This window comes from Macaca thibetana, chromosome 5 (genome assembly GCF_024542745.1).
Source record: "Macaca thibetana thibetana isolate TM-01 chromosome 5, ASM2454274v1, whole genome shotgun sequence".
NCBI lineage: Eukaryota > Metazoa > Chordata > Mammalia > Primates > Cercopithecidae > Macaca > Macaca thibetana.
In genome coordinates, this window is record NC_065582.1 from 89,212,855 (window position 1) to 89,278,941 (window position 66,087).

General features: G+C 38.8%; 1 long non-coding RNA gene across 1 annotated transcript; it reads left to right on the forward strand.

Annotated features, from left to right (window-relative positions):
* The first annotated feature begins 14,368 nt into the window (after window positions 1–14,368).
* LOC126955219 (uncharacterized) lies at window positions 14,369–44,789 on the forward strand. Its single transcript, XR_007725845.1, has 3 exons — window positions 14,369–14,437; window positions 39,574–39,740; window positions 44,461–44,789. It is a non-coding gene; the product is annotated as an uncharacterized LOC126955219 (long non-coding RNA).
* The last annotated feature ends 21,298 nt before the right edge of the window (window positions 44,790–66,087 follow it).

Here is a 66,087-nt window from a genome sequence, read left to right on the forward strand (position 1 = left end):
AGCCTTGCCTGATTTGTTAGGCACTGTTACAAATGCTAAAAAGGCAAAGTCCTTCATCTTACCCTTTAGTTTAACTTCATTGTTTAATAAGTTTCTATTAAAAACACTTCATTAGTTCTCCAGGAATTTACAGCCATCTCCTATGTGCCTGGTATGGTAGAAGGACTAAATCGGCGATTTTCAACCAGGGGCAAATTTGCGCTTCAGGGAATGTTTGACAATGACTAGAGACATATTTGGTTGTCACAACTTGGCATGTTTTACTGCCATTTAGTGGGTAGAGGCCAGGGGTGCTACTAAACACTTTATAATGCAAAATACAACCCCTGACCTAAAAGGTAAATAGTGCCAAGATCAAGAAACGCCAAGACAAAAATATATACTATTATCCTTTTCTTCAGAGACTATATACTCTAATTGGAAAATAACAACTTAACATTCATGAAGTTAATTAGAATAATTAAGTACAAAATTCAGCGGTCTCAAGATTTAGAGTCAGAAGACCAAAGTTCAAGCCTCACCCTAATACTTCCTTTGTGACCTTTGGAAAATTATTTAAACATTTGGGGCCTCAGTTTTCTTATCTCTAAAGTAAGACTATTGATAACCAACTAAATTATTTCATGGGCATGCTGTGGGTATCAAATGAGATGGTGTCTGTGAAAATACTTTGACAACTGCTTTATGTAAACATAAAGCATAGACAGACATATTTCACACTTATCAACCTCACATTGAACTTGAGAAGTGTCTACCCTGATCTCAGTGAACCACACTGTCAGAGGCAAGTAAACCAGAGCAACTCCATCTTAAATAGGAGCTAGGTAAAATGAGGCCGAAACCTACTGGGCTGCATTCCCAGATGGTTAAGGCCTTCTAAGTCACAGGATGAGATAGGAGGTCAACACAAAATACAGGTCCTAAAAAACTTGCTGATAAAACAGGTTGCAATAAAGGAGGTAGCCAAAAGCCACCAAAACCAAAATGGCCACAAGAGTGACCTCTGGTCATCCTCACTGATGTGCTCCCACCAGCAACATGGCAGTTTACAAATGCCATGGTAACATCAGGAAGCTACCCCATATGGTCTCAAAAGGGAAGGCATGAATAATCCACCCCTTGTTTAGCATATCATCAAGAAGTAACCATAAAAATGGGCAACAAGCAGCCCTCGGGGCTGCTCTGTCTATGGAGTAGCCGTTCTTTTATCCCTTTACTTTCTTAATAAACTTCCTTTCACTTTGCACTGTGGACTCACCCTGAATTCTTTCTTGTATGAGATCCGAGAACCCTCTCTTGGGGTCTGGACTGGGACCCCCTTCCTGTAACATATTCCTGGCGACTATGAAGGGATTATGTAGTGAGGAAATCCTGACCCAACGGCTACCTTTGGGTAAGTGTTGGGGTCCCGTGACATCTTTCTGACAACCACAGAAGCGACTATACTGCAGAAACCTCCTACCCAAAGGCTAATTTTGGGTAAGTGGTGGGATCCAGTAACATCTTTCTCGCAAACCACAAAAGGGACAATACTGAGGCCACCCTGACCCAAAGGCAATAGATTGGAGCACTGATTGGATGACTTTGGATAAGTGGTGGGGTACCCAGATAAAGAATGGGATTGGGTTAGAGGACCAACTTAGCGGAGTCAGAGTCTCTCCTACGACAGAGTGGGTTAGAGGCCCCTCTTAATAAAATGCAAGGAAGCTTGACCGACCTTGGGTTAGAGGCCCACTTAGGAGGGTTAGAGTCTCTTCTTAGATTTAGGGGGTTAGAGGCCCCTCTCAGTAAACTCCCTCTCAGCTAAGAAAAAGTTTGGCACTAGGGGATGTTAACTTCTATTCTCTTTGGATTAAGCTGCCTTGAACTCTTTGCTGATGGCCGTGGGTGACAGGGTTAGGCATGTACAGGATCGTGTGACATGTGGAGCCTTTTTCTCTCCCAAAAGGAGAAACTTGAGAGCTAATGAAACTGCTGGAAAAAAAAAAATCCCTTCATGACAGCAGCCTCCTGAAATTTTCAGTGTTGCTGCAGTGGGTGGGTTTTTCTCTGACCTCCCTGAGAATTTTGCCTTCCCTGCCTGCCACAGGCAATGCTTTTCTTTCTCTCCTTTCCCTTTCTTATCTTTTCTATTACTTAGGGTGACCACCTTGCCCAGAGACCTCGTGTCGAAACTCCTAGTTGGAAGTTGGATGAAAGATGATGGGACCCATCTGAGGGCAAATTTAAGCCTTGCCAGTTTGATACCGGGTGCTAAGCAGAGTGGCTAATGTCTATGTTTTATCACATGTATTTTGCTCTGGCTAGAACAGCAACAACAAAAAATTTTCCTTTATGATGTGACTTGGCCCCCAGGGCAATGGTGTTGCAAACTGGATCACTAGGGCTGCTCAGGGAAAGGGAACTAGAAGCCCGACATGCTGGGAAAAGGGTAAAATTTCTTACCCATCAGATTTCTGGCTTCTCTCTCTCTGTGCAAACAGTTGAATAAAAGGTTCCAAAAACAAAAATCAGTATTTATCTCCTCTATAAAGTTTAGACTAATGCAAAAAAGAGTTATTTTATTTTTTGAGACAGTTTCTCTCTTGTTGCCCAGGCTAGAGTGCAACCCCCACCTCCCAGGTTCAAGTGATTCTCCTGCTTCAACTTCCCAAATAGCTTGGATTACAAGCATGTACCACAATGTCCAGCTAATTTTGTATTTTTAGTAGAGATGGGGCTTTTCCATGTTGGTCAGGCTAGTCTCGAACTCCCGACTTCAGGTGATCCGCCCACCTCAGCCTCCCAAAGTGCTGGCATTATAGGCGTGAGCCACTGCGCCCAACTGAGAATTCTAAAGCTAGTCTTAAGCTGGTGTATTTTGTGCTATGAATTTGTTTATCTTTAGGCTAAAACATGGGCTTAGAACACCTGTAAGCCTGCTTTTCAAGACAACCCAGCAAGCTGGTCAGTAACAAACTTGGCTTCATGTCCCTGAAACAAAGAGAAAAACTGGCTGAAGTCCCCGCCTTGTTTTGTGTCCTCGGGAGCTTGATCTTTTAACCATGTGGTGGTGCTTTCTTTTGGTCTCCGCCTTCAGGGAACAGGAATTTTAAGGTTCATGTCATAGCTCTAAAAATCATATAAAATAATTAAAAACATTTTCAATCTCAAAATTAACTACTCTAGACTTCTTCTCGGCGGGGAGCGGGGGCGGGGGCAGGAGTAGAGACTGTCCTGTGCTGTAACTCAGTAGTTAAGGTTTTGCACTTTCACGGTAGCTGTGTGGATTCAATTCCCCACCTAGGAAGTAAGTCATTTTTGGTTTAGTATCTGAGTGACCTTGTTTATTCTCTTCTCCTCCATGGACTGTCTTAAATTTTCCTTTCTCTAAGCACCTAGGAGATTATCTTTGGTCAAGTTGAGAAGCTAGAAATATTGGCTGCTTGGCATGGCTAGAATAAAGTGTTAAAGAATTGTTTTAAGTAAAACAATATCTAAAGGTTTAAAGAAGTTGTGGAAGATTTATAAAAATTAATTGCAAGAGATTCTATGTGTGAACATACTGGCTAAAGTTAAGAGTATTATTCAGTTTTTCTGTAAATTAAACATTGGAATAGAAGCACAACAAATTTTTCTTAGAGCATTAATCTGCTGTTTTGCAAAAAATGTAAAGGGTTATAAAAAGTTTATAAGAATATTACCTTGTGGTTAAACATTAAAATTGATTAAATATGTCTATAAAGTTTTATGAAAAATTGGGTTTAACATTAATAGTACATTAATGTAAAGGTGAAATTTGGCTTATTTGATATAAAATCATATAGGAAGCATTATCAAATGTGAAATAGTGTTTTGCTTTCTTTGGACTGTATTTGCATAAATGTTTTATTGGTATATGTTTGAAAGTTATGGGAAACTCCTATAATTCTAACATGAATTAGTGTATGTTGTTAATAATTATAATTATTATGTAAAATTTTGTGTGCCACAGAAGTAACTAAATTTCCTTATCAATTTTGGCTTTAATAGTGGCTAGAACTTTTTATCATCCACAGACAATTGTTGTCTTGTTTTAATCCTCTTTAGAAGGTGGTTTATATAACCAACTATAGAACTCTTGCGAGCATTCTTAAATGCAGGTTCAATTGCTCATGCCTGTAATCCCAGCACTTTGGGAGGCCGAGGTGGGTGGATCACCTGAGGTGGGAAGTTTGAGACCAGCCTGACCAACATGCAGAAACCCCATCTCTACTAAAAATACAAAAATTACCTGGGCATGGTGGCACGTGCCTGTAAACCCAGCTACTTAGGAGGCTGAGGCAAGAGAATCACTTGAACCTGGGAGGCAGAGGTTGCGGTGAGCCGAGATTGCACCATTGCATTCCAGCCTGGGCAACAAGAGCAAAACTCCATCTCAAAAAAAAAAAAAAAAAAAAAAAAATGCAGGTTTTCTGATAACTTTGGAGATTGTGACATCAGAATAAAAGAAAAAACTTTCAGAACTCTCATAGAGAACTGAAATGTTCATAACTATTGAACGGAAGTTAACTACATGGCCTAAACTGAAGAAGTTTAGTCTTTTCAACTTTGCTTAAAACGTTGCTGATCCTTTGTTTTGTTTTTCAGAGTCAAGGAAACTTTTCTTTTGAGCTATTTACAGCTTTTAATAGTTCAGTGTACTCCTATGAACAAATTTGGAGTATATTCATTTCTCTCTACCAGATTTTTCCAGAATTTGGAAACTAGTTGTGAGTATTCTTAACTTATGGCAACATAGTTATTTGCATAGGTGCAATGAGAATCTGTTTTCCTTTGTAACAGGACACAATTGGAGAAATTGGTTATTTTGCCAAGGCCTTGACTGGAATAGTGTGTTTTCCTTTAGGGAATTTAACTTAACTTATAGAGCCACTAAAAACCCTTGGGGAACTGGCCTCATACCTTGCCTACAACAATCCCTGTACAGGGTTTCTAATATATGGTAAGTAAAGAATGTAACTTTCCCACAGGTCTGGGAGCCCCAAGTTATCTCCTCAAAAGGAGAGGAATTTACGCAACTCATAGGTATTTGGCAGGGTTTGGCTTTTAAAAAGTCTTATCTGAGATTCCTTATAAAACAGAGTTCCATCAAAGACAATTAAAAAGCCTATGTGAAAAATAATTATTCTTGCTGCATTTTATACAAATAATCAGGCCAAATATAATAAAGCAAATCAGTCTTACTATAATTTGTCTTTAGTAAAACTGGGAAACTGGAGTGAGAAATATTATGTTTCAAAAACTATGGTACACTTGTTACTAAATTCTAGTTTCATTAGTTGTTTCTAAGTTTGTTTCTGCAATTTAGGCTGACCCTGCTTATTCCTGTAAACCAAACAGTGATCTCTGACTGCTGCTCAGAAGAAACAAGAGGGATGGGTTATGTAAAAATCTGGAAGAGTATTCTAATCTGGGCACATTACAATCAGCTAACAACTCTGTATCAGCTTAGTTCCAGTAGTTACCCAGTTCATGAAAAGCCTTCTAATTTAATTTACCTGGAATAACTTTACTTATTTTGCTTTACTCTTGTGGAATATATTGCTGTTACACTCTTTGTGTAGGAATATGGGACAAGCTTACTGAATGTTTTCTTAAATTATACACTTACTAATCTTCCAGATATCACCTTTTGTTGAAACTCAAGAGTTATGAATGGACCTTACCATACTGATGCTTTCTGACTGAGCTCCTCTCTACCCTGAATGCAAGAGACCCCTCATAGTTAGGCAGGAATACCATTGCCCCTATTCAGCCTGAAGAAGTTACAGAAGGTGGACCTTCATCCCTCTGCAACCCTTAGGATTAAGAGTTCTCTTACAAAAGGGAGGGGGGAAATGTCAGAGGCAAGTGAACCAGAGCAACTCCATCTTAAATAGGAGCTGGATAAAATAAGGCTGAAACCTACTGGGCTGCGTTCCCAGACAGTTAAGGCATTCCAAGTCACAGGAGGAGATAGGAGTTCAGCACAAAATACAGGTCATAAAGACCTTGCTCATAAAACAGGTTGCAATAAAGAAGCTGGCCAAAACCCACCAAAACTAAAGTGGTGATGAGAGTGACCTCTGGTTGTCCTCACTGCTACACTCCCACCAGCACTGTAACAGTTACAAATGCCATGGTAACATCAGAAGTTACCCTATATGGTCTAAAAAAGGAAGGCATGAATAATCCACCCCTTGTTTAGCATATCATCAAGAAGTAACCATAAAAATGGGCAACAAGCAGCCCTTGGGGCTGCACATTCTATGAAGTAGCCGTTCTTTTATCTCTTTATTTTCTTAATAAACTTGCTTTCACTTTGCACTATGGACTTGCCCTGAATCCTGTCTTGTGTGAGAGCCAAGAACCCTCTCTTGGGGTCTGGACTGGGACTCCTTTTCTGTAACAACACCACCATCCATTTGTAATACAAGTTGGGAACCCAATAACATCATTGATCTTCTTCTTTCTCTCCCCAGTTTTGTCACTGAGTCTTGAGGAGTGGACATTTTTTTTTTTTCTTTTTAAAAGAGGTTAAATGCAGAAATAGAAATCTAAATTAACCTTTCATGCAGGCAGTTACTGATGAGTCTGATGTTGAATCACGGGCTAATACACAACATTCTGTGCTGGATTGTCTTCCTCTCCTTCTACCTTGCCCTCCTTCCCCTTGAAATTTCTTCCTTTATCATTTGGGAGGAAATATCCTCCTGGAGGCTCAGTAGGAAGTCCATTGTTTCCTGATACCTCACCACCTTTGTTTTTGGATATAGACTTAAAGCCAGGTAGATAGTTGTTTTCAGAGTGAGAATCAGGATGTGAGCAAAAGCATGTGTTTTTGGATATAGACCCAAAGCCAGGTAAATAGTTGTTTCCAGAGTGAGAATCAGGATGTGAGGAGCAAAGGTATGTGAGGTCCTCAGTTGAAGCCTAGTGAAGGAGAACAGATGGTTTTACGTTGCCAGAGTTCCCTCTGGTTCCTTAAGTTCCCAAACATGAGTCCTTGAGGATGTCAGGTACGTCTTTGTGGAATGCATGAGTTAATTGGCCAGTCTGGGGATGTCTATCATATTTGTAAGAGGGTACCACAATTTATGACTCTGTGGACTATTTGGCTTTATGCACGTTTAGCATATAAACTCCTATTTATAGCAAATGACTTACTATGGCTTCATTATTCACTCCTTAAAAGATGTTTTGCTTATGAAGTTACTCCCAACAGTGTAATAAAGACCATTTCAATGCAATTAAAGTATATTTTGATTTACAAACAAATGTTTCAAAGGCAGATATCTTCTGCTGTGTCAAGTGATATATATGGGGTGGAAGGAAAGGACAAATGGGCAGTCCCTGCATTGCTGGAAGAATCATATGTATACACACATTGAAAAAGGAGGAAAAAAGCTTTCTTTTAAAAGCTGATTGAAGCAAATCAGTTTATAGAACCAAATCCAATTTCTAAATCCATACTATCTTCATTGTTTATAGTGTGCAAATCTCTTTCTACGGTTTAATATGAACATAAATAAATGCAGTAAAGTTATTTATTTATATTTTCTTTCCCTTGATGTTTTGAGCTCTATGATAGCATAAAATCTCAGCATACAAAAGTTCTTAAGTGAAATGTCCTTTAAAAATTCCCAGCATCACTTAATGACATATAAATGGTTACAATACAAGCACTGGATTTTTCCCATACGACATACATTTTTCCTATTACACAGGACCACCCATGTTCTGATTTGATCCTAGCCATAAAGCAAAAGGGAACAATTTTGCCTGGCTGCAGTAGTTGGCTCAGCCATCATGCCCATCCTTGCACAAAGCCAGACCGGAAACTTCATTCTAACATGAATACTAGGTTACCTTTCTCTTCCCAGGCCATACATCTCTTTGACTAGCTTTCTCCATGTATGCATACCAAAAAGCCTCCTGGTGGTGGGGATGATTGAGGAGCAGGGAGATAAAAACACACTAGATAAATATCATTTTACAAATTATGAGGAAATCTGGGCTCTAAACTCTAATACAACATAAATTAGCTTATCCCGTTGGATTTTTACATAATTTTCTAGGGCCTTATATCTCATATTTACTAGTTTTAGTGATGTTAATGCTTATGGATGTGCATGGACAGAGCTATCTGATGGGTTTATATGGAGGCTAACTCTAAAACACATACCAGACTGAGACTGACCCTTTAAGAATTCCAACAGACTTTCCAGGAAAAACCTCTTTCTAACCCAGAAAATCCCATCCTCTATTTTTTCTTTCATTGAGCTCCATCTAATGGCAATTGCATGCTTTTCAGCAAGGAGGGAAATTCATGGCTTCCAGGTAAAGGGTAAACTCTCTCAAGGGTGTCAGGGGAGCTGAGTTTGGGCTTTCTCAGTAACAGTAGTAAGCCTTGGGGTTTATCATTTGCTGCATCAGGATTTTACTGATTGGATTGATTTCAGTTCAAGGCACAGAGAAAGTCAACGCAAGGGAAAGAATGTGCTTTAACTTAATCATATCATAAAGCAACATACCCCTGGTGCACAGCTCCAAGACACATTTGTCAGAGCCGTCCGGCTGTTCTAAATGCCAAGTCAGATAAGAAAATAGCTGACTTGAGACAGAAAACTCCAGGCAGCCTCTAGAACAGCCCTTTATTGCATTGTTTTATAACACTGAGGCATGTAGAAATGTGCAGAAAATGCACACGGCAGTGGGTATGCATTTCAAGATGAAAAGAGTAAGAGCAAAGATCTATGCCTCATTGGTCACTATACTGCTCATAGGAGTGGAGAGACCTGCAGTAACTGTTCCAAGGCTGTCATTCAGTAGCTGCTGAATGCACGCTCTGCTGAGTCACTGGCCTTGGCAAGTCATGTTGGCTGGGACCTGGTAGGCAGGTGATAGAGAAAAAAAACTGCTCTTTAAACTTAGCTGCTCTTTAAACTAAGCTAGTTCATTTTATAAGACACACTTTTAATTTTAGTTCATCTCTTTACTTCTTATGTTTGAGCCACTCAAACAATATTATGAATATATTTACTTATGAATGTCTTGAGTAATTACAAATAATCAGTCTCTAGGGAGAAGGAGACTTTGACTTTTTCTTCCCTCCCACCAAATGTGTAGGTACATGCAGACACACGCATGCACACATACACACACAGATGTATACACACACACTTACAACTGCCTGCCTAGGGAGAATTTGTGTTTTTTCCTCATAAATGCTGGTTTGGAGAAATTAAAGAATCCAATCCTAGATATGGAATAGTACAGAAAAAATGAGCAAGACCCATCCTAGGCACCCCTGTCCCATGTCTGTGACTAAAGGCCTCTGTTGTGCACAGCGCTGTCCTCGCATTCAGCGTGATCTCAGGCTACCATTCGAGGTGGGCTCCTCTAGGAAGCATTGCCATCTCCCACCTCAGGCCTTTCCACCAACTTGTCTAATTGGAAAGATTTTCCATCCTCTGAGTGAGCCAAAAAGTATTTCCGCTGAAAGGCTGTGCAAGGTGGGAATGATACATCCGGAAGCAGCTGTTGGAGTTCCAAAACACCCATCAGGCCAGCTGGAGGTCCCTTTATTATCTCTTTGTTATTGAGATGAAGTTGCTCCTTATAGAAGAAACTGGCTTCTCAAGGGCATTGCATTTCAAGTGTCTTACTATATTTACCCACATCCAGTAGGAGTGACTTTGCTCTTCCAGTCAAAGGTGAGTGATGATCACGATGCCTTGAATATAAAACATGACCTAAGGGCTGGGATTACAGTAAAAAGAGGCCCCAAATGCAGTCATATATCTCCATTTCAATGAATTTAGGATCATCCTCCTAGCTCCCCAAACCAGATACTTCTTTAATATCTCTGCTACTATTTTGTTTTTTGGCCATAATTTTTTGTTAAGAAGGAAATTCTTGTCCTGGACAGCGTTCTCCTAGAGGGCAGTAGAATAGCAATTTCTGTAAGGAAATCAGGCTTTAAAGAGAGAGCAGAAGTCTCTGTGTCCTTCTATACTGATCTTCTTGCCTCCCTTCGAAGTGCCAGATTGTTGCTCAGGAGGAGTTCGTAGCATCAGAGGAACTGATCCTTCACTTATAACCTTACTTCTTTACCCCTCCACAGAAGGCAAGCTCCAAAAGGATTCATTAGCATGCAGACTCCCTTATAACCAACACCCACACTATGTCTCAGACCTAATGGTAATAATGCGGGCCCATAATCCTCTTCCTTCCCCAAAACAGGGGAAGGTATATTTCCTCAATTCTTCTCATTCATCCACCCACCGGGAAGATTTCAGATTGGCCTAGAAATAAAAGGCTCAGGATATGAGACAACAACACTTAAGCCCTGCTATTCTTCCGACTGCCACAATTTAGCAGTGCTTAGGATTGACTATGCCATCTTATCAGATATTCATTCAGCCTCAAATAACAGAGCTGTCCCAAGAATGGCTTACCTTCATGAGGGTTATTTCCCAGAAACTTGCAGTTTATTTTATTGTCTGCAACTGTATCACCCCTCCAACTCTGAGAGACTCTAGGAAGTTGAGATTTTTAGTCAGGAACATTGTTACTTTGAAAAATACGAATAAGGAAGCTGGGGAAAGGGGACTGAATTTTGGGTAAGGAAATAGTAACTCACGATTGCTACAATTCCAGCATTCATTGTGCTTGGAAAATAGTAAGTTACACATATGTATCAAGTGAAGCCCTAAGATGTTAAAACAAAGCATGATCAAAGTCAGAGAAATTATCCTGATATGATTAGCCCTTTTGGAATGTTACATGTGACTAAGAAAGTGTACCCAAGAAAGTTTCATGGGCATAGAGTTAACTATAAAAAGCAAATAACTGATTCAGTTCTACTTGCCTCACTCTATGAAACAGAGAAAGAGAGAGAGAAAACTCAGAATAGGTCTTTAATATGATTCTAGTCATTCTTATAGTAGTGTTATAGCTCTCAAAGTTACATGGACCTTGACATTAGCTCTTTCCTCAATTATGTTTATGAATTCCAAGGGCAATGGTCCTCACCATGTTTCAGATCTGATATCATGTCTATCACTTCATAGAAAGCATCCCAAAAAAGGTACATGACTCATTGTTATTGCCTTGGGAGAGACTTCATTATTTAGCACCTTGATCACAGATAAGTTTTCATATAACAGAGGTGTTCGATGATGTCTTTGACTTCAGTGAAACCTTGACAATTCACTTCAACAAGGTTTATGATGCATCAACTGTATTCCAAGGACTGTGATTGGCCCTGAGAATATAGAAAGGGATACACTGCTTCTCTCCTCAAGCAGTTAATTATCCAGTGGTGAGAGATTGCTGATACGGTGAGCATTATCACAGTGTGCAAGCATGATGCTGTAAGATGCTGATGGAACTAACCTCATTTGGAAAAATATTCTCCAGGGTTGTTAGAAAGATCTGAGGTGGGTCTTGGGGCAGAGCAGGACTTTATCAAGTAGGAGGTGGTTGAAAATTGCATCCTTTTGCATTTAATTCATATTAAAATCTTTACATTAGCACCAGGCAAGAAAGAAATGCCAAGTGTGAAAGAAGTCTGTGTTTGGGAGAATAAAAGTTTGAATTTGAATTAAAATCATGCCTTTAAAGATGATTACTAAACTTGCTGAAGATATAGTCATTAGGCACATCACTGCCACAATCCTAAAATATATGAAAAACATTTTGCAGACTGATAAAACTTTCCAAAGACTAAAGATATAAACTCTCTTTTCCCTTGACCTTTGATGCAGAACATTGAGAGTCACAGGCAACCTTCCCATAAATTTGTAATTGTGAGTTGGGAATTGCCATTTGGTCCCTTGGAGAGCAAAACATTACCCAAACTAAGGATTCTCAGATTATAGTCTGCTTAAATGATTTCAAAATGCTTAAAAGGATATTTAAAAATTAAGTCAAGTATCTAGCAATTTTCTTCATAATGCAAAATGCTCAGATGTTTATAGAATTTACATTTGGAAAGTTGGAAAGGAGGTAAAAAGCATTGTGACCCAAATCTTCATTCAGACTGAAGCTTTGCCCCTGCTAGGAGAGAACAGCTGCTTCTGTGACAGTCTAAGAAAGAATTCATGCCCCCTCCAACCTCCACTCTAATCTCTTTTCCCTGACTAACATCAGGGGAGCAGAGATAATCTAGCTCAGAAGTCACATGGAGGTTGATGTTACAAGAGACCAAATATCCAAAGTGTAGTCAATCAAAGCACATGATATGGTTGTAGATGACTGACCCAATTGGAGCTTAAAATGATAGTACAGGCGAGATGCCTTGGCACTCTGTGTATAATAGTTAGATATTTTATTCCCTCCTAGATACTCTGTGTTGCTGTTTGTTTTTTAAACCCCAGTCAGCTTGGAAGTTTCAAGTTGTGTTTTTTCATTTTTCAAAGCTCTGATGTGTGTTCCACATAGAGGTATCCAAATTTAGCATATCTTTGGCTTGAGAGAGCGTGCTTACTGTTTTATAGCATATTTACTGTGGTGTTACTTTAACTTAGTTGTGGGTTGCAACCGAGCATGGCACAACTGCCTGTTTCATTGTGTGTGTGTGTGTGTGTGTGTGTTCTCTTGCACTGCTTTTCACCTCTTCACGGGAAATTTATACACAAGCCAGGCTGATGATTGGTTCCCTAGTGAGAGTAGCTCACACTGGCCTCTGGGAATGTAGGAAATGGAGCACCCTCAGTGTCTCTCAAAATAAGTTAAGCATTTATACATAACTTGTGTCCAAATGTTATCAGACAATTAAGACAAAAGGACATTTCAATATAATGAATTGAAATTGCAGCTTTGACTTTTGAACTGGAATCATTGAAATGTCCTACCCTCCCTTAACTCTGTGTTTTATAAAAAACTAATCTATTATAGGTATGACAGATTAAGGACAACAGTCTCCCTTGGTCCTCTCCAGCAGTTCCCTTGGTGAAGGTCCTCTCCTGTGTGACCATTAATGGGCTGGAGCTCCTTAGCACCCTAATATGCCTAACTGTACCCAGGGGCCAGAGCACATGCAAGGGAACTGAGGGTGACAGATGGGGAAGCAGAAATCCTTCTCGGCAACAACCATTTCTTCTAAGAGGCATTTTTCCTGTTTGACTGGCTCAGAGAGCATTCTTTTTTTTTTTTCATGGTGTGTAGACAGCTTTCTGCAACACCTATTTTCTCGTTTATTGAAATTAGGAATCAGATGTATATGAAAAATAGAAATATTCCAAATAGGTAATTTTAAGATTTATAGACCTCAAAAATAATGTAATATCAGTCATTTAAAAAACCCATTAATTCTGGGATATTCAAATATTGCTTGATACAGAGGAGATCTCTTAAATAGAAACTTTTTTTTTTTTTTTTTGATGGAGTCTCCCTCTATTACCCAGGCTGGAGTGCAGTGGCGCAATCTCAGCTAACTGCAACCTCCACCTCCTAGGTTCAAGCGATTCTCCTGCCTCAGCCTCCCAAGTAGTTGGGACTTTAGATGTGTGCCACCAAGCCCAGCTAATTTTTGTATTTTTCGTAGAAAAGGGTTTTTACCATGTTGGCCAGGCTGGTCTCCAACACCTGACCTCAGGTGATCTGTCTGCCTTGGCCTCCCAAAGTGCTGGGATTACAGGCGTGAGCCACCATGCCCGGCCTTCAATAGAAACATTTTGCATGATATTTCCTTGTTTATATATGAAAATCTGATATAGATCAAACAATAATCAACTGATTAGCAGATCGTACTATGTTGCTACTCTAGCCCAAGTTAATTGTTTATTTAAATTAGGATGTTATTATCTTTACAAGGTATGTTTGCTAGGGATGCCATAACAAAGTACCACAGACTGAGTAATTTAAATACGAAAAATTTATTTTCTCATAATTTTGGAGGCTAGAAGTCTGAGATCAAGGCGTCTGCAGGGTTGATTTCTTCTGAAACCTCTGTTCCTGACTACATTGTAGATGGCTATCTTCTCCCTGTGGCCTCACATTATCTTCCTTCTGTGTCCTAATCTTTTCTTATAAGGATATGAGACATTGGATTAGGGCCCACCCTAGTGACCTCATTTTAACTTAATTACCTCTTAAAGACCCTATCTCTAAATATAGTAAATTCCGAGGTTAGGACTTATACGAGTTTGCAGGTTGGTGTGGCTTGGCTGTGTCCCCACTCAAATCTCATTTTGAATTGTAACTCCCACAATTCCCATGTGTAATAGGAGGAACCTGGTGGAAGGTAATTTGATCATGGGAGCAGATCTTTCCTGTGTTATTCTTGTGATAGTGAGTAAGTCTCATGAGATCTGATGGTTTTATAAAGGGGAGTTTCCCTGCACAAGTTCGCTTCTCTTGTCTGCCACCATGTGAGATGTTTCTTTCACCTTCTGCCATGATTGTGAGGCCTCCCCAGCCACGTGAAACTGTGAGTCCATTAAACTTCTTTCTTCTGTAAATTACCCAGTCTTGGGTATGTCTTTATCAGCAGTGTGAAAATGAACTAATACAGAGGTACATAACTTAGTTTCAAATAGGAGGTATTAGCAAGCAAAATAAATTTGCAAATACATAAATTTTTCTAAGCTTACCACATTTCAGGCAATGGGATAATTGTTTTATGTCCATATATTTCAGGTACTTCTTACAATGACTTGAAAAGCTAGATTGTTAGAATCTCCATTTTACAAATGAGAAAAGTTGGGCTAAAAAAGTTCATTAATGTTCTCAAGTCTATAGAGAACGAATTCTCAAAACCATGTCTGTACATTGTCTCCAGAAAGTGCAAAAATTACTGTTATGCTCCTGTAGGAGTGAAGGGAACTTTCCTTCTACTCTAATGTTTTGATAATTTGCATCTCTGGAATAAACTGACAGTAGACAGATTAACAAGAGGAACAGCATACAAATTTACTACGTGCAAATGCCCAGGAGCCTTACAAAATATAAGACTCAAAGAAGGGCCAGATGGTTGAAGTTTAAATAGCAATTTTTTTTAAGAGACAGGGTCTTGCTCTGTCACCCAGGCTGAAGCGTAGTGGTGTGATAATAGCTCTCACTGCTGCCTCAAATTCCTGGGCTCAAGTGATCCTCCTGCCTCAGCCTCCTGAGTAGCTGGGACTACAGGTGCATGCCGCCATGCCAGGCTATAAGTGGTATTTTGAGCTACAGAAAGAAATAGAGGCTTAGGACTTCTTCATGTGAGATGTCAACACAAGCTGTGAAAGGGTGAGGGGAGGAAATGTATGGTAAGCAAAGGTGTTTTGTTATGCAGGTAGTCTCTCAGGTGACAGTCTGCAGAAGAATAGGTGGTGTCAGTGACCTTTAGTCTTCTTTCCTATGAGTTAATCTTCCCCGTTTGATGGACTTTTAGGGCAGGAGCTCATGACAATTACGTTCTTTTGAAAGGAACTTCCCTTAGTCAAATAAGCAAACTTCAGAGAAAGCCCCTCCCTGCACTTGGAGGAGAAAGAGGGATGAGAGATAGGAGGGCAGAAGAGGATCAGAGACCTTGGTTCTTCTTTCGTTCAAAGTACTCAGCATGCCAAAGCACCATACTTTGGGATATTGTTTTCTGAGCCCCAGCACTCCTTTGCAATTTACCCAAGTTTACACAGCTGGTTGGCAGCCAATGCAGGCCTCCTGATTCCTTGTGCAACACTGATATGCAAATAATTTTAAATAAATCTATAAACAAATGTAGTTTTTAGTGAAGCAGGAAAATTTCCCTGACTCCTTTGGGGGCTGGAACTAGAGTGTGAGCACGGGAACTAGCTGGTGCTTCAGTGCTAGCAGGGGCAAACTCCACTCACTTGAACCCGCTATGCTCTATTCCTTGCAGAAGGGAGTATGCAGGTAAGCAAGTGTAGGAACCTGGGTGAGTGCTTTTGGCTGTTGGCAGGAATGAACTCTGTATAGGCCCCGTGGCTGCATCTAGTGGGGGTGCCTGCAAACCCTGAAGTCCCAGAAGAGTGTTACAGTCCATGTCCTGTTAGCTTTGTCACATGTGGACAGTTTAAGTGTTAACACCTCAATGGAGGGTCAGTGTGACAGTCTTTTGCACCCGCACCCAAGTTCGCATCCAGTATCCAGGAAGAATGAGGTCACATGAACAAATTTGAAGGATGGTAAATGTGGAGGATCTTATTGCCAATGAAAGTGACACTCAGTGGGAAGGGGAGATGAAAAAGGAATAGAGCAGGAAGGTAACTTTCTCCTGGAGTCTGGCTGTCTCCAGCTGGACTCCTCTCTGAAGCTACACCATCAAGCTGTCCCTCTGAAGTCAAGCCGCTTCTCTCCAACTGTAGCCTCTGACATCCATTGTTTCTCCTCTCTTCTGCTGGTGGAGCCTGCGGTTTTTATGGACACAGTATGTGGGGCAGGGCAGGCCATAGGTGGTTTTGGAAAAGGCAACATTTGAGCAGGAAAACAGGAATGTATGTCCTCACCTTGGGCTGTGGTTCCAGGCTCGCAGGTGGCGCCCTTGCCAGGGACCTGCCCTCTTCTGCCCAAAATTTCCCTGCCTCCTGTCCCTGTCATGACTACTCTGCTTATTAAAAACAAGGACTTTACTTTTTCCTTCTGTTAGTTAGACTTTTTAATTTTCTAGGAACAGAGCATATTGAACAGGATGAGATCTTAAAAACTGTCAATGCTTTGCTTGTTAACCCAGTTAATTAGGGCTATGGAAAAGGATATATACCAGCAGGATAACCAACCATCCCAGTTTGCCTGGAACTGAAGACTTTGCCGGGGTATGAGAGTTTCTATAGCTGAGATAGTCTTAGTTTAGAAACAGAAATGGTTTTAGAAGCAGAAAAGAAAAGAAACTATCTTAGTGATCAGAGAGCCAGGCCTATTAAGAACTAGGTGATCCGTTTGAATAGAAACAATAGAGACTCCTGAGAGACTGATATGCAAATGGACAATGTCCCGACCATATATAAAAATAAAACTTTGATCCACAACTTGTAGCAACCTACTCAGGAAACCAGCTCCGTATCTACAATGAGCAACACAAGAAGCCATCCTGCTGTAAGTGAGACCTACGGGAAACCAGATTGCTATCTCTAGTGATGATCCAGGAAGCTAAACAGTAGCTGCTACAGCAATAGGCCCAAAATAGCCAGGACTTGGTTAATAATTGACAGCATCCCTAATTTTTATCTCTGCTTCCAACTTAGGACCAAACAGAGAAAGCTGAATATATACCCCTAATTAATCACATAGGACAACCTGATTCTGGTTAGCCCACCTATAGCTTCCCCAGGCCAACAGCCTCCAATCAGTGCATGCCTGAAGCCTTCCCTTTTTTCTCTTGTAAAGCTTTCCCACTTCTTTGCTTGCCTTTAAATCTCTGCCAAAACTCAAGGGATGATGCAGACTCTTTTGCTGTAGCAAGCTCAGAATAAATAACCTTTGCTTTTCTCATTTGGTTGGTCTTTGTTTATTTCCACAATCCTGTAACTATCCGATGGGTTCTTCCTGCTCACTGCACAAACAAAATCAACTCACCAAGACCATGGCATTGCAGTAAAGAAAGAGTTTAATTGACACAAGGCCAGCTATGCCATGTGGGAGACTGAGTTATTACTCAAATGAATCCCTGAAGGCTCAGAGGTTACAGATTTTTCAAAGATAGTTTGGTGGATAGGAGGCTAGGGTAGGAAGCATGCTGATTGGTTGGGTCAGAAATGAAATCATAGAGAATCAAAGTTGTCCTCTTGTGCTGAGTCAGTTCTAGGGTGGGGGTCACAGGACTGGTTGGCATGTCTAGGTGGTGCCATCTGGTTGTCAGAAACGCAAAAACCTGGACAGACATCTCAAGAGGCCAATCTTTGTTCTACAATAGTTATGTTATCTTCAGGACTAATAGGGGAAGTTGCAAATATTATAACCTCCAGAATAATGACTGATAATTATTTAGAATTCAAACCCCTCTCATCCTCCTAACTTGGTGTCCTTTCATTAAGCTTTACAAGAACAGTTCAGGATTTAGAAAGGTCTATTATTATGTAAACTATAAATTAAATTTCTCCCAAAGTTAGCTTGGCTTATGCCCAGGAATGAGCGAAGAGAACCAGCCTGTGAGGCTAGAAGCAAAATGGAGTCAGCCATGTCAGATTTCTCTCACTATCATACTTTTGCCAAGGTGGTTTCAATACATCAACAGGCTTCATGTATTGTCACATCGTTGACTCTCTGGTGTTCCAGCATTGTGGTGACTCAGCATTTTATCCTTACTGCTCTTACCTCTCCAGCTGCCATAGAAAATACCCTGTCACCTTTGTGGTCCCAAAGCTTCTATTTGATGCCTTATTCCTGCCTCCTTCAGGTTCTCTTCTTCTCCACTAGCTGCATTTCTCCTAGAGCTAAACTCCCGAAGAGATAGAAAATCTGACTGCAATATGTATTGAGCACCTAGTGAGCATCCTTATTATGCATTGTTATGGCTCCAGCCAACTTGTGAACTGCAGGCCAGACTACAGATGGCTGCTTTTGGCTCAAAAGCCTATTTTGAGGCAATTAGCTGTGCTCATTGTAACACCATCATGTGGTTCAAAGCATGGCAGTTTATGCATAAAGTATCATTTCATTCAAAAGGTGTATGTGTACACTCCATGTATTCTCTACTTTTTTTTGTTGTTGTTTCCAAGAGCTCCTTTTCCCTATATATCTGGAAGTAAGAAGCTTTGAGTAAGTGCTAAATCTGATTTGGCAGATTTTTATCCCTGCCTTGTTACTACTGGGTTTTCTTGAATAGAATCTTACAAATCAGATTCCAAATGAACAACATGGCATTCTCTCACCTTACTGAATAGCCCTTTGCATATGAATAGTTGTTATTAACTCATAATTCTATAAACTACTTCCTTTTCAAAGGAATTTGAAACAAATAATGGCTACTTCTAATTCCATTTTTCATAAAGTTCTTCAAGATATTTAATCTTGAATTACTTGTATTCCCTTATTTGTCATTTATTTCTCATATTTTCTGAGTACCTAATAACTTTCAGGCACTATATGATTATCTATCTGTTATATAGTCTGATTTGCAAAGCAAAATTTTTATGCTTAAATCTTCAAATTACTTCACTGTAGTTAAATCGATAGAGGAGTAGTCAGAGAAACAAGCATAATTTCAATAACAGAAGGTCACTAGGCTTAAGGGTTGCAGTTTTAGGATCTAATCTGCATTGCCCATAGAGATGAGAACTCCTATTTTGTGGCACACAACTAATCTAGATTACAGGAAGATGAGTTCCAGAGGCAAAGGGAAGTTGCTAGATTCTGTCTTAATCCCGCAGTCACCCAATTCTCTTAATTTTTAGCTCTGTAGTCACTAGACAATTAACTGGTCTTTTTTCCAAGTAGTTTTTCTAATGGGAACTATAACCTGCAGACCAGTTAAAATTGGAGTTTACTCTTCCTGGCAGCGGTGTTTCTCTCAGTGTGCTGATAACAAGTATTTCAATGTTCAAATTTTTATTTCCTGAGGGTGATTTGCTTGTTTCAAGATCTTATCAAACCTGAAGGAAAGAAACTTAATCAGCCCAGAGGTCCTCTCTGACCAGAAAAGAGATGATACACCATGGAGTGGACATTCCTTTCATGTCTTTCTTTGGTGCTGAGTATAGATGCTAGGGCGTATAAGGAAGTATGAATGACAGTAGTTGGCTCATTTCTGAAAAGCAATTGGTATTGTGAGTTTATCCAAGGAAGACCCAGATAGAGCAGATCTAGGAATTAAGACAGGACTGTAGCATTCTGCTATGAGAGCCAGATGGGTCAACACTCAGAAGCACAGAGCAGATAATTGATATGTGTGTGTGTGTGTGGGTGTGTGATCCAACTATAGAGAGGTGTGTGGGCATGGGAAGTAGGAAAGGGAATTGGGAATGACTGGAATTGCGGGAAAAAGAGTTTCATTTTCAAAAGCCCAAATCCAGGTATTGGGTTCAGAAAACAAGCCCAGGAAAAATTATTTCTTCAAAAACTAAGAACTGAGAAACAGACCCTAGCAAACTTGAGGCAATTAAGAAGGGCTTGCTGTTTCCATTCTGTACCACTTACTACTCTGCACAAGGTATGGGCCTGTTTTGAGATTTCTATCATAAGTTAAATCCATTCTTACACCTTTTCTAAATCTTGCTGTAGGTTTGAGAAACAGAGTAATATTGAGGGCCACTGCTGTGTGCACAAAGCTGCAGCTTATGTAAATGCTCTATTCATCATTGCTCAGCGATGGCAAAGGTAATCACTGATAACCTCCGCAGGTTTAAAACTTCTCACCAGCTGCCAAATGACCATAAAAAATATAGTTGACATATCTGCAGAGGAAAATTCCAGACTGGATGACATTTACAATCCTTAGCTGCCCTGATTCTCTCCCACTTTTTTGCTTTGCTTTACCTTTTTGCTTTGCTCTACCACTGTCTTTCCAGCATCCTTAGCTAGAATGGTCCCTGTCATCTGCACACCACATCCTTATTCACACACTGCCCTTCTCATCCCAACCATGCTGCCACCAAGGTAGGAAAACTACTCTTACTTCACCTGAGCAGGTTAGTCTTTGACTCTAGCATAGAATTGGATGGCACAGAAAGCACAGCTTTTTTCACCTTACCTGACTAAACCTCACCTCACCTCACCTGACTAAACCTAACCACATGTATCTTAGCTAGAAAGCATTACTCCCCCTTAGTTCCTTCTTGTTCGCACCCTGTCTACGTTTACTAGATTAAATAGATGTGGATTCATGCTGTTAAAATTATGGTAACGGTCTCATCCAGAATTTATTCTGAACATCATTTCCAGGTCTGGATCCCAAGGTCGTGTCTCAGAGTCCCAGGGTGCTCAGTCACTGTGTCCTCATTTCTGCCCTACTCACTGTCCCTCAGGAAGAAAGTCATTTCTCAATGTGTTCTGAAGCTTTCTGTCTTGAGCCATCACCATCTCACTGACTTCATTCATGGTGGGCTGTATGACATTGGGGCCCAAAATATTCAGCGTTGTGCCCTCATTCATTTCACTTCAGCTTGTATAATTTACTTGATACTACATGTTTACTACCTAGTGAGATACTAAGATTCATTTCACCCTCAAAATAAGCTCAGCTTCCTCATCTACTATTCCAAATTGGCATCAGGGCCAAATCTTATCATTATTTATCTGTCTTTGATGACAGATTCCATCTATTCTTATTTCAAATATCTATTAGTTACTTCTGACTATGGGAAGCAGAATGTCTGTCTTTTCATTTTGAAATTGTCCACTCCCATATGGGTTCCCTAAGTTCCTATTTCCTCTCTGAAAGATGCCTTTAAATCTTAGCTCATTTTCAGAACAAGGAGATTCTCAATGAGTAACCAAACTTATGTCAGCAGCTCTACTCATTGCCCCAGGTTGTGCTAGGTGACTCACCCCTGAGGAAAGTCTGAAATGTCATTTTCTAGTATCCTATACCCCCATTATTTAGCAACAGCAAAACTATTTTACACTGACTATAAGCACAACAGATATGGTTTCCATCAAAGGAAAAGAAGAGCTAGTTACTGAGAAATTCAAAGTATCAATTACTCCTTAAGCTTAATATCAGAAAGAGCCCATAGTCTCTATTTTGAAGGTGGTATTCCTGGTCCACAAGACACACTAGTATGCCTCAATAAGATGTTTTTAAAATAATGTACTACATGTAAACTGCCGCTCAAAGAATGTAAACAATTGAAATCATCATACAATGATTCAGGAAAAGTAGGAAGTTATTTTAGAATAGACCTAAACTTCTTTTTTTTTTTTTTTAACGGAGGTTCGCTCTGTCACCCAGGCTGGATGGAGTGCAGTGGCACAATCTCGGCTCACTGCAACCTCCACCTCCCATGTTCAAACAATTCTCCTGCCTCAGCCTCTCAGGTAGCTGAGATTACAGGTGTGCACCACCACGCCCAGCTAATTTTTGTATTTTTAGTAGAGATAGAATTTCACCATGTTGGCCAGGCTGGTTATAAACTCCTGACCTCAAGTGATTCACCCACCTTGGCCTCTCAAAGTGCTGGGATTATAGGTGTGAGCCACTGCTCCTAGCCTAGACCTAATCTTTACATTAGATTTTTGGCACACAATGCTGGTTTCATTCAAACATTAAACTTCACTACGTGTATAGGAATTTAATTCACTCACAAGCATTGTGTAAACTTTTCAGATTTATGTATTTTTTACTAAAAAAATTTATTTCTATAGGTTCTTATGTTTTTGCAATTATTATAATTAAAGTACATTCTGTATTTGCTATGTTATCTTATTAAGAAAAGATTAGAGAATCTATATTCTGATGAGTCAACATAGCCAGTTGGCTAGTCAGAGACGACTCTGTGTTCATCAGTAGCAGCTGTGACAAGTATTTATGTCAAAGGGAAGCCATGAGTATTTGTGTAGGCATAAGATTAATCAGGGGAAATATTAATCAGAGGAAATGTATAACATGTGAATGATGACTGTAAGCCTTCTACTGAAAAATTACATGAGTAGTTCTCCAATTTTTGCTTTAATATATTTTAGCTTCTTGGTAACACAAGCAAGATAATTCTTTAATTCTATCAGAAATACAATTGCCTATCTTGGTTTAACATTTGAATTTTCTTCTCAGGAAATGTTATGGCGTGAAGCAAACTGTATTAGAAGATGCAACTCTACGTCATGTCTTAGCCTCAGCAGAACAGTAGTCAACATGATCTACTGAAGCTCAGACATGATATAATAGGGTTTAAGTTCTCTCTTCTGTTCTTCTTCAAACTAAAGTAGATTACTTTCACTTTACTATTTTTAAAAGTATATTTTATAATAAAGAAATATACCTCCATAAATGGTAATGGAACAAATGTTATCCACATTACAAAATTATTATTATTGGATCCCTACCACCTGCCACAAACAAAAATCAGTCCTAAGTAGACTAAAGATTTATGTGAGGAAGACAAAAATATAAACCTTTAGAAGAAAATATAGTAGGATATCTTTAAAAATTGGAATAGAGAAGATTTTTTTAGACAAAAGTAATCCAAACCATGAAGGAAAATACTAATGAATTCAACTACATTAAATATAAGGACACTTTCTTTTCCCCTCCCTCCTTTCTGTCCTTCCATAATAATGCTACTCAAAAACTATAGGGACCAGGGGCCTAAGCAAGGAAGACACATCTTAACAAAGGCAGCAGCATCTCACAGAGGTGTTGGGTGCTTTTATGAGAAAGAAACACCCAGTTCTGTAGCAGCCCAGCAAGGTCAGTAGATTGCTTTCATATGAGGACTGACCAAATATGTAAGCAGACTGAGAATAATGGGAGCCAGATTTCACAAAGTTGGAGAAAAAAGTTACAATTACAGAAAACGGGGAAAGCTAATATAAACCCCAAACTTTTCAATATGTGGAGGTCATAAAAATAAATATATTCATACATATGTAAGTGTACATGTGTGTGTTGCTCTCTGCATGGCATATTGCTCATTTGGAAAATATTGCTTCACTGAGATACGCAGATCTTCCAAATTTGACCCTTTTTATTGTATAATATCAAATAAACACATTCTTAATAAAGCCACTAATCAGAGAAGTCTTTATGTATTGGGAAACTGTTTCTTTACTGTGCAGATGCAAGTTTTCTAAATTCTAAATTTGCTTAAAAGCTTAACACAGAATTTTGTCGTTAGCCTTAAAGACTGCCTGGATTCTCTAGAGAATACACCTTCCTGTCCTTGCTAGATTGGAGCAGAGGCAGTCACTTAGCTATGAGGAGGTGTGGGGAGGCTACCTGGGAATCTACATGCTCTTCACACATACTTTTATCACTTCTCACTATATTTCTCACCACCAACTTCCACAGTAACTGGTGCATCCAATGCTTGGGACTCTCCTTGGTGCTGCTGGATGAAATGGCTTGCTATTTGTGAGCATCTTCCTTTGCATCTTAGATGCTTACATTTCAGCTTTCTTTACTATGCCTAGCCAACATCTCATCTTCCAAAAGTTTATTGACATACCTCATTTCCTGTAATCTGTTCTCTTTTTAAATTGTGGGTTTAGAATATTTTTATTCTTTTATTGTTGTTTTAACACGGATTGGGGGAGGAAATAAATATTTGTGCTTAATCTGCCATGTTCAAGGCTCCTGCAGTAAGAATGTAATTTTAAAATTTGTCTTTCTCACCTCTTCAAACAAAACCATCCAAGCTTAGAGGATTCATGTCTTAGATTGCATTCATAATGTAAAGAATATCACTCATCTTTCTTTGATAGTGAAATTGTGAGACTTCTTAGTGGTACAGGTTGCGCATCACAAATCCAAAATCTGAAATGCTCCAAAATCTGAAACTTTTTGAGTGCTAACATGATGCTCCAAGGAAATACTCATTGGAGCATTTTGAATTTTAGATTTTCTGATTTGGGGTGCACAACTAGGATGTATAAAGCAAATATTATCATCTGAAAAAAAATTAAAATCTGAAACTCTTCTGGTTCTAAGCATTTTGGGTAAGAGATACTTAACCTGTAGAAGGCAATAGAGATTAGGAATGCAAACAGTCATTTTTGTGTGTGCTAATTTTCCCTGTGGATTAAGGCTCCTTTCTGGGTGTAAATTGTCGTTCAAATCTTGTGCCCACTTTTAAATTGGGTTGCCTTTTCTTTTTAAGTATTTCTATTCTGGGTACAAGTTCTTTGTTAGCTATGGGTATGTAAATATTTTTCCCATATATGGTTTGCCTTTTCATTTTAATAGTGTCTTGATGAATAGAAGTTTTAAATTTTAATGAAATCAATTTTTTCTATTTTTCGTATATAATTAGTACCTTTCGTGTCACCTCTAAGAAATCTTTGCCTCTCAAGGTTCCAAAGATGTTCTCTCTTATGTTTTTCCTAGAAGCTTGATAATTTTTGCCTTTACATTTAGGTGTGTGACCCATCTTGAATTGAGTTTTATGTATAATGTGTGGTTGAAGTTGAGGTTTATTTTTTTTCCATGTATTTATTCTAGTTTTTCCAGCTCCATTCGTTTAAACAATTTTTCTTCACCTGTTGAATTGTCTTGAAACCTTTATAGAAAATCAACTGACTCTGTATATAAGGATTTATTTCCCATCTCTCAAATCTTTCCCATCCATTTTTTTGCCTATATTAATGATAATTCTAAATTATTTTAATTACTGTAGCTTTATCATAAGTCTTGAAATAAAATGTAAGTGCTCCAACTTTTTGTAGAATCATACTGTAATTTTCTATAAAAATGCTTCAGTGTTTTGATTGTGACTGGGTTTAACCTATAGATCAATTTGGGAAGAATAGACATCTTAACAGTATCGAGTTTTTTGATCCATGAACATTCTATATCTCTCCATTCATTTAGATTTTTAAAATTTATTTCAGGAATATTTATAGTTTTAAGTATAGAGATATTTTATATCTTTCATTAAATTTATTCTGAAATATTTTGTGTGTTTGTTGCTATAATTTAAAAATATTTTCCAATTGTTTTTGGGAAGTACATAAAAATAAAGTTAATTTTTTGGTATATTGATCTTATTTCCTATGACCTTTACAAATTCACTCACTAGTTCTAGTACTGTAGTTTTTAAAAATAGATTTCTGGCCAGGCATGGTGGCTCACATCTGTAATCGCAGCATTTTGGGAGGCCAAGGAGGGCAGATCACTTGAGGTCAGGAGTTCGAGGCCAGCCTGGCCAAGGTAGTGAACCCCGTCTCTAGTAAGGATACAAAAATTAGCCGAGTGTGGTGGCATGCGCCTGTAATCCCAGCTACTTGGAAAGCTGAGGCAGGAGAATTGCTCAAACCCGATAAGTGGAGGTTGTAGTGAGCCAAGATCGCGCCACTGCACTCCAGCCTGGGCGACAGGGCAAGACCCTGTTTCAAAAATAAATAAATACATAAATAAATATAAATAAAAGTAGATTTCTTCATAATTTCTAGATGAAAAATCATGTCATCTGGAAGATAAATATGATTTTCATTTTTTTCTTTCTAATTTATATATTATTTTATTTCCTTTCCTTGCCTTATTGGGGGATTTTTCAACCCTAGCACTGTTGACATTTTGAACCTGTCCTGTGCATCATAGAATGCTTAACAGCATCTCTGACCTCTACCCGTTAGGTAACAGTAACATCTCCTTTTCCCCAGAGTTGTGAAAACCAAAAATGTCTCCTGGCATTGCAAAATATCTCTTGCAGGGCAAAATCATCCCCTCGAGTACCACTGCCTTTTTGCATAGACTGGGACCCCAATGACATGTTGAAGAGAAGTGGTATAAATGGACATCCTCGTGTTGTTTTTAATCTTAGAAGGAAAATACTCAGACTTTTGCTATTAAGTAAAATGTTGGCTGTGGGTGTTCTTGTTATATATGCCTTTTTATCAAATTGAGAAAGATTAATTCTAGTCCTGGTTTACTGGGCTTTGTTCATTTTTTGGTCATGAATGGATATTGGATATTGTGTAATGTTTTTACTGTGTGTATGGAGATGACCATATGATTTTTCTCCTGTGTTTCGTTAATATTGTGAATTGCATTCTTGATTCTTGAATGTTAAACTAAAGTTACATTTTACTTAGAGTGTATTACGCTTTTTATGTATTGCTGTATTTCAGTTGAAAATATATTTAGGATTTTTGCACCAATATTCTTGAGAAGCATTGGTCTGTAATTTTCTTTGTTTGCAGTATTTTTGTCAAGTTTTGGAACCTAGGTATGGTATCCTCAAAAAGTGAGTTGGAAAGCTGGAAAATTTGTCATATAATTATCTATTTTCTAGAAAAACTTGTGTAATACTGGTATTACTGTTTGTTTAAAGATTTAAGAGAACTCATCAATGAGCCCATTTGAGTCATAATTTTGTGTGTGGGGGAAGATTTCTAATAAGCAATTCAATTTCTTTATTAAATGAAGAGTTATTAAGATTTTTGATTTCTACTTCTGTTGATTTTGATAATATTTGGTTTTGTGGGGAGGAATTTGTCTTTTTCATTGAATTTGTCCAATTATTGAACTGGTTCTTGATTGGATCTGTCTCATGCTAATTTTGGTATATAATATTTATCATATGAACATATATTTATATACACAATTAAAATTAATTAGACCAAACTAGGAAATCATCCTGGTTTTTCAGTCTTTGCAATGACGGTTAATAAATAACCTGAACAGGGAAACTAAGTGTTGATTATTCCGGTTAATATCTTTGTTTGTGGAAATAAGATATATTTTATACAAACTCCAAAGTGTGGTTGATTGGAGTATAAACTCAGTTTCATATGAATTATTACATTTTTGTTGTGTTTTTGTTTTTCATTATAGCCATCTCTTTTTTAATATAATTTAAGTTCTAGGATACATGTGCAGAATGTGCAGGTTTGTCACATAGGTATACATGTGCTGCACCACATGCATGGTGGTTTGCTGCACCCATCAACCCGTCATCTACATTAGATATTTCTGCTAATGCTATCCCGCCCCTTGCCCCTTACCTCCAAACATGCTCTAGTGTGTGATGTTCCCCTCCCTGTGTCCATATGTTCTCATTCTTCAACTCCCACTTATGAATGAGAACATGTGGCATTTGGTTTTCTGTTCCTGTGTTAGTCTGCTAAGAATGACGGTTTCCAGCTTCATCCATGTCCCTACAAAGGACATGAACTCATCCTTTTTTATGGCTGCATAGTATTCCATGGTGTATATGCACCCCCTTTTCTTTATCCAGTCTATCACTGATGGGCATATGGGTTGGTTCCAAGTCTTTGCTATTGTGAATAGTGCTGCAACAAATATACGTGTGCCTGTGTCTTTATAGAAGAATGATTTATAATCCTTTGGGTATATACCCAGTAATGGGATTGCTGGGTCAAATGGTATTTCTGGTGCTAGATCCTCGAGGAATCACAACACTGTCTTCTACAGTGGTTGAACTAATTTGCGCTCCTACCAACAGTGTAAAAGCATTCCTATTTCTCCATATCTTCTCCACCATCTGTTGTTTCCTGACTTTTTAATAATCGCCATTCTAACTGACATGAGATGGTATCTCATTGTGGTTTTGATTCACATTTTTCTAATGATCAGTGATGATGAGCTTTTTTTCGTGTTTCCTGGCTGTACAAATGATTTCTTTTGAGAAGTGCCTGTTCATATCCTTTGCCCACTTTTTGATGGGACTTTTTGTTTTTTTCTTGTAAATTTGTTTAAGTTCCTTGTAGATTCTGGATATTAGCCCTTTGTCAGATGGATATATTGCAAAAATTTCCTCCCATTCTGTAGGTTGCCTGTTCACTCTGATGATGGTTTCTTTTGCTGTCCAGAAGGTCTTCAGTTTAATTAGATCCCATTTGTCAATTTTGGCTTTGTTGCCATTGCTTTTGATGTTTTAGTCATGAAGTCCTTGCTCATGCCTATCTCCTGAATGGTTTTGCCTAGGTTTTCTTCTAGGGTTTTTATGGTGTTAGGTATTACATTTAAATCTTTAATTCATCTTAAGTTAATCTTTGTATAAGGTGTAAGAAAGGGGTCCAGTTTCAGTTTTCTGTATATGGCTAGCCAGTTTTCCCAACACCATTTATTAAATAGGGAATCCTTTCCCCATTTCTTGTTTTTGTCAGATTTGTCAAAGATCAAATGGTTGTAGATATGTGGTGTTATTTCTGAAGACTCTGTTCTGTGCCATTGATCTATATATCTGTTTTGGTACCAGTACCATGCTGTTTTGGTTACTGTGGCTTTGTAGTATAGTTTGAAGCTAGGTGGTGTGATGCCTCCAGGTTTGTTCTTTTTGCTTAGGATTTTCTTGGCTGTACGGGCTCTTTTTTCGTTCCATATGAAATTTAAAGTAGTTTTTTTCTAATTCTGTGAAGAAAGTCAGTGGTAGCTTGATGGGGGTAGCACTGAATCTATGAATTACTTTGGGCAGTATGGCCATTTTCACGATATTGATTCTTTCATCCGTGAGCATGGAATGTTTTTCCATTTGTTTGTATCCTCTCTTATTTCCTTGAGCAGTGGTTTGTAGTTCTCCTTGAAGAGGTCCTTCACATCCCTTGTAAGTTGCATTCCTAGGTATTTTATTCTCTTTGTAGCAATTGTGAATGGGAGTTCACTCATGATTTGGCTCTCCGTTTGTCTATTATTGGTGTATAGGAATGCTTGTGATTTTTGCACATTGATTTTCTATCCTGAGAATTTGCTGAAGTTGCTTATCAGCTTAAGGAGTTTTTGGGCTGAGACAATGGGTTTTCTAAATATACAATCATGTCATCTGCAAACAGAGATAATTTGACTTCCTCTCTTTCTATTTGAATACCCTTTATTTCTTTCTCTTTCCTGATTGCCCTGGTCATCACTTCCAATACTATGTTGAATAGGAGTGGTGAGATAGGGCATCCCTGTCTTGTGCCCGTTTTCAAAAGGAATGCTTCCAGCTTTTGCCCATTCCATATGTTATTGGCTGTGGGTTTGTTCTAAATAACTCTTATTATTTTGAGATATGTTCCATCAGTACCTAGTTTATTGAGAGTTTTTAGCAGGAAGGGGTGTTGAATTTTCTCGAAGGCCTTTTCTGCATCTATTGAGATAATCATGTGGTTTTTGTCATTGGTTCTGTTTATGTGATGGATTACCTTTATTGATTTTCTTATGTTGAATCAGCCTTACATCCCAGGGATGAAGCTGACTTGATTGTGGTGGATAAGCTTTTTGATGTACTACTGGATTCGGTTTGCCAATATTTTATTGAGGATTTTTGCATTATGTTGATCAGGGATATTGGCCTGAAATTTTCTTTTCAGACAAAGAAAATTTTTCTGAAATTTTCTGAAACCAACAAAGATCAAAAAAGACAAAGGAGGGCATTACCTAATGGCAAAGGAAACAATGCAACAAGAAGAGCTAACTATCCTAAATATATGTTCACCCAATACAGGAGCACCCAGATTCTCTGTCTCCTGCCAGGTTTTGGTATCAAGATGATGTCTGGTCTCATTAAATGAGTTAGGGAGGAGTTCCTCTTTTTCTATTATTTGGAATAGTTTCAGAAAGAATGGTACCAGCTCCTCTTTGTACCTCTGGTAGAATTTGGCTGTGAATCTGTATGGTCCTGGACTTTTTTTGGTTGGTAGGCTATTAATTACTGCCTCAATTTCAGAACTTGTTATTGGTCTATTCAGGGATTTGACTTCTTCCAAGTTTAGCCTTGGGAGGGTGGATGTGTCCAGGAATTTATCCATTTCTTCTAGATTTTCTAGTTTATTTGTGTAGAGGTGTTTATAGTATCCTCTTATGGTAGTTAGCATTTCTGTGGGATCGGTGGTGATCTCCCCTTTATCATTTTTTATTGTATTTATTTGATTCTTCTCTCTTTTCTTCTTTATTAGTCTGACTAGCATTCGATTTTGTTAATGTTTTCAAAAAATGAGCTCCTGGATTCATTGATTTTTTGAAGGGTGTTTTTGTGTCTCTATCTCCTTAAGTTCTGCTCTGATCCCAGTTATTTCTTTTCATCTGCTAGCTTTTGAATTTGTTTGCTCTTGCTTCTCCAGTTCTTTTAATTGTGATGTTAGGAGGTCGATTTTAGATCTTTCCTGCTTTCTCCCATGGGCATTAAGTGCTATAAATTTCCCTCTAGACGCTGCTTTAGCTGTGTTCCAGAAATTCTAGTACATTGTGTCTTTGTTCTCATTGGGTTCAAATAACTTATTTATTTCTGCCTTAATTTCATTATTTACCCAGTAGTCATACAGGGAGCAAGTTGTTCAGTTTCCATGTAGTTGTGAAATTTTGAGTGAGTTTCTTAATCTTGAGTTCTAATTTGATTGCACTTTGGTCGGAGAGACTGTTTGTTATGATTCCATTCTTTTGCATTTGCTGAGGAGTGTTTTACTTCCAATTATGTGGTCAATTTTAGAATAAGTGCTATGTGGTGCTGAAAATAATGTATATTCTATTGATTTAGGGTGGAGAGTTCTGTAGATGTCTATTAGGTCTGCTTGGTCCAGAGCTGAGTTCAAGTCCTGAATATTCTTGTTAATTTTCTGTCTCATTGATCTGTCTAATATTGACAGTGGGGTCTCCCACTATTTTTGTGTGGGAGTCTAAGTCTCTTTGTAGGTCTCTAAGATCTTTCTTTATGAATCTGGGTGCTCCTGTATTGGGTGAACATATATTTAGGATAGTTAGCTCTTCTTGTTGCATTGTTCCCTTTGCCATTATGTAATGTCCTTCTTTGTCTTCTTTGATCTTTGTTGGTTTAAAGTCTGTTTTGTCAAAGACTAGGATTGCAACCCCTGCTTTTCTTTGCTTTCCATTTGCTTGGTAAATCCTTCTCCATGCCTTTATTTTGAGCCTGTGTGTGTCCTTGCACATGAGATGCATCTCCTGAATACAGCACACCAATGGGTCTTGACAATTTATCCAATTTTCCAGTCTGTGCCTTTAATTGGGGCATTTAGCTTGTTTACATTTAAGGTTAATATTGCTCTGTGTGAATTTGATCCTGTCTTTATGATGCTAGCTGGTTATTTTGTCCATTAGTTGATACAGTTTCTTCATAGCATTGATAGTCTTTACATTTTGGGTTGTTTTTGCCACGGCTGGTACTGATTTTTCCTTTCCATATTTGGTGCTTCCTTTGGGAGCTCTTGTAAGACAAGGCTGGTGATGACATAATCCCTCCGCATGTGCTTGCCTTTAAAGGATTTTATTTCTTCTTAACTTGTGAAGCTTAGTTTGGCTGAATATGAAATTCTGGGTTGAAAATTCTTCTTTTTAAGTATGTTAAATTCTTCTCTTCTGGCTTGTAGGATTTCTGCAGAGAGATCTGCTGTTAGTCTGATGGGCTTCCTTTTGTGGGTAACCCGACCTTTCTCTCAGGCTACCCTTAACATTTTTTTCTTCATTTCTACTTTGGTGAATCTGACAATTATGTGTCTTGGGGTTACTATTCTTGAGGAGTATCTTTGTTGTGTTCTCTGCATTTCCTGAATTTGAATGTTGGCCTGTCTTGCTATGTTGGGGAAGCTCTCCAGCGTAATATCCTGAAGATTATTTTCCAACTTAGTTCCATTCTCCCCGTCACTTTCAGGTACACCTATCAAACAGAGGTTTGGTCTTTTCCCATAGTTCCATATTTCTTGGAGGCTTTGTTAATTCCTTTTCATTTTTTTTCCTCGAATCTTGCATTTTCATGCTTTATTTCATTAAGTTGATCTTCAATCTCCGATATCCTTTCTTCCACTTGAATCGATTTTGCTATTGATACTTGTGTGTGCTTCATGAAGTTCTCGTGCTGTGTTTTTCACCTCCATCAGGTCATTTATGTTCTTCTCTAAACTGGTTATACTACTTAGCAATTCCTCTAATCTTTTATCAAGGTTCTTAGCTTCCTTGCACTGGGTTAGAACATGAACATGCTCCTTTAGCTCGGAGGAGTTTGTTATTACCCACCTTCTGAAGCCTACTTCTGTCAATTCGTCAAACTCATTCTCCATCCAGTCTTGTTCCCTTGCTGGCAAGAGTTGTGATCCTTTGAAGGAGAAGAGGCATTCTGGTTTTTGGAATTTTCTGCCTTTTTGCACTGTTTTTTGCTCATTTTCGTGGATTTATCTATCTTTGGTCTTTGCTGTTGGTGACCTTCGGATGGAGTTTTTGCGTGGTTGTCGTTTTTGTTGATGTTGATGCTATTGCTTTCTGTTTTAGTTTTCCTTCTAACAGTGAGGCTCCTCTGCTGCAGGTCTGCTGGAGTTTGCTGGGGTTCCACTCCAGACCCTGTTTGCCTGGGTATCACCAGCGGAGGCTGCAGAACAGCAAAGGTTGCTGCCTGTTCCTTCCTCTGGAAGCTTCATCCCAGAGGGGCACCCACAAGATGCCAGCTGGAACTCTCCTGTATGAAGTGTCTTTCAACTCCTGATGGGAGGTGTCTCCCAGTTAGGAGGCACAGAGATCAGGGAACCACTTGAGGAGGCAGTATTTCCCTTAGTAGAGTTCCAGCACTGTGCTGGGAGATCCTCTGCTCTCTTCAGAGCTGGCAGGCAGGAATGTTTAAGTCTGCTGAAGCTGTGCCCACAGCCACCCCTTCCCCCAGGTGCTCTGTCCCAGGGAGATGAGAATTTTATCTATAAGCCCTTGACTGGACCTGCTACCTTTCCTTCAGAAATGCCCTGCCCAGAGAGGAGGAATCTAGAGAGGCAGCCTGGCTACAGCAGCTTGGCACACTGAGGTGGGCTCTGCCCAGTCCGAACTTCCTGGCAGCTTTGTTTACATTGTGAGGGGAAAACTGCCTACTCAAGCCTCAGTAATGGTGGACACCCCTCCCCCCACCAAGCTCAGATATTCCAGGTCGACTTCAGGCTGCCGTGCTGGCAGTGAGAATTTCAAGCCAGTGGATCTTAGCTTGCTGGGTTCCATGGGGGTGGGATTCACTGAACTAGACTACTTAGCTCCCTGGCTTCAACCCCCTTTCCATAGGAGTGAACGATTCTCTCTTGCTGGCATTCCAGGCACCACTGGGTTATCAAAAAGAAAACAAAACAAAACTCCTTCAGCTGGCTCAATGTGTGCCCAAACGGCCGCCCAGTTTTGTGCTTGATTCCCAGGGTCCTGGTGGTGTAGGCACCTGAGGGAATCTCCTGGTCTGTGGGTTGCAAAGACCATGAGAACACATAGTATCTGGGCCAGATAGCTCCATCCTTTATGGCACAGTCCCTCCCTCCCTTGGCTAGGGGAGGGAGTTCCTTGACCCCTTGTGCTTCCCTGCTGAGATAAAGCTCCCCACTGCTTCTGGTTGCCCTCCATGGTCTGCACTCACTGTCTAACCAGCCCTAATGAGATGAACCAGGTACCTCAGTTGGAAATGCAGAAATCACCCACCTTCTGCTTTGGTCTCACTGGGAGCTGCAGACCAGAGCTGTTTCTATTCAGTCATCTTACCCAAGGCTATGATAATGAGAGGTGAAGCCAGCTGGGCTTCTGGGTTGGGTGGGGACTTGGAGAAATTTTCTGTCTAGCTAGAGGACTGTAAATGCACCAATCAGTGCTCTGTGTCTAGCTAAAGGATTGTAAATGCAACAATCAGCACTCTGTAAAAATGCACCAATCAGCACTCTGTGTCTAGCTAAAGTATTGTAAACACACCAATCAGCACTCTGTAAAATGGACCAATTATCTCTCTGTAAAATGGACCAATCAGCAGGATGTGGGCAGGGCCAAATGAGGGAATAAAAGCTGGCCACCCAAGCCAGCAGCAGCAACCAGCTTGGGTCCCCTTCCATGCTGTGGAAGCTTTGTTCTTTCACTCTTCACAATAAATCTTGGGGCTGCTCACTCTTTGGGTCTGTACCACCTTTAAGAGCTGTAACACTCACCGTGAGGATCTGCGGCTTCATTCCTGAAGTCAGCGAGACCACGAACCCACCAGAAGGAAGAAACTTTGGACACATCTGAACATCTGAAGGAACAAACTCCGGACACACCATCTTTAAGAGCTATAACACTCACCGTGAGGGTCCACGGCTTCATTCTTGAAGTCAGCAAGACCAAGAACCCACCTGAAGGAATAAATTCTGGACACAATATCTATCTTATTGAGTGTCTCAAAATATTATTAAGACAAAGTGTTATGTGCATTCAGAGTACGCTAAATAGCTTCCAGTCAGGGGAAGCTAGTGAAGTCTTCAGGAGGTGGAGGCTGTGAGGCAGCCAGAAATGAACGGCAGAAAAAAAAAAAAAAAAAACCAGCATAAGCTTGGGGAAGCAATGAAGAGACACAGAGGCAAATAGACATGAGGAATAGTTAAGAAGCAGCAGTGTGTCCAGTTTGATGGGATCAAGCCTGCTCAAGAACAGGGATTGCAGTTACATAAGGAATGGTGTCTTGGGGAAAGTTTCTGAAGATCCAGAAATGTCAAAATTCAAAGTTTGGATTTTTTCTTTAAGCTGATGCTTTTTAACATTTATCTCTCTTCTTTCTTTTCCCTTCATTCCCTTTCCTTCTTTTTCTGAATTTTTTCAAATATCAAAGCAGAGCCCTTCATATTAAATATTACATGGTTGACTAGAATTGAAAATAGGTGAAATCAAAGATGCTTCATCAAAATGTGTGCTGCATGGAGGAAACCTTAAACTTTCCACATGATCCTTTCCTTGAGATGGCTCCTGAGGGTTCCTCCTAGGGCACTTTAAAATCTAGATTAAAACTGCAACTCTAAGTAATTGGGAGTCAAAGAATTTTTCAACTGAGAAGGCAAGCCTTTTCCCAGTAAGCTTTGAGAACATTATTTTGCCTCTCTGGGGTTCATTTTCTCCCTTGTAACAGGGAGATAATAATATCTTCCCGAAAGCTTGTAACAATGAGAAACAAAGTATGTGGCATAGTGCCTGGTCTATAGGTGTTCAGATAAATGTAATTGCAAAGTTAATGATTATGATTATGATAATGGAAACAGAAGGCATTGCCAGACACCAAGTTTCAAATTCCCAATCTTATTACCAGATCTCTATTGGGATAGAATTCCTGGCTTACTCCAACACCAGGGGGAGAAGATCCCAGAAACTCAGTAGGCCTCGTGAAGAGTTTCCACGTGTCTATGTGTGTACCTCTGGCTGTTCCCGGATATCTAGGAAATGAATCTCTTTGAGGTTTTCCTGAGTCTGAACAAGAACCGAGCTTGACTGATCCTCTGTGGTGGCACTGATTGCCCTGGCATGCCTCCACTCAGAAGTGCTACTCTGGTATGAACCTGGTGCACCAAAGACAAAACAATGAACTCTCTTCTCTCCACATTCAGCATGGCATAACCCTAAGTATTTCCTACTCTAGAGGAATCACTGCAGTAGATTTCTCCACTCCAACTCTGGAACTCTGAGTAAAGCAGCTGGTTACACTCTTTTCCCTTTAGACTCCCCATGTGTCATTTTATAAATAAAATACATCTGACTCATTTCATGGCTATGACATATTTTCTGTGAATAGTCATCGTTTATGGAAAGGTAAATTCATTTACTGTTTATTTATTCATTGATGCAACAAACAAGTATTGAATGCTCAGTGTGTGCCAGCACTGGTTTGAGTAGGCACTAAAAATACATTGACAGACCAGCCTGCAAACTAAACATCACAAAAACGCTAGTGATATGTTTATATTTGTGTGTCTGTGTGTGTGTGGATAGATAGATAGATGTACACACACACTCAAAGGAAAAGTCAAAGTCAACTTCTAAATGTGTTTGTGTCTTTCCAGGCTGACTTATGTGGCATTGCCAACACCATCTGCTCTAGAGCAGAAAGACTACTTAATAGGCAAAAGCAGCTGCCAGCTTAGGCTCAATGTACTCTTTTAGTTCCCTCCAGGATGACCTGGTGTGACCACCCTTTCTAGGTAAAGAGGATTCTAACTCCATTTGGCAATAAATCCTCAACCTGATCAAAGAGAGATCATGTCAACCTGGCTGACTTTAAGTCACAGGAGGGTGGCATTATTATGACTTAATACTACCAAGCAAAGCCAGTGTATTGATCACTCAGAAGGGTGAATCGAGGTAAGTTTGGTTTGGGATTTGACTGTTATCAATGTTTCTATACCACTGATATGAGGAAAAATAATATTTCTGAAGAACTAACACATATTAATTTTTCCCTGATATTTTGAGACATTGTAAAATGTGGTGGTTAATCCCTAGAAAGTGGGTACAGGGAGGGGTGAAGGTAGAAGTCATCTGGGGAAGAAATGAGAATGAAATTTGAGGTCAAGGTGTTCTCCTCTTGCAAAATGATGACTTGAAATAAAAATTAATTTTGCTATAGAAAAAAAAAAAACCTTTAAAATCTCTTTCTTAGAGACTTGATATTGTCAGATGAGAGTTGCAGTTACCTCAGATACTTTACAGGGATTTGGCCTGAAATGAAAGTATCCCAATGCCAGCTGCTCTATAGTAGGCAACTTTGGCAAATTGCTTAATAATGACAGCAAATATTGCAAGGTTATTGTAAGAAATGTCAAAAATGTAAATTGCATAAAGAGAAAACAGACTCATTTATAATATTGACATCCATTTCCTATTCTCTCTTCATTCAAAAATAATATAATTAAAATTATCCACATATGGCTTTTAGTCTACTGTGTTTTGACATTGTATAAGTAATATTTTATGAAAGTATATTTTATTAAAGTGTTAATGTTAATATTTTATTAAAATATTAATATTAATGTTAACAATTATTTTACTGTTAAAATGGCCATACTGCCCAAAGCAATCTACAGATTAAATGCTATTCCTACCAAACTACCAACATTACTTTTCGAAGATTAGAAAAGACTATTGCAAAATTCATATGGAACTAAACAAAGCCTGAATACCCAAAGCATCTCTAAGCAAATGGAACAAAGCTGGAGGGATCACATTACCTGACTTTGAACTATAAGCCTATAGTAATCAAAACAGCATGGTACTGGTACAAAAACAGATACATAGAACAATGGAACTTAACAGAGAACCCGGAAATAAATCTGCACAACTACAGCCATCTCATCTTCAACAAAGTCTACAAAAATAAGCAATGGAGAAAGGACTCTCTATTCAGTAAGCAATACTGGGATAGCTGGCTAGTCATTGGCAGAAGAAGAAAACTGGACTTCTACTTTTCACCATATACAAAAATTAACTCAAGATAGATTAAAAATGTAAATGTAAGATCTCAAACTATAAAAGTCCTAGAAGAAAACCTAGGCAATATCATTCTGGAAATTGGGCGTGCCAAAGAATTTACGACTAAGTCTTCAAAAGCAATTGCAAGAAAAGCAAAAATTGACAGGTGGGACCTAAATAAACTGAAGCGCTTCTGTACAGGGAAAGAAACTATTAACAGAGTAAACAGACAACCTACAGAATAGGAGAAAACATTCACAATCTATGCATCTGACAAAAGTCTAAGATACAGAATCTTTAAGGACTTAATTCAACAAGCAAAAAACAACAACAACAAAACCATTAAAAAGTAGGCAAAGAACATGAACCCGACACTTCTCGAAAGAAGACATACAAGCAGCCAACGTATGAAAAAATGCTCAACATCGCTAATCATCAAGGAAAGCAAAATCACATTGAGATACCATCTCACACAGGTCAAAGTGGCTGTTATTAAAGAGTCAAAAAATAACAGATGTTGGTGAGGCTGTGGAGAAAAGGAATGCCTATTCACTGTTGTTGGGAATGTTAGTTAGTTTAGCCACTGTGGAAAGCAGTTCAGATATTTCTCAAAAAACTTAAAACAGAACTACCATTCGACCTAGCAATCCCATTACTGAGTATATATCCAAAAGAAAGTAGGTGGTTCTACCAAAAAGACACACTCGTATGTTCATTGCAACACTATTCACAATAGCAAAGACATGGAATCAATCTAGAGGCCCGTCAAGAGGGGATTGGATAAAGTGTGATACACATACACCATAGAATATTAGGCAGCCATACAAAAGAATGAAATCATGTGCTTTGCCATAACATGGATGCAGCTGGAGGCTATTTTCGGAAGCAAATTAACACAGGAACAGAAAACCAAATACTGAATGCTCTCACTTATAAGTGGGAGCTAAACATCCGGTACTCATGAACATAAAAATAGCAACAACAGACACTGGGGACTACTAGAGCAGGAGGGAGGGAAAGGGGGAAGGGTTGAAAAATTATTGGTTACTATATTACCTGTATGATGAAGTCATTTTACCCCAAATCTGAGCATCACTCAAAATACCCATGTAATCTATATCCCTTGAATCTAATAAAAGCTAAAAAATTTAGAAAATTAATATTTTAATGTTTTAATGTCATTAAAGCATGTAGATAAGAAAATTATTTCTTTTATTATAAAACTAACCTATGTTAATTGCAGAAAATTTAGAAAATAAAGTTTAAAAAATAAAATTTTAAAAAGATAACTAATCATTGTTAATATAATTAGCTCTGAAGTATAGGCAAATGTCTTACCTCTAAAAGCTTCCTAATATTTACCTTTAAAATGGACATAATGATAGTAATTTCCTTATAAGACTGTTACATTTCATGTTAATGTAAAATGTTTTTCACAGTTCCTTGTATATCATAAGCACATATTTATAATTTTATACCAGTTTTAAGCAAAGCAACATTAACCTATATGAATTGTTCTGTAAATTTAATCTGCTTTTTTAAAAATATGAACAATATATCAGGATCATTTTTCCATGTTAGTAAACATAAATCTGCAGTATAATTTGAGTAACTATGTAGTATTTCTTTTTATGACTGTGCCATACTTAGGAGACAATTAGACTGCAAACATAATTCTTAATGGTTGTATAATATTTCATCATAAATATGTACTTGGATTTATTTAACACTTTGTGTCATCTGTTATGATTCAGCTGACTGGGGAAAATGAGGCCATCTTAACAGTAATAAAATGTATTTCTCTGAGACTCTTCCAACTTTCTTCTGCTGAACTTTAGCTTATCTTTAAGGACTCTTTCTCTCTTTTCCAACAGTCCCCAAGGGATTCACCCATCCCTTCAATCCACAAATAAGGAGCACATGCCATGTACCGGACAGTGCAATAGGGACGCAATAATGAGAAAAAAAGGATGCAGCTGCTGTTCTCTTGGCATTTCCAGTCTTAAAGGGAAAACCAAACCTTAACCAAATAATCTCCCAGGTAATCAAACACCGAGTATGTTATGCACTACAAAGACAAAATAGAATGCCATTAGAACAATGGCAAAGGGCCAAATACAGACTGGGGCTCAGGTAAGGTCTCTAAGGATTTAGATGATTGAGATGAGATCTGAAGTGTGGAGAGGCTCCCTCGGTCTGGGGAATGGTTCAGGATAAAGAGGGTTGCTTCTGGCAAGAGGAACAGCAAGAGCAAAAGCTCCCTAGCAGGAGGAATAGTGGTTGCTTGAAGCCTCTAGGGTCTAGGTGAATGCATATGAGGAACAACATGCAAAGTCAAGCTGGCAGGTACCACCCGTGTGTTTGAAAATGTAGGCTTTATTGTTATTCAAGCATGGTTGGGCCAACAGATCAGGAGATCACTGTCATTAAAAATTTAGTTTGTTATACTCACACATCCCCAGAGGAGAAGAGCCTGCCACACCACACCAAGGCTGAGTTAGGGGTTGGGTTGGGGGCTGGGACATGGAGAAACACCAGAGTCAGTCAGGAGGCAGAGAGATTTAGTGAGAAATGTGGGAAATAATCTTTATGGTGGTTTTCATGGGAAGGAACAGAACAGACAGGGTATGCAGATTTAGGATTGGCTAGTTTGAATAAATTTCAGCAGGCTCTAGGGCAGTCCCTAGTTTTCTGGTGCCAGGCCCTGGGGTGATTAGGAAAGGGGTATAGTGGCCCTGAGTGTGAGAGCCTTAGGGAGGAGGTGGTGGGGGTATGGAACCTTAACTGGTTAGTGTACATATAAAAGACACTCATAGGCTAGTTTTTAACTATCTCTGGGAATTAGCTAGCCCTAGGTGGGACAGGCTTTTCAAAGTCAGCAAGGTTGGAAAATGTTAATGCCCTTTTCATGGAACTCCGCAATTCTACCTCTATGGATGGAAGCTGGGAAGCATGACTATTCTTATCCCATTAAGAACTGTGCTCCAGTTGGCTGTTTCAGTTTGGGAGACTCCATTAAGCTCACTCAGTCTACCCCAAATCGGTAAGCATGGTACCAAATAAAGGAAAAGAAATTAATCAAGGGAATAATGAGCCCTTGTAATGGCTCAACACCTGCTACACCAGAAGAGACTGGTTTTTGAAAACTCTGATTCCATCTTACTTGACACCTTTGCAGAGGTGCTATAAACTAGGAGAGATCAGTTAAAGGTAATGACAATGTTGGGAAATATTTCCTGATATTACTAAAGTTCTGTTCTGTGAATTGTTCCCTGAGAAATTAAACACCTTCTCATTGAGCCTGAGAACTAGCCCTGAATTTCATGAAAGATTGAAAAGCTCATCACCAGCAGGTCTATTTCTGCTCTCAAGAGAAACTGCTAATCCTCAGAGGCCAGCCCCTTCCCCACCCCTCAGAATAGCTATTGTAGCTCCCAGATGGTCAGAAGTTTTTTTTTTTTTTAAGTTTTATCATTCTATATTATTTTAATGGTTTTGTTCCATTATGACCTTGTTCAATTATAAAATAAAATATGGGCTATCTAACTAAATAAGCTTTAGTAAATGCATAGAATTGTACACTGTGATATAGCTTAAAAGTGAGTGTAGAAGGGTGATATCAGCAAGATGGTAGAGGAGAAATTTTCAGCACTTGTTCCTTCACAGAAACACCAATTTGAACAACCATCCATGCATGAAAACATCTTCATAAGAGCTAAGGAATCCATATGAGATATTACAGCACTTGGGTGGAGCATAGAAATAAAGAAAAGACACCCTAAAGAAGGTAGAAAGAACAGTTTCACCTTATCTGCATCCCTCCTCCACACAGTATGGAGAAAGATACCCTCCACCTGGGGGAAGAAGAGTGAAGTGAGCACCTGACTTCAACATCAACTCTAGTTAACCCTGGCACCAGGTCCACTCCAATGGACCCAAGTGCCAAGCCCATCTCCATGGACTCAGGTGCCAGGCCTGCCCCAGCACCAGACCAGCCCCAGTGGACTCATACTTAAGTCATGCTCCAGCACCAGGTCAGCTCCTACGGAAACAAATTTCAGGCTCACCTTTGTGGACCCAGTCTCCAGGCTTGTCCCTGAAGACACAGACTCCAGGCCAATACTTATGGACCCAGTCATGAGCCCTGCCCCATTGAACTCAGGTTCCAGGCATACCCCTGCAGACCCTGGTGTGAGGTCAGTTCACCTAAGTACTCCAACAGGAAGCACACACATGGACCCCACTAGATGGTCCACTCAAAATTTCTAGGCAAGGTGACTGGAGAATAGCTTTCTCTGTTGAAGATAGTTTGTAAATATTGAAAGAGGTATCTATTTCTTAAATGTGTAGACACCAATACAAAGACACAAGGATCATTAATAATCAGGGAAGCACACCACCACCAAAGGAACAAATTAAAACAAAGAAACCAAACCTAAAAAAATGAAAACGCATGAACTGTCTGACGAAGCACTCAAAATAATTGTCTTAAACAAGCTCCACCTAGCTACAAGAGAACACAGACAATGAAATAAAATCAGAAAAATAATACATGAACAAGATAAGTTTAAGAGACAGAAACCATAAACCATAAATACCAATGAGAAATTCTGGAGCTGAAGAACACAATGACTGAACTAAAAACCTCCATGGCATGCTTTAACAGTAGGCTCAGTCAAGCAGAAGGAAGAATCAGTGAGCTCAAAAATACATCACTAGAAATTATGAGAAACAAAAAGAAAAAAATGAAAAAGAGTGCATAAATCCTACAGAAGTTATAGTACACCATTGAGCAAACCAATATATGCATTATGAAAGTTTCAGAAGGAGCAAAGAAAAAAGGGACAAAGAAAAAGGGAGCAAAGAAAAAGGGAGCCAAACTCAAAGAATTAAAGAACCTCAGATAAATAAAGAGATGGTCACTGGGACACATTACAATCAAATTCTCAAAAGTTAACTACAAAGGGAGAATTTTGAAAGCATTAAGAGGAAAGTGACTGGTCACAAGTAAGGAACTCTCATAAAACCATCAGTGGACTTCTCAGAAGAAACCTTGCAGACCAGGAGAAAGTGTAATGCTATATTCAGAGTGCTGAAATATAAAAAAAACCTCTGTCACAAGGATACCATATTTAAGAGAGCTATCTTTCAGAAATAGACAGAGAGTCATAGACAAACAAAAGCAGAGACAGTTCATTACTGCTAGACCTGCCTTACAAGAAACACTAAAGGGAGTTTGTCAAGTTGAAACAAAAGGATGCTAACTAACAATATGAAAACATAAAACTCACTGTAAAGATGAGAATATAGTCAAATTCAGAATACTTTAATAATGTAACAATGGTATATAAATTACTTTGACCTCTAGTATGAAATATAAAACTATTAAAAATAACCATAATTACAATAATTGGTTAATGGATGGATAATATAAAAAGGTGTAAATGGTGATGTCAAAAACACAGAATGTGGGAGGAGGAGAAATTAAGCATAGAGTTTTTGTATGTGATCGGAATTAAGTTGTTATCAGTTAAGTTGTTATCAGCTTAAAACAGGCTGTCCTAACTATGAGATGATTTATGTAGGCTTGATGGTAATGACACAAAAAAATGTCTAGTAGGTATACAAAAGATAAAGGAATAAGCATAACACTGCAAAATCATCAAATCAGAAAGAAAGATATCAAAAGAAGAAGAAGAAAGGAACTATAAAATCATCAGAAAACAATTAACAAAAGACAATAGTAAATTCTTACCTCTCAATAATTATTTTAAATGTAAACAGATTAAAATATCTAATTAAAAGACATAGGGCCAGGCACTGTGGCTCATGCCTGTAATCCTAGCACTTTGGGAGGCCAAGGTGGGCGGATCACCTGAGGTCAGGAGCTCAAGACCAGCCTGGTCAACGTGGTGAAACCCCAACTCCACTAAAAATACAAAAATTAGCCAGATGTGGTGATGGGTGCCTGTAATCCCAGCTACTCAGGAGGCTGAGGCAGGAAAATCGCTTGAACCCTGGAGGTGGAGGTTGCAGTAAGTTAAGATAATGCCACGGCACTCCAGCCTGGGTGAGAGAGCAAGACTCCGTCTCAAAGAAAAAAAAGAAAGAAAAAAAAAAGACATAGAGTGGCTGAGTGGATAAAAACAAAATTCAAATATATGCTCCTTAAAAGAGACTCAATTTAGTCCTAAGTACACACATAGGCTGAAAGTGCAGGGATGGAAAAAATATTTCATAAAAATGTTAACTAAAACAAAGCAGGGGTGGCTATACTTATATCAGACAAAATAGACTTTAAGTCAAAAACTATCACAAGAAACAAAGAAGGTCATTATATAATGATAAAGGTGTCAATTTATCAAGAATATGTAACAATTATAAATATATATTCACTCAACATTGGAGGACCTAAATATATAAAGCAAATATAAACAGAATTGAAGAGAGAGTAGACAGCAATACCATATGAACCAGTAATCTCACTTCTGAGTCTATATCTAAAATATCTAAAGGAAATGAAATCAGTATTCTTTTATTATTATTGTTACTGAGACAGGATTTTGCTCTGTTGCCCAGACTGAAGTGCAGTGGCATGATCATGGCTCACTGCAGCCTCCACCTCCTGGGCTCAGGTGATCCTCCTGCATCAGCCTCCTGAATAGCTGGGATTACAGGTACCTAACACCATGCTGGGCTAATTTTTATATTTCTTTTTGCTGTTTTTGTTTGTTTGTTTGTTTGTTTGTTTGTTTTTGTAGAGACAAGTTCTCACTATGGTACAGAGGCTGGACTCCTGAACTCAAGCAATTTGCCTGCCTTGGCCTCACAAAGTGCTGAGATAACGGTCATGAGCCACAGTTTCCGGTCCTGAAATAAACATCTTGAAGAGATACCTACACTCTCATGTTCATTGTAGTATTATTCACAATAGCCAAGATATGAAATAAACTTAAGTGTCCATCAAATGATGAATGAATAAAGAAAACATGGCATGTATATACAATGAAATATTATTGAGCCTTAAAAAGGAAGGAAATTGCAACAATATGGATGAACTTGGAGAACACTATGCTAAATGAAACAGGATAGGCACATAAAGACAAATATTGCATGATTTCATATGTAGAACCTAAAAACGTCAAACTCATAAAAGCAGAAAGTAGAATGGTGGTTGCTACAGGTAGGGAGAAGTAGGAGAAATGAGATGTTGCTCAAAGAGTACAAAGCTTTGGCTATATAGGATAATAAGCTCTGGAGATCGAATACATAGCACGGTGACTATAGTTAGTAATACTGTATTGCACACTTTAAATTTCCTTTTTTGTTTTTTGTTTTTTGTTTTTATTTTGAGATGGAATGTCGCTCTGTTGCCCAGGCTGGAGTGTAGTGGCATGATCTCGGCTCACTACAAGCTCTGCCTCCTGGGTTCACACCATTCTCCTGCCTCTGCCTCCTGAGTAGCTGGGACTACAGGACACCACCACCACACCCAGCTAATTTTTTGGCATAATTCAAATTTTCTAAGAGAATAGATCTTAAATATTCTCAGCACCAGAAAAAAAGCTAATTATGTGAGGTGATACATATGTTAAGTAGCTTGATTGTGGTAACAATTTCACAGTGTATGTATATATCAAAATATCACATTGTATACTTCAATATACACGATTTCTATTTGTCAATTGTACTTTAATAAGACGGGGGCGGGGAAGAAGACCCCCAAAAATGAGACGCATAAAATAAGTTGAAGAACAGTACATAAAATGTAATTTCAATTGTGTTATTAAAAAGAAAAGATATTTTAGTATTCATGAAACATATCTGGACTGAGAAAATGGCTGCCATAGGGAAGAGGTGTGAGGAGGTCAGGAGAGTGATAAGATACAGGAGATGTTTTTTTATTCAGAGGTTTTGAAAACATTGTTTGCTTTTCCACATGGGATTCTCCAGGTGACAGGATGCCATTTAGGAGGCTCATGCCTTGTATGTAATTTAAAACATTAAGCTCTTTATTTGTTTACTAAAGGTTGTACTTTAATTATAGGTCAGAAAGACTCCTAATGAAATAAATTAGTCTTTCACAAAACTGTTTTATATGCCTTTCACTTTTCAGAATGGCTATACCTTCCACCAAAGAATATAGTGAATCTTTCAAGTAACTAATATATATTTCTCTTGTTTGATCAATGCCCACCTACTTGGCACGTTGTTATTGACTCGTAGCAACACTGATTTTGCGGTAAACAGTTACAATAGTTTCTAGGCAAAGAATGCTTTGTATGGTAGACATACACTACACCCGAAAGTGAGACAAGTCATTCAGTGGCTGATCACAGTTGAAAGCAGAATCAATAAATCTCTGTAACATTGGGCTTGCCAAACAGAGCCCTGTTGCACTACAAATATACTGACTAGTGAGAGAGAGAGCCTCCAGGTCACATCATTCACTCCACACCCCCGACTATCTTCTTCTCGTCCAACTTTTTTTTTCCATGACCATATTGCAGTCTCTGCTGAAACTTAAGAAAGACTAAAAATCAGGGACAGCTGTTGTAGTTGGAAACAACCATGTTTTCTGTGTTATAGTGGCCATTGAGCCCGACAGCTGCACATATGCAAGGCCAGTCAGTGTTCACTTTAATAGAAGTGTCTTCTCGTTTGGAAGAAAACAATGCCATCAGAACCTCAGATTATAAGCTGATACTGGGGGTTGGTTCATTTTTGCAGAAGAAATATTTTATCATTTGTTTCTTTCACACATATAAACTTAGATGATGGCACTTGCAGTTAATTTAAAGTCAAAGTGGGGAATCACATAGATATATGTATATATGTTTAAATATTTTATTTTTTCTTAAACTATAGAAGTTTATTTATTTTCTAATGTCTAATGTAGAGCCAATGATGATTTTGGTGTGAACACGGTGTTTGGAATTCTCTTGTTGCCTCTTTTATGTGAATGTCACTTTGTATTTTGTACAATTTCTTAATGTATTATGCATTATAGATTTATTTAAAGTAGAATTAATACTCCAAGATAGTTATAAAACAATCTGAGAGTAGCTTCCATTTAGATTATTACAATCTTTCCCCAAAGAATTAACTCTTTCATACATAACTCCTCAGCAACACTTCTGGTAGTTTACTGATACTAATACTTCTTAGTATTCATAGAAAAAAAATGTATTAGTTCATTTTCACACTGCTGATAATGACATACCTGAGACTGGGAAGAAAAAGAGGTTTAATTGGACTTGCAGTTCCATATGGCTGGGGAGGCCTCAGAATCATGGTGGAAGGTGAAAGGTACTTCTTACATGGTGGCAGCAAGAAAAAATGAGGAAGACGCAAAAGTGTTTTTTTTTTGTTTTGTTTTTTTGTTTGTTTTTTACATAAACCAATCAAATCTTGTGAGACTTATTCACTATCATGAGAATACCATGGAAAAGACTGGCCCTCATGATTCAGTTGCCTTCCCCAGGTCCCTCCCACAACACGTGGAAATTCTGGGAGATACATTTCAAGTTGAGATTTGGGTGGGGACACAGTCAAACCATATTAAAACAAAGTACTCTCTTTTCACTCGATTTCACTGGCTTATATAATATATAATTAAATCAATATAATTGAAATAACAAGTACAACTGGCATTTACTAGCTTGAAGACAAAGTCCAACTGATCCTTGGGCAGTAAGTGGCTCTCCTGGAGGGAGGAGGGAGGTAGGTATCTGTGGGAACAGCCCATAGGAGTGCCCCATCAGTCACCAAGTGCATCTATCAGCACATCTTACTTAACTCTGGGAGAAGGTGATGGACATGTTGGTTCAAGGAACATCTGCTGTTTATTAATTTCTTTTAGAGATTTTTAATGCGTTTTAAGCAACATGACCCTTTCTTCAGTTGAAATCTTACACAGAAAAACAGAATATCCATCAAGAGAGGAGCTGTTCTGGGGGAATTATATTCCTCATCTCTATTCCCCCATGGAGGTCCTTGAGAAACATCTATAACTGTCCCAGGCTATATGAAGCACAGTATAACAACCTATGACAGAGTCCAGTCCTTTTGCATTAAAGTGATATGCTGGAATCTAAAGATCTTCTGACTGGAACTCAGTTTTTCTGCTTCCTGGGCTTATACTTTTTCTGTTACATTTTCCATCTTTTACTTCCCATGTGACTTGCAGCTGCCTCTCATGGGGTCTTTTTGACATCTGATTATCTCTGAGTGGCAGCCCAGAGTCACTTACAAGTGCCCAAGTACTCACCTCCTTGGTGTCAGCCCTGATATTTGGCCTAGAGGTTAGGAAGGAAAATAGCTTGGCTCAGCATGGCCTTACTCTATATAGTTAACTGAACTTACCACTAGCGACTGACCCCTATGAATCAGGTGTATGGTGGACCAGGCATGAATTTCTTTCTTTCTCAACTTTTCTTCGAGACTGTTACTTTTCAGTAGTCTGTGGGTAAGAGGGATTTTTTTTTTTTTTTTTTTTTCTGAGACAGAGTCTCACTCTATCACCAGGCTGGAGTGCAGTGGCACAATCTATGCTCACTGCAACCTCCACTTCCTGGGTTCAGGCGATTCCCCTGCCTCATCCTCTTCAGTAGCTGGGACTACAGGCATGCACCACCACCCCCAGATAATTAGTAGAGACAGGGTTTCACCATGTTGGCCAGGAGGGTCTTGGTCTCCTGACCTTGTGATCTGCCCCCCTCGGCCTCCCAAAGTGCTGGGATTACAGGTGTGAGCCACCATGTCCAGCCAGAAATATTTTTATTGCCTTCAGATTGCTCCCAGGCGAGGTTGTATACAAGCTGGGCTTGGTCTGTAAAAGGAGATGGAAGGGTAAAAGGAAATTCTAGGCAGAGGGAGTATCAAATGCAGAGACCTTAACTTGACTTCACCAAGCATGGTATTGCAGAAGCAAAAGGTAAGAACAAAAGCCAGAATCATGAAGGGTTTTATAACTGTGCTAAGAGGGAGTGGAAAGTTATCAAAGTTAAAAGCAAGCAGGGGAATGGTATGATCAGACTGTGATTTAGATGGGTCACCTGTCAACACTGGAAAATGAATGGGGACAAGGAGAGATTGAGGCAGGGAGACCAGATAGGAAGCTGTAACAGTAACTCAGGGGAAGAGATGATAGAGACCTGAACTAAGGCAATGATAATTCAAATAAAGAGGAGGAGATAGATTCCTAGATATTAAGCATGCCTATACTTAGGACACTTTCCAATGCTAACTGACTAGAAAGCTGGATTAAAGTGCCAAAACAATCTTCGGGGACATGAAAGAGAGTGTAGATTTCACATGTAATCAAGCTTCAGTTTCAGTTTTAGGGAATATTGTAGAGCTTCTAGTTTTCCTATTGGGGTTGCCTTGTATGGCTAGATATGCTGTGCACTAACACAACTTTAGTTTTTAAAGTTTTTAATTTTTTTTGAGATGGAGTTTCACTCTTGTTGCCCAGGCTGGAAGGCAATGGCACGATCTTGGCTCACCACAAACTCTGCCTCCAGAGTTCAAGTGATTCTTCTGCCTCAGTCTCCTGAGTAGCTGGGATTATAGGCATGCGCCACCATGCCTGGCTAAGTTTGTATTTTTAGTAGAAACGGGGTTTCTCCATGTTGGTCAGGCTGGTCTCTAACTCCCGACCTCAGGTGATCCACCCGCCTCGGCCTCCCAAAGTGCTGGGATTGCAGATGTGAGCCACCATGCCCGGCCACAACTTTAAAATGTGCTATGATTATAGACCGGAATGTTTGAAGCCTCTTTGAGTTGTGCAGTGCTTCAACTCTTCTTCTTACGGTTGTGCAAACAAAATTTTCCAAAGATAGTCTACACAGCTTCTTGAGAAATGTCATGTGAGGTATATAAGCCCTAAGATCTAATGTAAGACTGAAACAGTTATTACTCCACACAGGTGCTGAGGGAGGTAAGAGGAATGCCGATGGCAACAGGCTCTCAGGTAGCTGGAGAAGGACCCCACAAGAAGGTAATATAAAGCCCTTTGTATCAAAACAGACTGAGGGAAAACTCCACTTCCATCAATGTGTCACAGCCTGGAAACCGGTCCCAGTAGGGACACTCCACCATGGTGCCCAATTCAGGGGCGCAGGATATGGACTGCAGAAGAATGTGGAAGAGTCTCTAGATTGCTAAGCTCCTCCATAGGATCTGCTCCCAAAAACCAACAGTCCTTTTTCTTTCCATTCTCTTTTTGGGAAAGGCTAAGATACATGCACCTTCCTTTGCTTCACTGTAGCCAATAAAGTTTGTAAGTCTTCTAGAAGTAGGCCCTTTGTTCACAATCCATGGTGTATCTGAAATATGTGAAGAAGTAAATGAATGTCTGTACTTGCCCATTTCTGTACACAGTAGATGTATTTCTGATAAGTTGTAGATATACTTCATAGAAACCAAATTTTACTTTTAAATAGTTTTTATCATGATGACATTATAAAACTATCTAGCAATTATAGTTTATTTAAACATTTATTAAGCATTTTAACCCAGGGTGGACGTCTGTAAGAGAGGAAAATTGCAGATGAAAGTACACACACTGTGTTGATTATAATATCAGTGCTTAACACATATATGTACCTGACACATAGTAGATGCTTGATGAATGTTCACTGACCACAAATAAATGAGTCTGTTCAACCAAGAGCTTCTACACAAGTTATCTCATCACTAACAAGTCTGTGAAGTAGGTGTTGTTATCTCTGTTTTGCTTAAAAGAAAACAGAAGCTCAAAAATGTTAATTGACAAGTCCTAGTTTCTATTCATTTTGAAGATGGAATAATTGAGTACATGAAGAATATACAAATAGTTGATAGGCACAAAAAGAGAAAAAGGAAAAGGGCAAAATACAAAAAAATCCAGGAAATTTTGACTTCTTAACTCTCCTATTTTGTTCTGCCTATTGTTATCACTTCCTTCATTTTTTAGCTAGCATTATATAACACTTATTTCTTTTTTCTCTATCTGATTTCAGATTGAAAGATTTGTTTTCCAAAATTGTTATCCTAATTTGCTGGGTTGACTTGACAAACTGATAAAATAGATATTTTCTGGAGAAGAACAAACAAGCTTCAAAAAAAATAGCAGGTGTTGAAAACGATAGATGGAAGGGGCCATGATTCACTGGGACTCTGATGTTTCCTCTGCACAAAATCTAATGCAGTTGACCCTAATGTTGGGGAAAGCTGGTTTCATAGTGTCACCTCTCCAATATACCAAAAAGTAGAGACTCTGCCCATTTGTGGTTATTCAGGTTCCCACATCTCTCCCACCTGCCTGGAGACCTCCTGGGCTAAAGTCAGCTCAAACCATCACATCCTCCCTTGGTGATCCCCATGGCTTCCACTGGAGATCATGTTACTTGGTTCCTGTCCTAAACCAGTGCTGAGCTTTGTACACTTGATGTGCTTTTTCTCTCCTATCTTTTTTTAGGTGAGGGTGAACAGAAGTCCAAGGATCAGGTGCTGGCTACAGAACAGAGAGATTTAGTTTCTGTCAGGATCAAAGGTGAACATAAACCAAAAATAAGGACAGCACCTCCACTGTTAGGGTCCTTTCAGACAATAAAACAGGATACATATTTACAATCTGCAAACACCACTCAGGAGAATTTGTAGCAAGCAATGCACTGTCTTAATTTGATTGACCCAATCCTTTTTTTGGGGCATTGGGTCTCTACAACCTCAGTTGACATTTTCCAAGAACTGCAGAAACCTCAATCTTATCTTTGGTTAAACTTCTTTCATTCAACCTGCTCTGATTCAGAGATCTTTTTATTCATACTTTTTCTAAATCATTGAGCAGGAATTGATTAAATATCAGACTTTAAAACAAAAAATAAATTTTCTGGGGGTTTTAATTGATAAAAGAATGTCCAATAAGCTAGAAATAAATACATGCATGCATGAAATTTTGGTGGAGGTGGCAATGTACTCCCCAGCAAGTAAACTGCAAATTCACAATGGTGTTTACTGAAGTGCACTATTTTTAGAAAAGGCAAGTCTAATAGAGGTTGGCTTTGAGAGCTGTTTGATCCAGCCTTTCATCGCTATGAGGTGGAGACAACTTTGGCAAGCCCTCAGCTGGGAGAAATCACCACCAGGGCTTCCACTGCACGAACCTCTGCTCTTGTGACCAAACATAGACTTGCTGCTTCAGGAAGGTTTGCATAAAAAGGGATTGATTTTCATTTGATTCTGCAAATGGACTCTCTGAGCTAGCCTGGAGGAAAGGAAGAGAATAAAAAGGGGGACAAAATTTCTTTGGCAGTTCTGGCCAGCTTCCAAACGCTTCAAGCTGCCAGCACAACTGGCTTAATCTGCTTCTTTAGAGCAGAAGACATGCTTAACTTTCAAGGCCAGAAACTCAAGACTTAATGAGGGATAATCTAAAATTCTGAATCTTTTTTCTGGTAAGAAACAAAAGCAAAAGAGAAAAAAAGCAAGTTAGTATTCTTGGACTCTTCTGCACTTAAAAATTTTTTAATTGCAGGAATGGTGGTCGTTGTCCTTTAAAAACATTTTTAAAATTGTAAAAATGTGCAACATCTATAAGAAAGAATCCTCCTGCATGTGTTGTTATTATATTATTGAGTTAAAACAGTTTAAGACAAGAAAATATCTCTCTGAAATAAAATTTATTGAACTTGATCTAAAATTGCTACTTTTTTGCAGACCATTTATCATGGGCAGGCATTAATTTTAGTTTAGTTACAAAGATGAAAGATCAATAAAACATATTCCCTATACTCAGGGACCTCACAATCTAGCAGGAGAAACACAAACTCATGAATATATAAAGATATGTCTCCTAATTTTCATGCAGTGTGAAGAGCATTATATGAAAGATATGGGCAAGATGTGAAACAAGGTAAGGTAGCAACAAATTCAGCCTAGGTGGACAGAAGTTGATTAAGGCTTCACAAGGATATTAATGTTTGAGCTGGACTTTAAGGAAATATTATCTAACAAGTGTTGGAAGTGAGACCAGGACTAAGTGAGGACTTAGAAAGCACTTGCTAATGGTGAGGTCAGCTCTGTTCAGGCAAGGGGGCTGGGCCACACACAAGATTGCACAGCTGCTACCACCTGGTCAGAGCTCCAAGAGACTTCACCAGAACTGGAGCACTAAGCTTCTGACAGGGCTTCTTGCTTTACCCATTATCCTTCTGTAGAAGACTTTTCTCCCCAGAGTGTTAAGACTCAATCCTTTAATATATAAATCATTTATTTCTTAAACACATATTTATAGAGTGCCTACTATATGTCAGGCTCTCTACTAGACACTTGGAATACACCAGTAAACAAAACAGAAAAAAAGCCTTGCTGAACTAATTCCTTAGTAGTGGGAGATAGTCTCACCATGAAAAAACATAATAGATAAGTATAAACTAAAATTTATAGTATGTTAGAAAGTAGTATTTTTTTTAAAACTATGAAAGCAGATCAGAAAGACTGGAGCTGGGAGGAGGTTAAAGTTTTAAAAAGAGTGGTCATGCTAGACTGCACTGAGGCATTGGTCTTTAAGCATAGACCTGAAGGGGTTAGCCATGTGAATGATTGGGGAAGAGTGTTATAGGCAGAGGGAATAGTCGATACAAATGACAAAAGTGTTTTCAAAAACTGCAAACAGGTCATTGTGGCTGGAACAGGGATTGAGGGAGAAAGAAATAAAGTCATCTCATGAAGGGTCAGGGTATTACAAGATATCTGGCTTTGCTTGGTGGGAAATGGGTTTTGAGCAGAGGAATGACATGCTCTGATTTATACTTCAAAATGAAACAACCTGGCTGACTTGAGAATAGACTACAGGAGAAAATGTTGAAATGGAGCATGCTTGAGAGACTACATCAGCAACCAGGAGAGAGGAGGAGGAGGCTGAAAACAGGGAAATAAGCAGAGGAAGTTGGGTGAAGCAGTGAGAGTCTGGATATACTGTGAAAGCAGAGCCAATAGGATTTGCTGATGAATTGACTGTGAGGTGCGAATGGAAGGAGTTGGTGATGACACCAAGGTTTTTGGCCTGAGCATCTGGAAGAATGGAGTTGCCATCCACTGAAATGGAAAAGACTATAGGTAAAACAGGCTTGGGGATAAGACAAGGAGATTAATTTGGGGCATAGCATATTAAGTTTAGACACCCCAACAGAGACAGAAACCTGAGTTTATGGGAGAGGTGAGAATGGGGATATCCATTTGGAAATCATTGGTGTATAAATTGTATTGAGTCATGAGCCTGGGTGAGATCACAAAGTGAGTATGTATACAGGGAGAAGAAAAGAAGATCATGTGCTGGGAAAGGAACAAGCTCAAAAGACTGAGAAGGAGCAATGATCAAGGTAGGAGGAATACCCAGGCAGTGTAGTTGCCTGGAAACCAAATAATGAAAGTTATCATCAAAGAGTAGAAAATGGACAACCCTGTCAAATGCTGATGAAAAAAAGCAGAGAACTGCCCTTTGTATTGATCAACATACAACGTATTGTTAAATCCAGGGAGTCATTGGTAAATTTTACAAGAGCAATTTTAGTAGAGTGGTCAAGGTAAATCTTGATTGGAGTAAATTATTCACAATTCCTGCTTTGGAGCCATATTCCCAACCTTTTCTTATTTTTGCCCTGCATCTGATCCTCCTACTCACCTTGCTGTTTTCTTTTTTCTCTTCTTCAACTTATATTTTAAGTTCAGGGGTACATTTGCAGGATGTGCAGATTTGTCACATAGGTAAAGGTGTGTCATGGTGGTTTGCTATACAGATTATCCCATCACTCAGGTATTAAGCCCAGCATCCATTAGTTATTCTTCCTGATGCTCTCCTTCTCCCCATTCCCTCAACACACTCCAGTATGTGGTGTTCCTCACCACGTGTCCATGTATTCTCACCATTCGGCTCCCACTTATAAGTGAGAAAATGCATTGTTTGCTTTTCTGTTCCTGTGTTAGTTTTCTGAGGATAGTGGCTTCCAGTTCCATCCATGTCCCTGAAAAGGGCATGATCTCATTCCTTTTCATGGCTGCATAGTATTCCATGGTGTTATGTACATTTTCTTTATCCAGTCTGTCATTGATTTATATTTAAGTTGATTCCATGCTTTTATTACTGTGAGTAGTGCTGCAGTGAACATACATGTGCATATATCTTTATAATAGAATGATTTATAATCCTTTGGATATATACCCAGTAATGGGATGGGGGTCAAATGGTATTTATGCCATTTGTAGATCTTTTAGAAATTGTCACACTGTCTTCTACAATAGTTGAACAAATTTACACTCCCACCAACAGTAAATAAGCATTCCTTTTTCTCCACAACCTCACCAGCATCTGTTGTTTTTGACTTTTTGATAATAGCCATTCTGACTGTAGTGAAAAGGTATCTTATTGTGGTTTTGATTTGCATTTCTCTAATGAACAATGATGTTGAGGTTTTTTCATATGTTTGTTGGTCTCATGTATGTCTTCTTTTGAGAAGTGTCTGTTCATGTCCTTTGCCTGCTTTTTAATGGGTTGGTTTTTTTCTTGTACATTTTCTTAAGTTCCTTGTAGTCTCTGAATATTAGACCTTTGTCAGATGGATAGATTGCAAAATTTTTCTCCCATTCTGTATGTTGTCTGTTCACTCTAATGGTAGTTTATTTGGCTGTGCAGAATCATTAGATCCCATTTTTCAGTTTTTGCTTTTGTTGCAGTTGCTTTTGGTGTTTTTGTCATGAAATCTTTTCCTGTTCCTATGTACTGAATGGTATTACCTAGATTTTCTTCTAGAGTTTCCAGAGTTTTGGGTTTTACATTTAAGTCTTTAATCCTTCTTGAGTTGATTTTTGTAGATGGTGTAAGGAAAGGGTATAGTTTCAATATTCTGCATATGGCTAGCCAGTTATCCTAGCAGCACAATTTATTAAATAGGAAATCATTTTCCCATTGCTGGTTTTTATCAGGTTTGTTGAATATCAGATGGTTGTAAGTGTCAGGTCTTATTTCTGAGTTCTCGATTCTGTTCCATTGGTTTATGTGTCTGTTCTTGTACCAGCACCATGCTGTTTTGGTTACTGTAGCCTTGTAGTATAGTTTGAAGTTGGATAGCATAATGCCTCCAGCTTTGTTCTTATTTCTTAGCATTTTCTTGGCTATTTGGGCTCTTTTTTTGTTCCATTTAATTTAAAATAGATTTTTCTAATTCTGTGAAGAATGTCAATGGTGGTTTAACAGGAATAATACTAAATCTATAAATTACTTTGGGCAGTATGGTCATTTTCATGATATTGATTCTTCTTATCCATGAGCATGGAATGTTTTTCTATTTCTTTGTGTCCTCTGATTTCTTTGGGCAGTGGTTTGTAGTTCTCCTTGGAGAGGTTTTTCACTTCCCCTGTTAGCTGTATCCCTGGGTATTTTATTCTCTTTGTAGCAATTGTGAATGGGAGTTCATACCTGATTTGGCTCTTTGCTTATATATTGTTGGTGTATAGGGATGCTAGTGATTTTTGCAAATTGATTTTGTATCTGAGACTTTGCTGAAGTTGCTTATCAGCTTAAGAGGCTTTCGGGCCAAGATGATGGAGTTTTCTAGATATAGGATTATGCCATCTGCAAATGGAGATAATTTGACTTCTTCTCTTCCTATTTGAATACGCTTTATTTCTTTCTCTTACCTGATTTCCCTGGCCAGAACTTCCAATGCTATGTTGAATAGAAGTAGTGAGAGAGGATATCCTTGCCTTGCACTGGTTTTTGAAGGGAATGCTTCCAGCTTTTGCCCATTAGTATGATATTGGCTGTGGGTTTGTCATATATGGCTCTTATTATTTTGAAGTATGTTTTTTCAATAGCTAGTTTATTGAGAGTTTTTAACATGAAGGAATGTTGAATTTTATTGAAGGCCTTTCCTGCATCTAGTGAGATAATCATGTGGTTCTTGTCTTTGGTTCTGTTTGTGTGATGAATCACATTTATTGATTTGTGCATGTTGAACCAACTTTGCACCCCAAAGAAGAAGCCAACTTGATGGTGTTGGATAAGCTTTTTGATGTGCTGTTGGATTTGGTCTGTCAGTATTTTGTTGAGTATTTTGCATCAATGTTCATTAAGGATATCAGCCTGAATATTTTGTTTGTTGTTTTATCTCTGCCAGGTTTTGGTATCAGGATGAAGCTGGCCTCATAGAACAAGTTAGGGAGGAGTCTCTCCTTTCTAATTGTTTGGAGTAGCTTCAGTAGAAATTGTGCCAGCACTTCTTTGTACCTCTGTAGAATTCAGCTGTGAATCCATCTGATTCTGGGCTTTTTTTGGTTGGTAGGATATTCATTAATGTATAAATTTCAGAACTCATTATTGATCTGTTCGGGGATTCAATTTCCTCTTGGTTCAGTCTTGGGAGGGTGTATGTGTCCAGGAATTTATCCATTTTATCTAGGTTTTCTAGTTTATCTGCATAAAGGTATTTACAGTATTCTCGGATATTCTGTGGGGTCAGTGGTGATATCCCCCTTATCATTTGATTGTGTTTATTTGATTCTTCTCTCTTTTCTTCTTTGTTAGTCTAGCTAGTGGTCTATCTTATTACTATTTTTTTCAAAAAACCAACTTCTAGCTTCATTGATTTTTTTGAAGGTTTTCTTTCTGTCTCCATCTCCGTTAGCTCAGCTCTGATTTTGATTATTTCTTGTCTTCTGCTAGTTTTGGGGTTTGTTTTCTCTTGGTTCTCTAGTTCTTTTAGTTGTGACATTAAAGTGTTAACTTGAGATCTTTCTAGATTTTTGATGTGGAAATTTAGTGCTATAAATTTCCCTCTTAACACTGCTTTAGCTGCATCCCAGAGATTGTGGTATGTTATCTCTTTGTTCTCATTAGTTTCAAAGAACTTCTTGATCTCTGCCTTAATTTCATTATTTACCCAGTAGTCATTTAGAAGCAAGTTGTTCAATTTCCAGGCAGTTGTGTGGTTTTGAGTGAATTTCTTAATCTTGAGTTCTAATTTGATTGTTCTGTGATCTGAGAGACTGTTATGACTCCAGTTATTTTGTATTTGCTGAGGAGTGTTTTACTTCTGATTATGTGGTTAATTTTACAGTAATTCCCAGTTGCAAAGAGAAGAATGTATATTCTGTTGATTTTGGGTGGAGAATTCTTTGATATCTGTCAGGTCCACTTGATCTAGAGCTGAGTTCAGGTCCTGAATATCTTTGTCAATTTTCAGTCTCCATGATCTGTCTAATATTGACAGTGGAATTTTCAAATCTCCCACTATTATTGTGTGGGAGTTTAAGTCTCTATATAAGTCTCTAAGAATTTGCTTTATGAATTTAAGTGCTCCTGTATTGGGTGGTTATATATTTAGGATAGTTAGCACTTCTTGTTGAAAGGTATTACGTAATGCCTTTCTTTGTCTTGTTTGATCTTTGTTGGTTTACAGTCTGTTTTGTCAGAAACTAGAATTGCAACCCCTGCTTTATTCTGTTTTCCATTTGCTTGGTAAATTTTCCTCCATTCTTTTATGTTGAACCTATGTGTGTCTTTGCATGTGAGATTGGTCTCTTGACCACTGCATACCTATGGATCTTGGCTCATTATCCAACTTGCCAGTCTGTGTCTTTTAATTGGGGCATTTAGCCCATTTACATTTAAGGTTAGTATTATTACATGTGAATTTGATCCTATCATCATGATGCTAGCTGGTTATTTTTTAGACTTATTTATGGGGTTGCTTCATAGTGACACTGGTCTGTGTACTTCAGTGTGTTTTTGCAGTGGCTGGTAACAGTTTTTCCTTTCCATATTTAGTGCTTCCTTCAGGAGCTCTTGCAAGGCAGGCCTGATGGTAATGAATTTCCTCAGCCTTTGCTTGTCTGAGAAGGATCTTATTTCTCCTTCACGTATGAGGCTTAGTTTAGCTGGATATGAAATTCTGGGTTGGAAATTATTTTCTTTAAGAATGTTGAATATTGCACCCCAATCTCTTCTGGCTTGTAGGGTTTCCACTGAGAGGTCTGCTGTTAGTCTGATGGATTTTCTTTTATAGGTGACCTGGCCTTTCTCTCTGGCTTCCCTTAACATATTTTTTTCATTTTGACCTTGCAGAATCTGATGATTATGTGTCTTGGGATTGATCTCCTCATGGAGTATCTTACTAGGGTTCTCTAGATTTTCTAAATTTGAATATTGGCCTGTCTTGCTGGGTTAGAAAAGTTCTCCTGGATGATATACTGGAGTATATTTTCCAACTTGGTTCCATTGTCTCCCTCTCTTTCAGGTACCCCAGTCAGTCATAGGTTTCATCTTTTTATGTAATCTCATATTTATCAGATGTTTTATTCTTCCTTTTCATTATTTTTTCTCTATTCTTGTCTGCTTTATTTCAGCAAGATAGTCTTCAAGCTCTGGAATTCTTTCTTCCACCTAATCTATTCTGCTATTGATATTTGTGATTGCATTGTGAAGTTCTTGCATTCTATTTTTCAGCTTCATAAGGTCGGTCGTGTTCCTCTCTAAACTGGGTATTCTAGCTATCACCTCCTGTGTTGTTTTATCATGATTCTTAGCTTCTTTGCATTGGGTGACAAGATACTCCTTTAGCTCAGTGAAATTCCTTATTGCCCACTTTCTGAAGTCTACTTCTGCCATTTCGGCCATTTCAGCCTCAGCCCAGTTATGTCTTTGTGGGAGAGGTATTGCAATCATTTGGAGGACACAAGGCACTCTGACTTTTTGAATTTTCATCATTTTTGCATTGATTCTTTTTCATCTTTGTGGGCTTATCTACCTTCGATCTTTGAGGTTGCTGACCTTTAAATGGGGATTTTTGGAGTTTCTTTTTGCTGATGATGTTATTGTTTTCTGTTTGTTTTTCTTTTAACAGTCAGGCTACTCTTTAATAGAACTTCTGTGGTTTGCTGGGGGTCCCCTCCAGATCCTAGTTTCCTCAGTTTTTCCCATACCTGGAGGTATCACCAGTGAAGTGTGCAAAACAGCAAAGATGACAGCCTGCTCCTTCCTCTGGAAGGTTCATCCCAGGTGGGTACTGACCTGTTGCCAGCCTGAACTACACCTGTAGGAGGTGTCAGGAGGTCTTACCCAGTCAGGAGGAATGGGAATAGGGACCCACTTAAAGAAGCAGTCTGGCTGCTTTTTGGTAGTGCAGCTGTGTTGTATTGTGGGTGACCCTTCCTCATCTGCACCATCTGAACTCTTCAGAACTGGCAGACTGGAACAGCTGAGTCAATGGAACCACAGAGATTGTAGCTTTCCCTCCCCCTTAGAACACAGTCTTTCTCAGGCAGACTCTAGCCTGTTGCTGGTGGCTGGCTGGAATTCCAAGCCAGTGGCTCTTACCTTATGAGGTGCTGTGGAAGGGATTTAATACAGAAACCAGTGGCTCTTAACTTATGGGGCCTAAGAAACAATGCTGCTTGGCTCCCTGGATTCAGCCCCTCTCCTGGGGGTATGCATGGATGGATCTCCCACCTTGCTGGAAATCCTGAGGCAGAATATGCAAAACTCCTTGGTCTCTGTGCATGCCTGAGTGGCTGCTCTGCTGGGACTCCACACTGCTCTGTGTGTTGGAACCAAGGCCCTGGTGGCATGGGCTTACAAAGGGATATCCTGGTTGCAAAGATTAGTGGGAGAAGCATGGTTTCCAGGGTGGGATCACATAATCACTCACTGCTTCTCTTGGCTGGGGTGTGGGTTCCTTTGGCTCTGTGCTGCTCCCGGGTGGGCTGTTGCCCCACCCTGCTTTTCTTCATTCTCTGTGGGCAGAGCTGTTTGCCTAGTCAGTCCCAGTGTGAGAATCTTGATATTTCAGTTGAAAATGCTAAATTTACTTGCCACTTTCATTCCCTTCTGTGAGTTCTGCAGACTACTGCTGCTTCTAATCGGCTATCCTGCCTTACTGGTTTGTTTGTTTGTTTGTTTCTGTCTTCCTGTCAGGTTTGTACTTGGTGATTGTCCCCATCTCCATGGTTACAACTTTGCTTCCTTTAAATAATGACTATCTGTCCCAGTCACATTGCCTTCAGATGTGTCAAATACAAACCTCTTCTAGCTCTCGCTGACCCTTATCTCCATGGCTTGTTGCTACTGGATTTTTTGTGGCTTTAGAAGGGACCAGAGACAAGTGTCAAAGAGCTTACTGTAAATTGGATTGTTGGCAAGACTTCCTGGTACACAGATCCTAAACCAAGTTTCGTTTTTCCCTTCAACCCAGTCTGTTTCATTTTCCCTAAGGCAGATTCACCAACCTGGCTGTAACGATTTGTCTACCTTTCCATGAAACTAGGATATTTCATGTCTTTATCTGGCCACAAGACCTAGTTTTTTTAATGGAGAGTTCTATCTCCTGGAAAACTATCTTCTTCTGAATTACTTTGAAGATACTTTGGCATTTTCTACTTCTAAGATCATCCCATATTAGAACTTCCACTAAGTTTTTCTTATCAAGAACAGGTCTAATATTCGTCATATTTGCAACACTATATGCTAGGGTCTGCTGAAAGCTAGAGACACACAGATGAAAAGAAGGTCAGGAAGGTTCCTAATACTTTTCATCAAAAGAAATATGATATAGGGTATTCTTCAGGAGCTTATGCTGATCCTTATGTTTGTTGTGGCTCCATTCAATACCAAGATGTGGCTATAACACCAGCATGATGGTAGATCTAGTATTTAGATTTCCATGAAAATTAAGGGGATGAGGGGATAAGAATAAAGAGTTGTTGAATAATGACTGCTAAAAGACACTCTCCAGGGAGAAAACTAATTTCTTTTTGTCCATATTCTTTAGTCCAAATATTTTATGATGGCTTCCTAAAAATAAACACAGTAGTGGCACCTTAGAATGGCCATAGTGCTTATGTAAGGCATCCTAATAGCAACTGTGTAAAATTCACCATTTACTTAATTTAACAATAATGGAAAATGTTGATGGTAAGCTCTTTGACACTTTGATAAAATGATGATAGCCAGCCTCCAAGATGGTCCCAGTGGTCTCTTCCTTCCAGTATTCCCACTCTTATGTAGTCCTCTTCCATAATATAATCAACAGAATGGGGCAGAAGTGATGGATGCGACTTTCAAAACTAGGTTATAAAAGGTGCCATGGATTCTGTCTTGCTCCCTCTCTTTCTTGGATCACTTGCTCTGGGAAAGCCAGCTGCCATGTTAGGAAGCCATTCAAAACTGCCTTGTGGAGAGGCCCACGTGGTGAGGAACTGAGGTCTACCAACAGCCAACAAGGAACTAAAATTTCTTGCCAGTGTATGAGTGAACCTGGAAGTGGATTCTCCAGCCCCAGTTAAGCCTTCGTACATCTTCAGCCCTGTCCTACATCTTGACTGCAACCTCATGAGAGGTTTCAAACCGGAACCCACTAGCTAAGCTACTTTCAAGTTTCTGACTCACAGAAACTATGCGAGATAGTAAAAATTTGTTGTTTTAAGCCACTAAATTGTGGCATAATGTGTTACACAGCAATAGATTACAAATACAGTGTTTTATGGAAACTTATGAAGGTACTATCTCCTCTCAAATTCTAGAGCGCTAATAAAATAATTGACTTTGTTTAGTGTCTCTGCGTACAATTTAATTTCCCTTTGAAAATGTTTTCAGAATTCTGGAAATTTTATTTCTTTACCTTGATATTTACCAAATTTTAACAATAGCACTAAATGATTCAAAAGTTGGGCCTTGGAATCAACAAACTTTAGTTTAAATCACAGTCCTGCTATTTGTTACCAGTATGACCTAAAGAAAGAAGTGCCTCTGTTTTCTTGTTTGCATCATGATTGTAATAAACACCTAACCTAAAAGACTAACATAAGGATTAATTTGATAATTGCAAGATCTCCCAGTTCCTCTTGCTTTCTTCCTGTGTCCTTACTGAAAATCACAGAGTGCCTTGACCATTTTGTGAGCCAACCAGCCGCAGGTTTATCTCAGCAGGCCTGAACCCAAACTGGGGCCTTGAACATTCATAGACACTGATAAAGGTCTCTAGGTTGTTGCCCAAAACACTGAGAGGAACTGGCTCCAGCCTTGAGCAAAAAGTTTTAAACCCTCATATAAACTCTGTACCCTGACCCCCTCTCTGCAGACATACCTAAGTAAAATATCATTTTTTTCTCACTGTCTGTCACAAGGATTAGTGCAGCACTCTGTAATTAGGTTCACCTCATAAATGCTTTGGGCCGATTACCCTGGCATTTATTGCTTCTTTCTTTGGAATCCCAACTAGCTCCATCTCAGCTTGGTGTGTGGGCACTCCTCTGTAGGAATTCCCCTGACACTGCTTTTGGGGTGATTCCAGCCTCAGCATCAAAGGACCAAAACAAAAATATATGTAAAACAGTGTATTGCTAGCTTATAACAACTACTCATTAAATTGTACTGAGGATGATGATACGATGATGATGATGATGATAATGTTGACATGATGATGAGGATGATGGGAAAGGAGAAAAAATCTCCTTGTTTGTAACCTGTAGGTAAATTCTTTATAAAGTAAAAGATAGAACATTTGCATTTCTGTATTATGATGTTCTCAGTTTATTGCCCTGTATTTTCTTCTTGAACATGTATAATTACATCTTTAATAATCATTATTTAACTTGGCAACATAACTCCCTAGCTTCTTCACAGTTTTCCATAGCCCATGGTAAAGAAGGCATGTTGCAGGTATTCTCATGATAAAAGCACATACTATTGAGTCAATTAAAGGACAATTTTAGCAATAAGTTTAATTTTGGTCATTATTTAGATTCCTATTGATTGCTTTTTCTGCGGTTAGTTTACTTGATAGTAAAGAGATAATGAAATGCATAAATTGTTCAACTATTCAACTCTTTGTAGAGATGTACAATCATATCCTTTGGCCAAGTGTCTGAAAACCTTGTGAGGTTAGTTAAATCTCAATAGTAGGATTAATTTTAAAAGCTACATAGAGTTCACTTTCTTTAACAACATTTTACTGTGTTTCAATCTGATAGTTAAATGTGAGTTTGGATTTCCTTTCCCCATGGAGTTTAACAAATGAGCAAAGAAGACCTACTTATTATCACTGATATGACAAGAATTTGGTGCTTCTCTTAGTCGCAATTTTATTATCTTTAAAATAAGTGGATTGAGCTAAATGACTTACAGAGTAATTCTTCTTACAGATTTCTACTCATGCTCCAAGTGGTGAACCACAAATCTACTTCCCAACAAAGGCTACAAAATAAATGCTTCGCTGAATCGTCTTTGTTTCTAAATGAATATCTAGCATTAGAGGAGAACTCCACCCAGCCTTTTATATGTCTTTGGAGTACCTGGGGTCAGTAAGTTATGAAAACTTTGCTAGATGTTCCCCAAAAGATCAAAACTCATTGCTAGGATGTCCTTTGTGATGAGACTGCAATAGAAATGATAGCAACAAACAACAATGATGGGCTCACTGTAAGCTGGGCACTGTTTTAAGCAATTCACATGTATTATCTTGTTCAATCCTAAATCTGACTCTATCAGATATTGCTATATTTTACAGGGTCACCTGGTGTCTCACTAAGAATATTCTACATTCTCTACTTCCAGACACAGGAGAGATCATTCTTATTCTCTCTACAGTGTTCTGGCCTAAGCAATTGAGTCATCAGCGTTGTCCTCTTCATGCCAGTAGCCATGGAAGCTGAACTTTTAAAAAGTGTAGTTCTGCAAACCTAGAACTAAGTAAGAAAATGTCCATTCACAGCAAAAGGATAAATGTGTGGTTTAGAAGTCCATTTTGAGAGATATAAACACTTTGCTCAGAAGCTGTGAAGCCCAGTACTCCCCTACCCTTTCACTCCATTATAAACACAAAAACTGTATACACATACAGGAGGTGTTCACTTGTGCCATTTTACATAACCTAAATTTGATTGCATACCAGAAGAAATGGAAAATACATTTAATGGCTTTTTTTAAAAAATGCAAGTAAACCAGGTGAATGAATCATTTTATACAAGAAAGGCAACAAATAACAGGAATTTGAAAAGATCAGGGCTATGGCTAGGAAATAAAAAATTCTGCCTCTCTAGCTAATAATATGGATCAGTGGTTCCTAGATATGTGTTTCTTGTGTTTATTTGATTTGTCTAATTAAGATCACTGGCATTTATGAAAGCGTTTTCATGGAAACAATGTCTAAGGTGAACAGCTGGTTCCAAATGACCTTGTTTCGGACACAGAACAGGAAGCAAGACTTCAGAATAGAACTCAGAGGCCAAAAGGTATATCTAATCTCTGAAATAGAGAACTTTCTTGACTCAAGTGCATTTGATTTATATAAATTCAACCACGCTGTGTGTGGGGGTGGGGAACTCGGAAATAAAATGTTGTAAAGTGTTATTTTGCATATATGTTCTTTATTATATACTGAATAAATATGTGCACTTATATATTGCATACAAGTACGTGCATTCACATATTATGTTATGCAGGTTTTTACTCAAAATCCTGAAATCAGAACTTATGAGTGATTTAAAGGATTTCTAAGGATAATTTTGACCTTTCCTGCTTTTTATCTTAACCTGCCTTAGAAGCCCAACCAGATAGCAACATGAGACTCCACTGTGAATTAAAATGGCCCTGTGAGTGAGTGACAAGGCTGATAGGATGGATATCTCCTGCTTCCAAGTATTAATTCAGATCTGTTTGCTAATAAAGTAGGGTCTCTCCCTTTCACATACTGCAATTCACCTGGAATAGAGAAGGAGGAAAAGTCAAAGTGGCTCAGGATTGTATTTGATCAGCCTGTTAGATTTGATCCAGAATTGTGCAGAAGTTGCTTTCGTTACACTAGGACAATTGGGAGAAAACCCAGGTAAGAATTATCTTTCAACTAGGAGAACATATTCCAAAATCACTGAGAGAGGGTTTTGTATGGTATCATATTAGAACTGTGTTGTGTTGAGTTAGAAATGGTTTTCTTGCTCACACTTTTTCTTCCTCAGCTGCTGAAGGCAGGCAGAGAGGATGACTTACCAGAGTTAGTCAGAAAAGCCCCCTGCACCTATTTCTATTCTTAGAGGCTGTGTGCATGATAAAGGTACAGAGATCAACTCAAGTCTTGTGGAAGGGGGTGTATGTTTCAGGGACTAAAATAATACCACGTATAAGTCAGGCAGGTACTTGCCTAGGAATGAAAAACCATCCTCTCAAAAGAGTCTCTGGAGGTTTTTATTTAAATGTTTTCAGCAAAATAAACTGTTACTAGGAAAATATGTTCTCATAAATACAAGAAGGGTCTGCAGGCCTGAAATGTATCTGGCTGATGTATCTTTCTTTGTAATCCCACTAAGCCCAGATACTCAGCCATGAAAGTCAGAACTCCCTGCACCCTTCATCACCC